The sequence below is a fragment of the Silene latifolia genome, chromosome 3 (assembly GCF_048544455.1).
Source record: "Silene latifolia isolate original U9 population chromosome 3, ASM4854445v1, whole genome shotgun sequence".
Lineage (NCBI taxonomy): Eukaryota > Viridiplantae > Streptophyta > Magnoliopsida > Caryophyllales > Caryophyllaceae > Silene > Silene latifolia.
This window is the reverse complement of record NC_133528.1, coordinates 133,080,739-133,152,827: the sequence shown is the minus strand read 5'-3', so window position 1 is coordinate 133,152,827 and position 72,089 is coordinate 133,080,739. Positions and strand designations below refer to the sequence as shown.

Sequence of the window (72,089 nt, the reverse complement as noted above, 5' to 3'; positions counted from 1 at the left end):
TACCTTAATCATACAATCATAAAAACCCCCAAATTAAGGTTTAACCAAAATCAATGAAACAACATAAAAACTATACAAGGATCTTACCCTCGACACGACGAACTCAACGGTATAAAGAACGTGATGATCCGACAACCTTAGCCTTTGGGATTTGATAGTAACGCAACGACGGAGACAACGTAACTTCTTTTCTCTTTGAAGGGTTGTTAGAAAAAGTAAAAGTGATGAATAAATTGACGGAAACCTTTAAATATGAATCACGCGTTATTAACAAATCCCGTCAAAAACAACCCGTAAAAGTAACTTACTCGATCGAGTAAGTAACTTACTCGATCGAGTGCCCCTTACTCGATCGAGTGCCACACATACTCGATCGAGTACCCATCAGATAGACTACTGTTTCGTATAAAAACATACTTACTCGACAGAGTAAGCCCCACTCGATAGAGTACCCATATACATAGAAAACCGTAGTATTACAGCCCCACTCGATAGAGTACCCAAAGACATAGAAAACCTTAGTATTACAGTCTTCCCTCCTTAGAAAGAACTTTGTCCCCTAAGTTCAAACCAACCTATAAAACATGAACTCTTAACACCAACTCCACCAACTATGCCTACCTCCACAACATGGCTCACGATATCGTATCCACCACATTATAGTCTGTCGACACTAACTCCATACACTTCCAAGTACCATTCACCAACGCCACTAGCTTCGTCTCACTAACATATTATCCACTCGAAAAAAAATTCAATATCAAGACACTCATAAACATCAAACGGGATGTTACATTTTACCACCCTTGAAAAGAACTTCGTCCTCGAAGTTTACTCATACTCATAAACAACATCATCCAACTGTCAACACTATCGAACTCATAAACAACATCATCCAACTGTCAACACTATCGAACTCATAAACATCATCATTCAACTGTCAACACTATCGAAATATTCTCCCATTCCTAAACATCGCACTACTACAAGCACAGCCATGACCTTTTAACAATATCAACCACCATACAAATGCATCCTTTATTCTACGCCAAGGCTCAAACATCTAATTATACCGCAACATGTACAACCATCAACCTCTCTTTGTCGCATCCTACTTCTCTTAAGATAAGTGTTACGTCCTTGTAACCCACTAATACTAAATCCTTTGCTCTACTTCCCAAAATCCTCATGACCACCGCATGTCAATGATAACCGACTATAACCTCAACACCGACAACCGTTCCTATATCCAGATCTCTCTTCCTCTAACAGTCCTCATTCCCCAATTCATTCTGCACTCCATCTAATCTATACCATAAAATCCTCAGCAAAATCACCACACCAACTCTTCCACATTACCGCAAAAAAACATACTCCTTTATACATGCGCTTATCTCCATAATCATAATTTACGATCCACAATTGTTACAGACACTCTCACTAGATCCTCAAGCTCTCTCTTTATAACCACAACTCATCCACAACTTAACATGATACTAATTTCCAACACCCTATACACATTGTCCCAATAAAAGACTATGAACCACCTGCAGCTTCCAGATCAGTACAACACATGTTCCACAAATCACTTGCCATTACTATGTCAACCAATGTCTCCTCTAAAAGAATATCACAAGTACTCCAACAACCTCTCGCAACTGTGTCCCACCAACAGGATATCACTATACCATGACAACCACGGAAACATACACAACTCTCTTCCATATCATACTCTACCCTCACTCTCAAGCTGAAACTGGTAAGAAACATCAATAAAAAAACAACCGTCTATCTGTCCTAACCGAAACTCGCAGAAAACAGCAGTAAACAAAACAACAAACTATGTATAAGTGGTATGTACTTTCTAAAACTTGTCTCATAAGTATCCCGTCTACTCCACCACAACCGATGACGGCATCGCAACCCCGCCACCAACAGCCGCACTGCAGCGCGAAAATACCCGCATCACAACACGAAATACCATGCCCAGATCACCACCCGAGGCACAACAGCCACAACGATAGTCATTGCAACTTACACAATTCACATAAACACTGACTCAGTAAAACTTCCCGGAAAAGAAAACTACTCAAAACCGTTTTACTAGATCACAACGCAACATATTACACGGAATAAACAGATTAGAACCTCATGAATATCATCCATACCTTTTCACAGAATAAACATATATCATGAATATACATACAAGTATAACTTGCTATGCCAGATCAGTCAAATTATTACTTTTTGAATATCATTCCATTAGGTTACCGTACCCAACATATATTACAGAATATTCAGATAGCAACTTTATAACTATCACACCATACCACTTCTCGTGAGGTCAAAACCTCACACAAACATTTATACACATCATAGACCCGTAATCACATCCAACTAGTCAATCCTGATCACGTAAGTTACCACTTGATAAAGGTTATCTCTCGCTCGAGCTTAACTCGCATGCCCTTCGTAACACATTCTCTCATTCGCGTAACTATCACCTCCTGACAAATGTAACCATACCATTTATACTTAACTACTAGAAACTGCCTCCTATAACCACATCTTATACTTCCTCACAACCATACATATTAATTTGGTCTCTACAAAATCAACCTCTTTAGAATGGCTATATTTCCTGCTTATCATCACCCTTAACCACTAGTGACAACACCTCAACACTACCACCGTTCGTATATCACACCTCTTACACTCATATCTAAATATCACTATTTCTTTCCCATCTTCGGTTAGCATCCCAAATGACGAACATCAACCCCATCAATAAAATTTACCTGAACATTCATCCCAATTCTATCTTTAATTCTATCGCCACCTAACTCACCACCAAAATCTCATATCGTGCAAATACTCTACCAACTTTTACTCCCCTTAATTCCTCGAAACTCATGGCTAACATGTTGTCCTGAAACTCCTATATAACCATTAACTCACATCCTCTCATGATGTTATCACACATTTCCATGATTCCTTACTTTCATGTTCCTTAACTCTGGTCGACGTTTTCTCAGCTTACTTTCATCCTTCTCTTCCTTTTACACTCAGCAATACCAATTATTAGTTCATCTCCTTACTCCTTGTACCTAACTCTCTGGTAATCCAGTTACCTTTTCGTTGCTCCAAAACTCAAATTCCATTACTTCATATCGGTATCTTCTCACTCTTTCTTACCATGGGTCCCCTCTTATCATCCTACTCACTCACACTTGCCACTAATCAATCCACAAAATCAATGTTTACTATTTGCCTCTAGAAACCAAAACTCATTTCATACCGTTAATTGCCTAAGGAAATCACACACTAGTTTCACCTCTTAATAAACCAAATTTCTCAAACTCACTCACTATCTACAAATCCACGTCGCGACATGTCTCCATCTTAGTTCACTATATACCACTCTTCTCAATCCCTCTACAACGACCTTTCAGTACATATATTCTTAACCAACACAATCCTAACCGTCTCCCTCCATAATTCCTTACACATCTCAAGTTGCTAATATCCACATCCTTCCTTTCAATCTTTTCATTCTCACGTTCTGTAGACTTACATCATCCCTTGCCCATATTCACTTAGTTTTACATTACTCAACACGCGACTATATCACTCACCACATCTCACAAAACATGCTCCCTGCCTCGATAACCTCATCAATCTCCCTTTCCTTTTTCCACTATCCATCACAACCACATATAACTCATGTCCTCCCCACCGAACTCATACCCATCACAAGGTATTACTCATTACATCATAAGATCTGGTAACTTACGTATCAGAACCAACACATACGTAAAACAATGCATAAAGAAGCAAAAGAACACCTTTGAATTAAACATGATATGCGACGAGGTAAAAAGATAAGCATATGACCCAAAACAGGGGTCACTAGATCAAGTATAGCCTACTCGATCCAGTAGGTGAAGGTCAAAAGCACGTACAATACATTACCAGGGCTACTCGATCGAGTAAGTGGTACTCGATCGAGTAACAAGAGGTGCACTCGATCGAGTACCCTACGCATTTCTCAGCACTGTCCAATTTTCGTAAAACGGTCATATCTCACTCGTTTCTTGGTCATTTTAGGCGTGTGACCTATCGTTAGAATCGTAAAAGAACAAGATATCACCTCCAATTGGAATCACATAAAAATCATATATACGTCTCAAGTTATAACAGTTTAAAGACAACTTTACTGTAATTGGACAACATAACTACTTGATTCCTACTTCCAAACAACTTAAACAACAACAAAGTAAACAAAACCAACTTTATACTCAACTAACCACATGTTTCTATCTACAAAAGTCAAACAATAACATCCATCATGATCATATAGTATTCAACTTACCAATCACGTTCTGCCCGCACACTTTTATTCTATAACTTTTCGCAACACAATATATATGTATGTATACATCAAACGCAAAAATATATTCACATGTTACTAACATAACAACATTATAAAAATTCACTTCCGTCATATAAACATGCTTAAAACATGAAATCATATTCTTATGCAACATTACTTTACCTTTTCCACCAAATCATCCATCATACACTTTATCTAACATACGCATATTAAATAACAATAAACAAGTAGCTTAACCACTAATCATATTACCATATACGATTACTTTCATCCTTTCCACCACATCCTTCATTCAACCACATACCATTCATCCAACAAATTCATATATATACATATTCATCCAACATATGCAATAAAACATTGGTAAACACATAGCGGTCCCATAACACTCCATAGTGATTGGTTTAAAGTTGTAGGGCGAGTTCGCGACTATAGAACGTCTTCCAAGTCTTTGCATTAGCTCCTAATAACTCCTAACCGGATTCATTTTAGTTTGACTCCCTAGATTCATTGGGTTCATTAGTTACAGGTTCCAAAATCGTCGCTCTGATACCACTTTGTAACACCCTCATACACCAAGGTATCTTACCAAGACCACCCAATGCATGAAAGTGCTACCATCTCGGTTACCCGAGGCAATGAATATCAAATAGACCACAAAAGAACGTACTTTAATAGATAAGTTTAAGTGATTACATAACAAAACCAACTGTAAAGTAAAGTACAACTGTTCTAAAACCAAACTACAACTAAAGTAACAAAAGGTCTCATGATAACAAAGCGGAAGACTACTATCAGACACGTGGCGACTCCATCCCCAGCTAATCCCGCGCGCATCCATAATATACCTGCTAGACAACTGCTCACCATCCCCGAATGGATAACCACAGTTTTCAAAACATTTAAACGGGGTCAGTTACTGATTACACAAAACACAATATATAAGATACAACACACACATTACCCAAACTCCGTCACAACTCCACACACCTGACTACACACTAAAGTGTGTAGTCCTGCCAGAATACCCATCACAACAGGTGTTCCTCGCCGCCAGTGGGGGACCGCAGCCGTACCCACCTAATCCCCGCTCATCTATTTCGAGCGATAACCCATGTTCATTAATGTGCACATCCCCTCCTGTGGCGGGTTCCACAGACGGTGAATAAAGGGCGTGAAGCCACTCCCGCAAATGACTCCACTCAGCCGAAGACGCACCTCGAGAACCACAGACAATTACACAATCAATTATGCAACAATAACTCCAACACAAAACCAACATGTTATAGATCAACAATAAACACAACCACCACCAACAATTATGTAACCAATAACCGAGTAGGAAAACCCTACCTGGAAAAACAATCACCAAGATCGTCACAATCAGCTAATCAAAATCGTTCTTCAACGAAGTCACCTCCTATCAAACATACAATCATACAATCACCATCTAATAAACACAATACTCCCAAAACCCCCAATTTACCCAATTAGGGTTTCAACCAAAATCAACGAAACGGTATAAAAATCATACAAGGATCTTACCCACAACACGACGAACTCAACGGCGTAAAGAACACGATGATCCGACAACCTTAGCCCTTCGGATTTGATAGCAACGCGAAGAACAAAAGCAACGTAACTTGTTTTCTCTCTTTAAAGGTTTTTAGAAAAGATAAAAGTGATTAAGAAAGTGACGGAAAGCTTAAATACCAATCACACGTTACTAACAAAACCCGGCTAAAACAACCCGTAGAACCAACTTACTCGATCGAGTAAGTAACTTACTCGATCGAGTGACCCTTACTCGATCGAGTCCCCAACTTAATCAATCGAGTACCCTTCAGCAGAACACTGTTTCGTAAACCAAACATACTTACTCGACAGAGTAAGCCCCACTCGATAGAGTACCCAAAGACATAGTAAACCGTAGTATTACAATATTCAAGTTTCAGATCATGCGCCTATTATCTTTGAAACAGAATTAATTACTTGTAATTTTACAAGACCTTATCGAATGGAGGCTTGGAACCTGGATTATAAGGAATGTATTTGTTTAGTACATAACGGATGGCCTGACCCTGTCTTAGGCTCTGTTATAGTCAGAATGATACATAAGTCATCCAGAGCTGGGAACTGTATGCGTGAAAGGTCTGCATGAAATTGAGACAAGGGGAGTGACTCGAACTTCCACTACTGCATATGCTAGTCAAGTGGAGTATGCTAAGCTCTCGGCTAAATATTGGAAACAGAGGGCTAAGATTAAATGGAACATAGAGGGAGATACATGCTCCAAGTACTTCTTTAATTGGGTTAAGGGAAGGGCAGACAGGAATTACATAGCTGGGATTAAAATGGATAATGGGGAGTGGAAGTTTGACACTGAGGACATTAAGGGATTATTTGTCCAATTCTATACTAGACTCTTTAAGGAAGGAGCGAATCAGATCACTTTTGATGAGTACCTCCCTACTGTAAAGAATTTGTTCAGTATCAATAAAGGGTTTCTTTCTCCTAATAACAAAGATGCACTTGGCATTCGTTTCACTCTTAAGGAGGTTTGCACAAGTGTGTTTCAACTTGGTCCGTTAAAATCTCCGGGATATGATGGTATTTGATGCGTGCCTATTTCATATATTTACTTTACTCATTTGCACGCATTTCTATGCTTATTTAGTAGCGACTAACTACTATTATCTCATGAATCGGCTACTTTGGGTTATTTTGTATTTTATGCAGATATGGACCCGAAAGGAAGATTAAACAAACCAAAACCCGTCCCCGGAGTTGCATTCGGGATACTAGTGAAGTTAAGCTCGGGAATGATCATCTTGGAATGCGTGAAGATGAAAGGAAGCGTGATTAAGTGACGATTGTCGCTGCTGTTTACCCAGAAAAGTCGATCGACTGAAGATAGTGGTCAATCGACTGCTTTTGCTCAGAGAACTAGTCGATCGACTGGAATTCTGGTCGATCGACTATTTTACTTACCAGGCCGTGTTTGCTTAGTTAGTGTTTCGACCCATTAGCCGTTTATTCAATAATTATCAGCTATTTCTATATAAACACATGCTGAGAACTTTATTAGGGCATCTTTACTTTTGCAAAAATACAGTTTTACGTTACTTTGCTCTTTTAATTTTCGAATCTAAACTTGTAATCCCTCTCTTCCAATTTCGGTAATTTCATTTGTTCTTCGTTCTTCAATTTATTCGTATTGCTTATTTCTTCCTTGTTAGTTGCAAGTTTTGTGTTCAAGTATTATTTACGTTTTGTCATCATGTTTAATTCGATTAATATCATTATTGTTTAATTAGTTAGTTTAATTATGCATAGCTAATTCTCTTGTGCTAGGATTTAGGGGATCCGCGACTCTATGACATAATATGTTAGGGTTTTAGGTCTAGCTGTTTACTCCGTCTGAATTGTTAATCGTGGCATCTGATAGCGGTTTGATTAATTAAGTGCACATAATTAATTGACCATCTTGTTAAACCTTGACCTGGATCGAGAGATTGGAAAAGGCGAAGACTTGCTGTGAACAATAGAATATTCTAACTAGGGCGAGAGCTACATTAGAGTTCTAGGGCGAATAGTGGACCGAGAGGACCTGTTCAGTACCCTTTAGACCATTTATTGCTGACCGTTGACCTTACCTTAGATCGTTGTAGACCGCGGTGAACCGACCATCCTAGCTGTTTTCTCTCTTATTTGAATTCGTTTATAATTTATTTTCTTTTGTTTGCTACTTTAGTTAATAGACAAACCCATCTCAAAACCCCCAACTTTGTGACTTTGACAGACTTGAATTGACATTTAGATTTGCAAACAACCTCCTTGTGGATACGATCCCGACTTCCCTAGCTATATTAGTTAGAGACCAGTTGGTTATTTTTGGTAGGTATACGATTAGCCTGTCAGTATTCCTGCTATTTTCTTCCATAAATGTTGGCACTTTACTAAGCATGATGTTGTTGGGACTGTCTTGGCTATTCTCAATGGTAATAGCTCACCAGAATTCCTGAATAAGACTTTCTTAGTTCTTATCCCTAAAACTAGTGCCTCTGAAATGGTTGATAACTTCCGACCGATTAGTCTATGCAATGTTATAATGAAAGTCATTACTAGATATATCACTAATCGACTGAAGAAGTTCATGGGAAAACTAGTGGGTAACTTTAAAAATGCATTTGTTCCTGGAGGAATATTGGTGATAATATATTAATTACAAATGAAATATTACAAAAAATTTATTCATCTAGAAATGGTAGGATAGGTAGGATGGCCTTTGAAGCAGACATGAGCAAAGCCTATGACCGGTTGGATTTGAACTTTATCAGAGGTACACTGCTCCTGATAGGATTCCCTCCTAACTTCATTCAGCTGATTATGAAGTGTATCACGACGGTGTCTTATGAAATACTGGTAAATGGAGTTCCTTCAAGACGTATCCACCCGAATTGCGGCCTTCTTTAGGGCGATCCTCTTTCCCCTTATATATTTGTTCTGTGTACTGAAATTCTCTTTTTAACCATACTACATATGGAGAAGGAGGGGCTTATACAAGGAATTAAGTTCAGCAGAAACAATATCCCTATCTCCCATATGCTCTTTGCGGATGATTCTATGTTTTTTTTATTGAAGTTAATTCTAAGAGTTGCGTAAGCCTGGACAAAGTTATTAAGGACTATTGTCATGCCTCCGGTCAAGTTATTAATAATAATAAGTCCTCTATGACGTTAAGCTCGTGCTGTAGTCTATCCTTTGCTCGAAAATGTTTGAAAACCTTCAACATACCGTGTGGTACTAATTTGGGTTCTTACTTGGGTACTCCTACTGATGGCGGACTCTCAGGTGGTAATAAAAGTAACAGAGAAATTTTAGAGTTTATCATAAACAAGATTAGGAAGTGATTATTTTCATGGAATTGCATTCTTCTATCGTTGGTAGGTACATTGGCGTTGATTTCTCCTGTCTTGTCCTCCCTCTCTGTTTACTTTCTATTGGTATTTAAAATACCGGTAAGTGTGACAAAAATATTAGAAGCTATTTTGTCACATTTTTGGTGGGCGGGTCATAAAAAATCTCCTTCTATTAGCTGGTGTAGTAGGCTTTTCCTAAGCCAACCTAAAGGGAATGGTGGTCTGGGCATTAGACGTACGAAGGAGTTCCATCAAGCACTTCTAGTTAAGATTGGATGGAGAATGATCACTCACCCAGATTCTATTCTCAGTAAGTCTATTGGTGTTACATATGGCTTAAAGTGGCGTGATGGTGATTTGCTTTTTAATGATGGCAAGAGTAATTCTTCATGGGGATGGAAAGGTATTGTTTGGGGCCTTCAACTCAGCAAACCTCTTTTAGCGTGGAACATCTCTCCATTTTCTGATCCTGGTGTTTGGAATACTAACTGGGTTCATGGAACGATGCCGAAACCACGATGTGTAGAGCTTCTAATTGATTCAGCCAACTTGTGTAATTTGAGAATCAAAGATCTTATTTGTAACAGTAACTGTTGGGACCATAGACTCGTGTCTATGTCTTTTGATGAAACTTCTGTGAATGACATTCTTGCTATTCCGATTCGATGCTCTGAAGGCAGCGACAACTTCTATTGGTCGGCTTCGTCGTCCGGGAATTACTCAGTTAAGATTGGCTATCACATTGCACTACAAAATTCCTGGAATACTTCAGCTACCGCGAAGGACCGTTAAAGAGTTCCAGCTGCATGTATGGGTGTTTTTCAGAAAATCCTATGGAACCTACCAGGGCCGAAAAGCTGGATCATTCTCATTATGGAAACTTCTCACGGAATCGTTGCCCACTGGGGAAGGATTCTTAAGGTGGGGTTTTGATGGTCCCTTTACTTGCGTGCTTTGTGATTCACAAGAAACGGAATCACTTGACCACTTGTTCCGGGACTGTTCATTTGCTAATAGAGTTTGGGCTGGAAGTCTTCTTTTTGTGTACCTTTTGGACTATTTGGGTGGTAAGGTGCAGAAAGATCTTTGATAATACCGAGTGCTCGCCTATTAGTGCTATCTTATTATATCAAGATTCCCTTAATTTAGCTTTCTACAATTAACTCATTATAATGCCAAGTACTACGAATTGAGTTGATAACACATAAATTATCACCTTCTACAATTAACTTCGAGATTCCTAAGTATTTAGTTGCTAAAATGCCTTCTTCTAAAGCGAGAGTTTCAGCAACAAGAATACTATTAGATCCGCACTTTTTTTATCCTTGCAAAATGACTTTACCATTATGATCTCTTATAACATATCCTAGAGCAGCTTTATTACCATCTATTTTTGATCCGTCAAAATTTAGCTTTAGAAACCCATTTTTAGGTTTCTCCCACCAAATTTCTTCATCACTAATAGTATTTCTAACTGACACGTCTTTATCAGGATTGTTAAGATCTTTATGTCTAGTCTCATTCCAAATCTTTATGCTATTAATACATAAAAGGATAAGTTTGCTGATATTAAAATGAACATCATTTAAAATATTGTCATTTCTATGGAACCATGCATTCCACCAAATGTAACACCCCCATATACCAAGGTGCCTTACCAAGGACCACCCCATCATATAAAGGCTATACCATCTCGGTTACCCAAGGTAAGTAGATCAAATAAAAAATAATAGAACATTTATTAATTAACTTTATCCTTTACAACATAAACCAACGTGAAACAGATTACAACATATACAACTGAAAGAACTATTAGACATGTGTGACAGCGGCATCTAGTTCGACAGCGTGATGACTCGATTCCCTTCTATGTCCTGAAAGCAACGTAGCAAGCAACACCTGCTAAACCAACTGCTCACCATCCCCGAATGGATCACCACAGTTTTAGAAAACACAACACGGGGTCAGTCACTAATTAAACAAAGTAAGCTACGCACAAGAGAGACAACCAAGACAACCACTCATACAACCATTCTTCAACTCCAATCACATCTCATATCCGACAAGACACTTGAGTAACCCTGCCAGATTACCCACCACAACGGGTAATTCATACCGCCACTGGGGGACCGCAGCCTTCCCCACCTAAGCCCCGCTCATTGCAACGAGCAATAACCAATGTCCATTAATGTGCACATCCTCCTTTGTGGCGGGAACCACAAGGGGCGAATCAAGGGCGTGAAGCCATTCCCGAAAATGACTCCACTCAGTCGAGGACGTACCTCACCAATATAGCCAATCCACCACAATTCCAACAATCAAGAAAGACAAGCCAGCAACGATATTAATCAAGCCAATATAATCATAATCATCTTAAATCAATTAAATAAACAACTGAGTAGGGAAACCCTACCTTTTCGCTATTCCATGTAAGTGCATCCAACAAACAAGCCACGCAAGATTCCGTGATGAATCTTACAAGTAGCAACCACATCCTATTACAAGACTATTCACGACCTACTGAAAGATGACGATGAAACACAAACTCACCTTGAGACGCAGACCGATGCCAGTAACGGCGACAACCCGACTCGATGACATAAAGCATAAACCATCTCCCTTCTTGGGTTAGTGTCAAGGCCATGTGAGAGCATAGGGTGATAAGAGATATTTTGGAGAGAGAGAGAGAGAAAGATATTAGAGTTAGAAAGAGAAAGGAACCGTCGAAAAGTGAATTGGGTGTATGATTCCGCGTTTTATAAAAACACGTTAACTGACGTGGTACTCGGTCGTACTCGGCCGAGTACGCCCTACTCGGTCAAGTATCCAAGCTACTCGGCCGAGTGACCCTAACTAGGTCGAGTAACAAGCAACGTTGGTCTACTAACCTCTCTGTATCCCTTGCTAAGGCTCTCCTTTGGTCAAGAGGTCAGTCAACGGGTCCTTAAACAGGGCGGATATTACAGTCTTCCCCTTTTAAAAAGGAACTTCGTCCCGAAGTTCGTCCCACACTTCCCAAAATAAAAAGACAAGGCAATTCAAGGAATCACCTAATACTCACACGACAATGAACACCAAGTAAGTCTATGACGCATACAAGACTAAGTTATTATCATTACTTAACATAGTTTTGCCAAACATGAAATCACTACACCATCACTATATGCAACCGTCAAACTATTTAGGAACAAAGTTGGTATTGTAAATTAATTTAAGTTATGAAGTGACGACTTAAAGGTTCAAAAGTAACACATTAAAGATGTTTTGTGACAACATAAGGACTCAAAGGTAAAACATTGAAGAAATTCTTTTAACTTTGCCAGGATTTTGACCGCGATGTTATCTACCCCTCTAAAAAGGAACTTCGTCCCCGAAGTTCACTCCGACCATAAAACAAAACTTGTGTACACTTAAATACAACAATCATGGAACACATATCACTTTTCTTAACAAGTAAACATACCTGAACATGAGTAAGATAATAATTATATTCATGCCATTAAGAAATAAGTAACATGCAACATCAACGAGGAGAGGATTAAACTACACGCAGCTTTAACTAGTACAATACAATGGTCATGCCAACATCCACACCAACTCTTATATCGTTACCGTCTTAATACCAAGTCAACCGATATACCGTCAACATATAAGCTGTATTAATACCATTTAAGACTCATGGCGATACTAGGACACCCAAGGATACATATATAATAAAAGTAACTACTAAAGTTTAAGCCTAAACAATCATGAATGCAATGTCCAGATACTCGGTCGAGTATCTAAGAGTACTCGGTCACGTACGCGATACTCGGCCGAATTTTCGAGTTCAGAACTCAATTTTTGCAATTCATGTCCACGACATAGATATATTAACTTGCAAAACACATCATATATCCACTACTAACACAATGTTCACGGCCTTAACGACTTACTAGCAATACGGGAAAACAAGTGGTGGCCTTATGGCCGATTACAAGCTCTCAAATATAAAAGAAAGTACGATAAAGTCTAACAAACATCCAACAACTACTCCATAAAAAAAATAAGTCCAGAAACAAAGCGGAGCTCAAATACCCGCATCCTCCACCATATCCTCTCCACCCCCGGTACCGGATGTCCCTCCTCCCTGATAAGCTCCAGATGAGTAGCCTCCACCGCCGGTCCACCTCCCTGCCTCGTCTAGCTAGCTAGATCCTTAGGAATATCTCAGGTTTGATGCCTTTGATAGACATGTAATCTTTGAAAGCACGAATGTGGTTCAAAGGGTTTTCATGCCCCTTGAACTTTGTAATGTCAGTCATGTTGAAGTTGGTTGGCAATTGAGCATTCACGGCCTCATACTTACGATTATTCTCCTTGTAGATGTCATCTCCCTTAAGGTACATTAGTTGCTCCTCCAAGTATTGGAGTCACTTTTCAGCTTCAGTAGGACCTAGTGGAGGGTTGACTTCTTGTTGTCCAACAAAGGGTGGAATGTCATCATGCACACTCGCGTTAGGGACATCATTCTCTGCAGGAGGAAGCCTGGTTTCTACAGCAAAAATTTGTCCTTCAATAGCGTTGAGGCGAGCATAAGGTTGGTCTTGGCTTATTTGGAGACGGACGAGCGCAGCTAGGATTAGATCATTACCATTTTTGGGTTCTCCATTAACACTTGCGTGACTAGTTATAGGCATCTTGGAGACTGGGGATAAGAGATCGATGACGAATCAAAACACGATCGACCATTTTAGCACACTTACTCAAAAAAGACTCAACTTGTGAAGTGGGAGTGTGCCACTGTGTTAAGTAAGGTTTGAATATGACAAAGTTTTGAAATGTTTGTCCTAAGCAACTGTAGTGTAGTTGTAGGAGTGCTGACTCGAAGTAAAGTTTTGAAATGGGTTTTGAGGCCCGAATTTCGACTGGACATTTGGACAGAGTTTCGACTCATTTTGCGCTATTTTTAGGCCACTTTCGAAAATGTTTACATTTTAAAAAGGGGTTTTGATTTTACAGAAGTTTTCTCATGGTTTTGTTTTACAAAATGGTGATCACATATGGTACAAGCATTCATACATGCATTATAACAGTATGTTGAGTGCATTTAAAAGGGTTTTGGCTTAAAAGGTGGGTTGCCATACCAAGCAATCAAACCCTGGTCTGTGGAGAGGCCCGTGCCAAACATGAGTAAGGTCGGTTCCTAGTCCATTTCCTCGAGTAGTGAAAGCCCTTGATACAAACATAAGTATGTACCACGGTATGGTTGACGTCAATCGCTATCTATCCTTAGGTCCAGATAAGAATGTGGACCGTCCAGACGGGACGATTGGTCGAATGGGTTGGGTTCGGCCTAGGAAGGCCGAATAAAACGACCTAAGAAGGTCGAGTAATGAAAACCGACAACTGTCTCGTATATACTATTCCCCAACCGTGTTCAAGTTTCACCCTGGGTAACACGTAAGTGTATGATCCCCAGCGGAGTCGCCAAACTGTGGACACGGGGTCGCTCGGGACAAGCGTTGCATTTGTGGAGTCGCCACCAATTTTTATGGGAAATTGGAACCGTTCGAATACCTCGTGTCATGTCAAGACACAAAGTAGTGACATGAACACTAAGAACTCGTTACCCTTAACACTCTATGTCTAGAATGACTCTCGCGGATGCCAATGAACACGGATGTTCACAGAGATCTGGAGTAAGGGGTGAGGGTACGTATTAGGAAGTCCTTTTACTGAACACCTAATCCCGCCCGCCTCGATAGCGACCTCTAATAATGATTGGGGAAATCGTTCATAGTTGATATGTCGTCGATTATATGCATGCAATGCAACATCCAATGTTTTAATCCTAGCATGTGAATTAAACTAAGTCGGTGAACAAGTAATTAGCACTTATTGATGTCGAATTGGGAATTAAAATTAATTACATGTGAATACAAGCACAGAAATTATACAATAAATGATAAATAAATAGCAATAAATAAAATAGCAATAATTAAAATTACAATGAATTACAATGGATTAATTGATTTACGTCAAAAATACACTCAAGACGGAAATTTGAAGAAAAGAAAAGGGGTAAAAATTAAAGTAACAAAGATAAGACGGATTAAGAGTGGTATTATGGTTAATAGTTGATTAATTGCGTAATTAAGGATTAGGTCAAAGCGAGAACGGAAGTTCAGGAACAGAACTCACCCTAGAACAGGCGCAGCGTTGCTGCGTCCCTTGGAAGAGCCGCAGCTATCACTGCGTCTGTTCCTGGGTTGAGTTCTGGCTGTGCTGTCAGAACCGCGGGCTGGTTAATATTCGTTAGTGTGTTTAATGGTTGATTATCGATATTTGACTCAAGTGAAGGTGATTTAATGGGTTAATTACATATGAAGCCGTCATAAAAGCAATGAACACAAATTAAAATGAATTAAAACGGGTTAGAAAGGAATTATAAACGAATTAAGACGAATTAGGTTTATTTACGAAGACGGAAACTAACTTGAAAGGACGTAAAAAAAACTGGAAATAAGCAATGGAAATATGTACAAAGGGTCGAATTCCAGAAACTTGATATGAACAAATCGAGTTTCTAAAATCCGGGTTTGATTTAATGACGAAAACCCGCGAATATCGATTATAAGGGATCCAAGTCGTAAATAAAACATGATAATTAAAAGGAATATATTAAAATTTATTTATGTACAAAGAAAAGAGAGAAAATAAAAAAGGTAAAACAAAAGAACCAGAACAACAGAAAAACCGAGGAAGAAGAAGAAGAAGAGCAGAAGCAGCGGCAGACTCTGGAAGAGGCGCAGCAGATGCTGCGACTCTTCGAAGAGGCGTAGCAGCTGCTTTGTTTCTTCTCGACGTCTGGTTGCTGCCGATCCGTAAAAACAGTTTTGATAAAAGGGTTTTAGAAGTCGGTTTTGAATGTACTTTTGACGTAAATCTTACATTAATAGATACAAAAATAAAATACAATAAAAAGACGGGATTTACACTCTCAGACTTACATGATTGACGAAACGAGATTGACTAAGTTAACGTTTAGTGATTGCTCGACTCGAATGTATGTAGAAAGTGCCCTCGTTAGAGAGTTTAGATTAAATTGATTGATGCGTAGTGGTCAAATTGGTCGGTCATGCAACGTGACTGGAACTCAGAATGATCTGAGCTTACGTGATCGATTGATCAAGCACGTAGGTGTCGAAAGCTTAGAGTACGGTCTTTAGAATGCAAATGGAGAAGAGAAGGGCGGACACTCGCGTGAAAAAATATGTGGAACGAAGGTCCCTATTTATACTAAAAAATGTGAAGAGTTATGGAATGACTCAAACTTTGGAAACAAATCACGGAAAAATCTGAAAATAGGCAGAAACGAGCTGGGGAAGAGGCGCAACAGCTGCTGGCTGCTGCGATCCTTCCAAGAGGCGCAGCAGTTGCTGCGTCATTTCTCCAGTGGTTTCCTCTTGCGGAAGAAAGATTTCCGCGTTTCTTTTAAGGAATTGCGGTGGATCTCTACTTCCTTATTCCTTAAAATAATATTTTCGGGATATATTTTACCAAAAGATATAAAATTAATTTATGGAATAAATATCCGGAATATTCTAGAGCATTCCGACTCGGCATTTTAAACGGTTTCTTAGAAAATGAAGCGGTTTTTGACCCGGAATCCAAATGAACTCTAATTACTGTCAAAACGACCGTATCGGCGTGTAGATGACGACCAAGGAGTAGACACAAATATTTGAGCTATCACTTGACGATAAATTTACGAACTGTCATAAATCGTTCCGCCACTACTAGAAAAAAAGGCCAAAGAGACCATTGCAAATTGACCTAAGAAACCAACATAGAGATGGTCTCAAGCTCAAAGGTCTCTTAGGGTAAGAGACCATGTAAATAAAAATGGTTTCTTTGAATAAAAGTTAGAAAGCATCCATCCTAGATAAATGGTTTCTTTGTCCACTGAAAAAGAGACCACTAAAGTCAAAAAAATGGTTTCTTAACTCAAGATTAAAAACCATGGAATAGAGAAAAATGGTTTCTTTACCCAAACCAAGGATTAGAGAAGTATGATCTCTTTGATTTTTTTTATTATTATTTTTTCGCCTCACCTATTGCGTTGTTATACGAGTATTACATATGAGTGCCATAATAAGTCGATTGTGTGCATACTCATGTTCCACGCAACAAAACACACATACCATAAAAAGATTCCATATATATAAAATAAAGTGTATTCTTTTTTACAATCACTTGAAGCAAGTAATATTTGGTGGACAAATACAAAAAAGATGACAATATAATCCTAAAAAAGTACCTAAAAAATAAAAATCTAACTCCCATTGATCAGCTTTGGTCCATCTTCTTCCTCCTCTACTTCGTTGCGTCTCAGAACAAATGAAATCCACATTTTCCTAACCAACAAAAAAAAATCATAACTGAAAAACAATACTAATAGATGAATTTGAACTTACTAGACTACTCATGTTTAACAAAGTAACACCAAGTCAGCAGCCAATAAGCCAATAAGTCATCTGGTACAATATATCAGTGTCCCTCCAAAGCGCACTATAGTACCTGGAAATTGTTACATGTAAAAACATGGCATCGTAAATTCAAAAGTGTTGACATATTTCATGCGCTCAATGTGATTCTCGACTGGCAAATCACCAAGAAACCCGTGCAACCTCAAAGGCGACACAATAAATCAAGAAAAACCAAAAAAAAGGCAGCAGTAGTAATCGAAGATGTAACAACCCAAAAAAGGCGTGTAATAAAGTAGTAATAAGATGAAAAGGAGTGCAACCTGATATCAAATGTAAAACTTGTGTAAAATTGGAAGTAAAATAAATCACATAGCTCACAGACACGTAACCATTCATATGCTATGCAGGCTGCAGCAGAAGAGAAAATGAATTTGAGGCTACAACAAAACAGATTACAAGCAGCGAAACTGTGTTAAAAAAATATAGCAAACGAAACTTCATCATAACAGATTACAAGCAGCGATGCGATAAAAAAGGTAATCGGTACCACCATAAATAACGCAGCGTAATTGGATATCAGCCTAGGAAAATTTAGGATTTTTTGGAAATTGTTACTTTAAAAAAGTAAGATGGACTCTCCCAAGAGTTTGTTCACAAACAAATAGAAATGCAAGAACAAACAGGAGAACAGAATGCCTTTCAAGTTCCAAATGACTTGTTACTCTAGAACACAACAAAATTAGGACGAAAAAAACAGCAACCGTCTCAATCAACATCATTTAACTCAGTGAACTTATGCTTCAAATTTTTCTTACCCAAAACATGATCACAAACACTCTGAAGGTCAGCCTTCTTTTGCTCAAACAAAGACACATTTCCACATAGATAATTCCAATCTAACCATCCCATTGTCTACTCAATTGCATCCTCAATTAATCTCTTTTCATCTTCGCTCATTACATCACATGTTGGGTTATTATGGACAGAAAATAAGTAGAAGCAACTTCTCCCGCTGCTATTTGTACAATACTCCTTAAGAGCAGACAAATGAAAATAAAAAATACTACGTTGGACCAATGTCAAGGAGATAGAAGATATGTGAGGGACGTTTTGAAGTGACAAAGGTTCTTTGGGAATACCAACCTACATACTTAGACTACCCAGCACTCCAACATTGAATAGCATTTTCCGATTGTTCAAAAATACATCAGAGGGGTGCGAGTGTATCAAAATCATAGAATTACCTCAACTGTAGGGGTAACTGGGTTGATCAATCATCCTGCATAAAACATAATAGTTGAACATCACTAGTAACTGATGCTAAAACTAAAATATCTAAACATGGTTAAATTCCAAAAACTATATGAATTCACATTCCCAATTAATAAACTCCCTTCGGAACCTCATTAACTAAGATGTTCACTAAAATGTAAAAGCTAAATAAATTACCTTCCTACACTTGCCGCTGAGTAAGTAACACGTCCTTGAGCCTGAAGCGGCATATGGGTTAGTGCCAATCAAGTAACACACAACCTGTTCTTCCTCTCCCATAAAATCAAACCAATCCAAATTAGACACAGTCTTAGTACAAATTACTTAATGTCCAATTATCCAAAATGAAAATGAAACTGAAATTAATTACTGAGTTAGGGTTCGAGTAATTAATAATTTTAATTTACCTAAACAAAAAAATCAACCCAGGAAACTTAAAATTAGGGAAATAAACCAATAATAAAAGAGTAATTAGTCTAAAAGAAATTATATAATTCAATAAAAGGATCCTATAACCTAAATAAAATTGAAATTTGAGGGGAAACAAACCTTGCAATTGCGAACTCGCAGTACCACGGAGTTGAGGACATTGTGACTGCTCACAAAAGTCGACGACAGCGTATCGCGTGTGGTGGAGGTGGCCTAGTGTTGGCAGCGTATCACGGGTGGTTGGCCGGAGAGGAGGCGCCTGGTGTGAGGGAGATCCGGGGAAGTAAGTAGTGAGAGAAAAAGGGGTTGGGAGAAATGGAGTATGGGAGAAGTAGCGAGGATTTGGAAAATGAAGTCCCTAGGTCAATTATTGATCAATAGGTAGGGGACAAGGTGGGGCACCCTATGTGCTTCCCACTTTATGGCAAATGGGTATTTTGTGAGGGAAAATGGTATCCGTCTATATGTATAGACGGATAGTGTCCGTCTATAATGAGAATTTGTGATTATTGATAGCTGTTTTGATTTTTTTTTTTTTTTTTCTATATGGAACCATTTTTCAAGTAGAGTGGTTTCTTTGATATTTTCTAAGAAATCATCTATCTTTAAAAATTGGTTTTTTATACAAAACAAACCATCTCCATACTTACATGGTTATTTATTGATGATTCCTTTTCTCCTTATTTTAGTAGTGCGCGTATCAAACATGCGGCCCAATCATCACCGGGTGGTTGGCAGAAGGTGTAGAAATGAGGTATCTACACTTTCCAGTAATGGTGTTCTAGGTTCAGGACACAATTGAGCTCGAAGGTGAGCGAGTCATTTAAATTCTAAAGGAAGGAGGAGGTGGGGTGAGAGCAAAGCTCTCTTTTGATGCCAAGGAGTCGAGAAGTGAGATTCTTTTTCTTTTTTGAAATGTTTCCAAAAGTAACAGAAGCCCAATCCGTTAGGGTGAAGCTTAAGTGTGTAAGCTTGGCAGGGATAGTGTCACTAAGAGTGGGCCAGGTTTGAGACACAAGGGGGTGGGAGTCGGGTCACACAACCAGAAAGACTCAAACTTGAAAGGCTTGTTTAAGGGGGAATACTCGATAGTGGGTTTCGAGATAGTAGGGCAATGGTCAGAAGAAAGACGGATTAAGTGATAGTTATGGGAGTTTGGATAATGTTTCATCCATATTTGGTTGACCCAAACCCGATCAAGACGATCTAAGATAGGGGCAGTGCGACGCTTATTAGTCCAGGTGAATTTCGGTCCGGAGAAACCAATATCAATTAAGTTGCAGGAGTCTAAGGTCGATTTGTAGAGGTCAGCTCTATTGAGCTTAATACAACGGCCTCCTAACTTTTCAGAAGCAAAAGTGACTTTGTTGAAGTCCCCAATACAGACCCAAGACAGGTTTTGGTTGATGGGGAGGTTAAAAGATTGGTCCACAGGTTACGACGGAGTCTAAATTTAGGACTCGCATAAACTTCATAAAGCAAGAAATTAAAGTTACAAAGAAGTACCTGAACCACCACATTGATAAATTGATCGCATTTAGTGAGAAGAGTAACCGCCGCATCTCTCGCATTCCAAAGAATGACAATGCCACCCGTAAATCCAACCGAATCCAAGACCTCAAAAGAATAAAAAAGGAGCGAGCGTACGATGGTAAGAGAGTTAGGGGATCTGACTCTAGTTTCTAAAAGAATCACAATGGCAAGTTTGTGAGCATTAACAAGGTAAGACAAGTGGGTATGTAGTAAAGAATGGCCTAGCGATGCAACGCCAATTCCAATAAAGAATATTCATGCCAGCAGGGAGAAGGTAAGAATTAGTTAGCTCGGCTTGAGCTCTCGGTCTGTCCGCGTCTTCTACCACGTCCAGCTCTCGTCCTAGACGAGCGCTGTACAACTTGCAGTTGGACCCGCTGAGAGTCATTAGCATCTACATGTGACTCAGCCCTGGTTCTTAATCCCAACTGATCAACACGCCCACTTCCCTTCTTTGTAGTGCAATTATGAACGCCACTACCAAGTTCGAGTAACTCGCAACTAGGAGATCCTTGGAAGTTAAGCTCAACAAATAGACCATTCTTAATCGAGGTAAGATGGGCATAAGGTACATTAGGAATCGTAGTTCCGGTGGGACGACCAGAGATTGGTACATCATGTGCCATTCACCACATCAGGAAGCAATGGATGACCCGTTGTAGGAGTTGGAGATCTGCAATATCTAGGAAGTTGGCTGGTGTTATGCACCCCATTTGCATCCAGGGATTGACAAGACAAATGTTTAGGGATGGTGTTGGGGGATTGTATGTGATGGGGCATATTCTGCACCGCTGACCAAGTCAACACATTGAGCAAGGTCAAGGATATCCACAGCAAAGTCAACGACTTAGACAGCCTAGCCGATGCAACTCATCGGCCTGTCACTTGGGTATCGGCCTGGCAACCGGCCAGCCAGGACACATATCCGCGTACTCATATCCAAGACCCTCGGCCGGCCTGCTATGGGTCCATCGGCCGAGGTAGAATAGTCTTTCCACCTGCTAGCCACTTGGCCACTTGGCCACTACGTGACAAAAGGTGAAAGTCTATAAATACTCCTCAACCTTCATTGAGGAGAGGATCCATAAATTAACCTAAGAATCACTATTCATCTGGTAATATCTCCCTTATCTCTCTACAATACATCCTTAGCCAAGTAACAACTTATCCCTCTAAGTTTACTGACTTGAGCGTCAGAGTGAGTACGCTTGTCACAAAGCCAAGCCCTCAGTTCGTTCATTGTTGCAGGAGAGGCCGAGGGGAACGATAAAAACAAGAAGGATTCAACTCAAGACATCATTCTACAAGCCACGGGTGGTAACAATACTTGCTCTGGAATTACACCCGGAACAATTGGCGCCGTCTGTGGGGAAGACACTAGAAGCTAGTCACATTCATTCCCAAACAAAAAAAAAACACACAAAAAACCCACCCCAGAAGCCAAGAAGATGTCGAAACAACAAGAGGTATTCGCGACTGACGAAGCCGAATTTTACCAAGATGATACCGTCCACAAATCTGGAGTTGTGCAACCCTCCGCCGGTCAAGTGATTCAACCGGAGTACGGGATGCCAATAATACCACACTCCGCCGCCTGCCGACCAGGTCACCATCATGGGACATGTGGTTGACGCAAAGAAATCAAGAAGATGCTCCCGGACCTAATTGGGAGTACGCCGCTCACCGTCACGCCGACAAGAGCGGCGGAAACCTTCCAGAGACCAGCCCCAAAATGTGACCCCAAGAAACTTGAACGGAGCATTAGGAGAAGTCGACCTGTCAAGACACCGGAGGAGCCCAAAGTGGTCGTGGTAGACCTAAGTCCTTCTCGCACTCATGAGAAGACAGCGTCGCCGCGGCACGAACGAGGCACACCCCGGAGGAGCGAAAGAAGCCCAACTCGTCAGAGTTGGAGAAGAAGCCCGACTCACCAGAGTCGGAGGAGAAGTCCTTCTCACTACGAGGAGAGAAGCCGGACTAGGAATGCGAGGAGCCGATCGCCGCGTGTCGTTCGACATGTGGTCGGGCACCCCTCGCGCCTCGTCCTAGATACCCCGGTGCCGACTAAGTCGGGTTACCACCTATAGCATACAAAGGAGAAGGTGACCCAACCGACCACGTCGAGGCTTACGAGTCTCACATGTCGGTATGGGAGCAACCCGATGAGGTTTGGTGCCGAATCTTCCCAACGACACTGCGGGATGGCACGAGTTGGTACAAGGGGCTACCCGACGGCCGGATATCTTACGCCGACCTAAAGGACACGTTCTTAGCCCAAAGATTCTGCAACAAGAGGAGGGCCGTGGAGACATCGGACCTCCCGACTATCGACAGAGGGAGGCGAGTCTCTCCGGGTTATGTGAAGAGGTTCGACGCCAAGGTTCAAGAAATTCGTGTGAGCCGAATGAGCAATGAACCGGCAACCTTCGCGGCTGATGAAAGGCCTCCCAAGGGGAGACCTAAAAACGAGCTCATCAAAAGCGGCGCCCGACCTTGGACGCCGCTAGGAAATTGGTTGATCAAGCCATCAAATTGGAGGACTACCACAAAACCTGGGTAGGCCCTAGCGAGGCCAAACCCTCAAAAAAGAAGAGCCGCCGGGAGGACAACCCGGATGAAGGACGCCGTGACAATAATCGGTCACGATCTCTGTTGAAAGACGCCGCGACAATAATAGGTCACGGCCCGACAAGTCCGCCAGAGATGAGCTCGGCAGTGCCGGGAGTTCGGGAGCGTATTACCAGCATCGGTACAAAGATCGCACCCCCCTGGTCGTATCGGCCGCGGAGGTCTTCGCCCTGAGCAAGAACGAGGGCCAGAAGTGGGAAAGGCCCCCCAAGCCGAAGGGAGACGGTGACACGAGCCAGTACTGTGAGTACCACGGCCACACCGGTCCACCTTATCGACAACCGTCGATCCAAGAATGCCATTGAAGAGCTGATCCGGAAGGGGAGTCTCGGCAAGTACGTTGCCAAAAGCCAAAAGATTGACGCCGGCGGTTCAGATAAGAAATCCGTCTTCGAACGGATAGGAGTAATCCATGTTGTCATCGGGGGCAACGAGAACGGAGGGTCCGCTCATGGGCACAAACGACACCTAAACGAGCTATATCAGGCCATCAACTTTGTGCCCAACGCAGCGATCCCCGCTTCCAACATCCCCGATATGACTATTGGAAGGAAGGACTACGAGGGAGTCATCGCTCCTCACAAATGACCCACTCGTAGTCAATTTGGACATATCCAACCACCTGGTCAAGAGGTGCCCGATTGACACAGCGCCTACACGTACATCATGTTCGGGAGTGCTTCCTCGGCCTCGGCCTCGAAAGCCAAGGATTTAAGCCCCTGCACCAATCCACTATACAGCTTCTCTGGGGCCGGCCTGGTACCGTTGGGGTCAATCAGACTACCGATGATGTTCGGCGAAGGGAATGCGGCTAAGAATGTCCTAGCTGAGTTCGTGGTCAATGACGGCTCGTCCGCCTACAACGTTCTCATAGGCCGAGTCACCCCCGAGCGAGGCCGACGCAAGGATGTCCATCCGGCCCTAACACCGATGTATGTCTCGGACCGTGGGGAAGCGCATAAGCTCGTCTCCAAGGACGAGAAGGACGAGGTGGTCAACGTCCCGTATAGCCGCGCAGGATGCGACATGCAATCCCTCAAAGTGGCAAAGAAGTCAGAGAAAGGGAAAAGCCCATCCTTACAACAGGAGGGCGACCTCATGGATGCAACAAGCGGCTGACTCGGAAGGTGTGCCTTTGATGAGCCATTAGGACGCTGGTAATCTCGGGAAAACTTTGTATAGCGGCGGAGGTGTCCAAGATGGGCACCCCAACGCATGTTTATACCTAATGAAAAATCATCCAAGTCTTCCATCAAAGTGTCCATTCTCCCCCATCAGTCATCAACAGGAAGTAGACGCCGACTCACACTGTCACACCGACAAGAGTGGCAGTCTCCACCAAGAGGTGGACACCGTCGCAGTCACTCCAAGTGGTAGACGCCACGGCCGTCATCATCAAGAAATAGACGCCGGCTCACACTGTCACACCGACAAGAGCGGCAGTCATCAACAGGAGGTAGACGCCACGGCAGTCACCATCAAATAACATGACGCCGCCACACCGTCACACACCAAAGAGCGGTGATCACCCTCGTAGCGTACACCGCGACGATCACGACCCGGTAGCGATTGATACTCGGCCAAGCGGTCAAAATGCCTTGAAGCGTTAAACGCACCGAGATACGCACTTAGACGCTTCGGCTAAGCCGAGGCGGAAACAAAAGAGACGCTCAATTAATAACGTAAGAAGACAACTCAGACGAAGACGAGAAAAGACCTCGGCCAAGTTAGAGGCAAAGTAAAACGCTAAGTACAGTTGAGACGCTCAACCATTAGCGCAAGAAAAAGAAATGAGGTAAAAACCTCGGCCAAGCCGGAGGCAGAAGAAACGGACTCTTATTAAAAATAATAACAGGTTACAAGCGAGGAGAACGCAGACGACGGCCGTCCCCATAGGGACAAGCCAAAACACAACCTACCAAAGTTATACAAGTACAGGGAAAAGAAAAGCAAAAGTTACAAATGTCATTTGGAACGCCAAAAGATGGCAGGGAGGAAGGGCTTAATAATTGGCTCCCGAGCAGTGAAGCTATCCGAAACGCCGGTGAGCTCGGTGACAACCGCCGCCTCCCTATGCTGTTCTTTGTTGTCATCGGCAGCAGAGAGCGACATCTTTTTCGATGGGCAACCCAAATAGCTTTTCCTAGCGGCCTCGGCTTGGCCTCAGCCTCAGCCTTAGCCTCGGCAGCTAAGCTGCCCTCATTCTCTCGGCTTCCTCCTTGGCCGCCTTAGCCTTCTCATCAAGGGCTGCTTTATCCGCGGCCGCCTCTTCCTCTATCTTCACCCTCACCGCCTCCTTGGCCTTCTCCGCCACGCCTTCTCCTCGCTTCGAGCTTGTCGTCAAACAAACTCGTCAAATTTGCTCCACGGAAAGGAACCATCAAGCATGAAGAGCTCTTCAATCACTTCCCCGGCGGCTTCTTCGGCGGATCCGGAATCGGCGCACATATTAGGGAGCATGACGGTTTGGAGCATCTCAATGTCGTCCTCCTTTTGCCTAATGATGGCCTCCTTGCTCCGAATCACCTTCCCCGGATCGATGCATGCCCCCGAATTCGTTCCTCTGCTGAAATAAAGGTCGGCGTGCCTCGAACAAGGTCACACTTCTCCGGAGCTTTGCAAACTCGGCCGCAGCAGCCTCGGCCTTGGCTCTCTCGGCGAAGGACCTCCTTTTCAAAGATCGCATCTCCCCTAAGCCTCTGCTCATTGAGGAGATCCAACTTCGCCTTCACGGCCACCTTCTTAGTGGCATTAAGCTCAAGAGCGGATTGAGCCACGCCTTCTCCCCGCTCTATAATACGAGCACCGGCGGCCGTTCCACCTCGCCACCTCTCGATCAACCTCGCGCTTTCCGCTACAAGGTCGGGAGGGGAAACCTTCGGATGAAAAGTCGGTGACGTTTCGATCACCACTGCAATCGGGAGGGGAAAACCTTCGGGATGAAGAGTCGATGATGACGTTTCGATCACCACTGCGATCGGGGGGGAAACCTTCGGGGATGAAGAGTCAATGGGGACGTTATGATCACCAGCCTGCGCGGGGTCCTCCTCCACTTCTTGCCGCTCTGCGCGGGTCCTCCTCCACTTCTTTCAATAAGAGCGACGGCCGACAATGGTGACCTCAAGATTTAACGAAAGCATCGGATCAACATGCATAGACATGCCGAGGGCTGTCATCGGCGGCGCTAATGAATCCTATTAAATCAACCACAAGATAGATCGCATACCATGCTTCGCCTTCTTGGCGGGATGACGCATTTCCTCGCCAAATAGCCGGCTAGCAGCAGCGGCGGTAGATGCTTTGTCTCCTTTCTCTTACGGATAAGGGGAGACCCTCCTCATCGAGTCCTCCCCATCGGAGATATCAACGATCCGCACCGCCACCTTCGAACAACGGGGATGGGAGGTGGAATCGATGTCGACGCCGTCGCCGCCGACGAAGACTTTGTCTTTCGCGTATGGCGCGGCATGTTACTAACAACCTTCGCCTGGCCTCCACCACATTCAAGCTTTTCACCGGCGATCCATGAGATCATTCGGCGACGTCCTGCGGTCGGGTTAGAGCCTTGGGATGCAAGTTAGCAATGTCTTATCTTTGTGCGGCCCCATTCTCCGAAGGATATCCTCGATGTCCTGGTCCCAAAGTGGTCTGCAAAGGAAACAAAGCAAGAGTTAAGTAGAAGAAATAAGTCGAAGTTCGAGAAACAGAGCATTGAGAGCGGTGATGGGCCTCACACCGACCCCACTCACCCCGTGCTAGGGCCTGTATGATGAGGCCGACACGGCAGAGCGGCTCATCCCGGAGGATGATCTCAAGCGTTGGGGGAATCCATCTTTTCGGACTCCCACTCTTGTCCGCCTCAAAGAGCCTCATCGCGCCTTCTCATCCTCCTTAAGAGGGACCTTGCGGCATCCATCTTGAGCTTTTTCCGGTGACCCATCCGTCGTGCTCCGCCTTAGTCTCACACCGCAAATTAACTTGGTCTTTGAAAGAAGCGGGGCGGCGGATAGTCATCCCAAGACCTTAACGTACACCCACCGATCTTTCCAAATCCTTGCAAGAAGTAAGTTTGTCAACAGAGACATAACCCCGCTCCCATTTGCACACCGTACCATCCGACGCGCCGAGAGATTGATGGCCGGAGATGATGAAGCCGACGGAATAAATTCACCGTTGGGGCCTCTCCTCAAGAGACAAAGCCGACAAAACCGACTATGGTCCTCACAACAACCAACGGTGCGGTTAAGGCAACAAGAACGTTCATGGCCCTAATGATGGCCATAACGTACTCATTCAGTGGAAACCGGAGCCCGTACTCCAAGTGCCGCATGTATACGCCAATGTGGCCCGGGGGAGGGCAACAGACCGCTGACCCTCCTCGGGGATAACAATTTTGTATCCCCCGCCAAAGAAAAAATGGCCCTCGAAAAATGTCTCGCCGAGCAATCGGCGAACTTATGGGTCCAAGCACGGTCAAGGCGGACCTTACAGCGCCGCCGTGATCCATAACGCATCGCCTCCCCTCATTAGGACGAGCCTTTTCAAAGATCATCACCAAAATCGTCACGTCGTCATGATCGACATCATCGTCATCCTCCCATTCCTCCAAAACTTGAGGATCAACTTCAGGAGAAGGAGACCTAGGGCCCCCAAACCTTATCGGGATGGCATCTAGTATCCCCTCCCCATCGAGACGCGACGGGGAACCCCGGCGCGAGAGTGCTAGTCCGGCGTCAAGAGAGGACATGATAGCAATGATTATTTAACAAAATAAGAAGTGAGGAAATTTGTTTGTTTACCTTGAAGAAAAACACTCGCCGGAGTAACAACTCTGAAAATTAGAAGACAAAGAAGCCCTTAAAAGTATAGAAAGAGAAAATTTTGGAGAGAATGAAATTGGTGGCCAATTTCACTAATAACCGCCCTATTTATAGAAAAAAGCCCATGAAGAAGGACCAATAAGAGAATGACCCATGAAGCGCCAAACCAATCAAGAACAGACACGTGTCGGACATGCAACCATGAAAAAAGTCAATCGTCGCAACGAATACCAAACGTCAATCAATGCAATAAAGCGATGATGAAGCGTCTTCAACACGCCCCTTCACCTCTCTTCGCCTATTCATCTTCCTCAACAAATTCCTAGGTATCTCGCTCTCCGCCGCCACATGATCAACCAAGCTAGGAAGCACCTACTGGGGCAATCAAAACAACCGCACTCCAACCCCGGTCTCGGCCAACGTCACTTTCTTTTCCACATCGGATGCCCTTTACACATCCATGTGGAGGGGGATATGGTACGGCCTAAGCAAAACCAGTAGAGGTAGAAGAAGCCGATACCGAAAAATTTCGAAATTACTTGCGCGAGAATATACGCTCAAAGATACATCTGGAGCCCGTACCACGGCATAGACTACGCTGGGGGCAAATTGATGGGGCATATTCGCACCACCGACCAAGTCAACACATTGAGCAAGGTCAAGGATATCCCCAAAGAAAGTCAACGACTTAGATGAACCTAGCCGTCTGAACTCATCTACTGTCACTGGGTATCGGCCGCAACCGGCCAAATGGGACACATATCCGCGTACTCATATCCAAGACCCTCGGCCCGCCATGGGTCCATCTACCGAGGGTAGAATGGTCTTTCCACCTGCTAGCCACTTGGCCACTTGGCCACTACGTGACAAAAGGTGAAAGTCTATAAATACTCCTCAACCTTCATTGAGGAGAGGATCCATAAATTAACCTAAGAATCACTATTCATCTGGTAATATCTCCCTTATCTCTCTACAATACATCCTTAGCCAAGTAACAACTTATTCCTCTAAGTTTACTGACTTGAGCGTCGGAGTGAGTACGCTTGGCACAAAGCCAAGCCCTCAGTTCGTTCATTGTTGCAGGAGAGGCCGAGGGGAACGATAAAGACAAGAAGGATTCAACTCAAGACATCATTCTACAAGCCACGGGTGGTAACAATAGTTGCTCTGGAATTACACCCGGAACAGTATGGATTGGCCAGAATGGACCGAAGGCTTGGAACGGTTACCTGACGCGAGATGAGGCGATGCTCGTAGATAAAGGTTGTTTCGTTTATTGGAACTTCTGGAAGGGTTAATGTGGGGTTGGTAAATGCCCTTCGGATCGCCTCTTGGTGGAGGATGAGGAGAGTGATTGGGATTCGGGATGGTTGGCTTGATATGAAGAGGGTCTGGTGTGGGAGGTAGGAGGGTGGGATGGTTACTTTGGCTAGGATCATGATGGAGGCAGGTGGATGTGTCTGACTCTTGGAGAGATGGGGTTGGGTTTGACATTATTGTAGTTCTGCGAATCTTTTTTTTTTTAGTTTTATTTTTTTATCGAATAGGAGCTTTGATTTTTGAAAAAAATAAAAGATGGGAGGAGGGGAATAGGTAAAAGGGAAACAGGTTAAGAGAGAAGAGAGAACAATGAAGGAAGTCCAAAAAGTTGGTCAAGAGTAAATTTTGTGAAAAAGGGGGAAGGGCCCTGGATAATAAGAGGGCTATTATCCAAAGGACATGGAGTAGATGAGATGAACAAGGCAGGAGTTTCTGAAGCAATTAAAGGAGCTTTAAATTTAGGGTTTTGATATATACAACCCATTGGGTTGTATTTAAGAAACTAAATATGGAAAGAAGTTGTAAATATATGCATTAATTACTGCATAATTTAGTTTTGAATTCCCAACTTAATTCCAAATATGGAAGATATTAAATGCTTAAATACAACCCAGTGGGTTGTATATATCAAAACCCTTAAATTTATCCTTAAAAGGGACCATCCTCCAAGTATCCGAAGAGGTCAAAGGAGGAGCCAACGGTTCACAAGAGCTGAAAGTTTTTCCTCCACAGTTTTATTTTTATTCATTTGTTGGACCACTATATTCTCCCTGGAAGATGATATATCCAGGTTGGCAAAGTCTTTTGTTTCATGACAAGAACCATTGCAAAAATTACGGCAGACCCTACAAAAAATCTGTTTTTCCGCAAGCTTAATTTCCTGGCAGAATGAACCCAACCAAACCTTGGTAGGAGCCGGCTTTGACTGATCGAGATGGACAGAAATCCTAGCAAACCTAACATTATTTCTATTAAGCCCGTTTGAATCATGTTTGATGAATCCACCTAGTGAATTCCTGATCACTTTGAGTATATCTAGACGGTGATACTCAATTGGTAACTCTGGAAGAATGATCCATGTTGGAATAGTTTCAATTGTCGCCGTCGAAGGTTGGAAGTTTGGTATCCACGGTTGAACATGAAGGTAGTGTTCTTGAAGGAACCACGAACCATTTTCTTTGACATTTAAAAGGTCAGAGCTAGCATCAAGTTTGCAGGATTAATAACCTCTACCCAAACCGATTAAATCAATTTTTTTTTACAATTCCACAACGATTTAAGAGAAGATGCAAGATGAGTGGAATCAATTGATTTACCTGTTAATTTGATGATCAGGGTGGTCTCCCACTTGGAGCAAATCGAATCAATCACTGACTGAGGAAGCACGATAGTCGGGTCGGATTTCTGGTTAGTTTCAATTGAATTGGGGGAAAATTTAGGGGTTTGGACAGATGGAGGTATGTGGTTTGATGCGAGTAGGGAGTTTGTGAGGGCAGATTTGTAGGTGGTTTTTGGTGGTAGAAGAGTACCAGGAGAGGGTGGTTTTGGTGGTGGCTGATGAGTTTGCGAAGTACCATCGTGCGCGTCGATCGCCTTGGAGCATCCATAAGAGGCAAGGATGGAGGAGGATGAGGTTCTGAGGAGCGAAGGGACAGCGGCGGTTACCCGAGTCGGCGAGGGCTGTGGTTCAGGGCAGTGGTTTTGGGTTTTTTTTTGGTGTCATCACTCTTATCTCTCTTTGTCTCTCATCAGGTTTTTTTGTGCACCCATTAGGCCGGCCTTGAACCCATAACATAAAATCGAAATATAGAACTCCACTTCGGCAGTTGGAGTGGGCAAGAAGGTACATCTGATGTATTGCATCAGTGCCTTTTTTTAGTGGTAGGTGGGTTAATTATTTTGCTAGTTAAGATTATTATGGGGGATATATTATACTCCCTCCAATTTCCTATTATCTTCCCTCTTTCTTTTTTCACACAAGTTTGATTATCTTCTCTCTTTTCTTTTTTTGGTAAGTTTTATTCATTTTTTAATTAATTTCTCCCTGCTAAAAAATCAACAACTCTCATTATTTTATCTATTCTTTATTCATCATTCATTCTTTATTATTTTATCTCACCTATAAATTTCACAACTTACAATACTTTATTCTACTTTATTCCTTCGTTCTCCCCCTTTCTTAATTTTTGTCCCCAAAAGAAAGGGGAAGATATAAGGAAATAGGAGGGAGTACCTATTAAATAGATAGAAAAATTATTGTTTTACTCTCGAATATATTACATCTGATGTACTATTCTCTTAGTGGCGAGAATGAGTGATATACGTGTAAAAAGGGAAATCAGAAGGCACTTAATTTCCTAAAAAAAACTAAGAAAAAACGAAAGTTTCCATAAAAAACCCTCAAAAATCAAATCCAATAAACAGCACTACAAATCTCAATAACCGATTCTGGCAATACAAATCAAACCCTAATGCCGCTACTCAATATTTCAAAAAAACTTCCATAAGTTTAAACCCTAATAATATAAACCTGATCTTTAATTTCTTCACTTTAATCATTAATCAATCACAACACTTCATTCATCAATGTTCACTCTAACCCGTTACATATCCACTATTCAAAAATCAGTAAGAGTAGATGTTACACCATCTATTACTCAAAACCCTAAACACCATGAGAATAATCATGAAATCAAAATCGCTGTTGATATAAAATACAAGAATTACATCAATGGTGTTTTCGATGCGTGCTTGACGTTCATGTTGCCATTAGAAGAAGGTATTACATACGAGAATATCTACGAAGGCTACTTTCGGGATTTTGTGGAGGAGCGTTTGGATGAACTTAATGTGGAAATTTTTGCTAGAGACACGGTTACTGAAGCCATTGCTAGAGGTTACTTGGGGATGAAGGAAAATCGTGTTGTTGTTGAGTCGGCTTCGTCGTGTTTGCTTTCTATGTCGGTTATTGTTGAGGTTGATGAGTATTTTGAGGAGATTCATGGGTTAGCCATCGATCTTGATCAATATTATAATCACAATCATAATGATAGCGATAGCGATATTGATAATGATGATTATGATGATAATATTGATAACAATGGTGGAGTGGTTAAGGACGTCAAGGAAATTAGGGCATTCTTGGAAAAGTGTGGGGTGAGTTTTAGTAGGGCGTCAATGAGTGGGTCCCATTGCACAATATGTTTAGAGACTATGGGTAGCGGTGGCGAGACGGAGTTGGCTAGGTTGCCGTGTAATCATGTATTCCATGGAGATTGTGTTGTTGAGATGATGGCTATGGGGGATGCTATTCATGCGTGCCCTTTGTGTCGTGCGGAGCTTATTGTTGTTCAAACTAAGTAAAATTAAGTCGTGTTTTTGAAGGCTACCCATCTATAATTAAGTCGTGTTTTTGGGTAATTGTAGTTTATGCCATAATTGTTAGGAATAATAAGTTGTAATTGTAATGATCAGCTTATTAATTAGTGTACCGATTTACTTTGTCAAGGATGGATTATAAGTTTTCTTTGTGTTATCAATTTGTCATGGCTCACAAACGGGAGCTGATTTTGTGTCCAAGGCTTATTGCCTTATTTGATTGATGGATCGATAGCGCTAGGTTAACTTCTTATACGCCCAATCAGAGTAGTAGAAAATTAATAGCCAATGTATAAATCTACCGAACAAACTTTGTGAAAGAGTTCAATAATTGACGGTTAGAGTGATATAATGCTGTTAGTTATAGGCTAGTGATATTGCCAAAGGGAAGATGACATCGCGACTCGTTAACTGAAAATATTTCGTGGTATTATCGAAGTCAAAAATTATGTTATAATATCTATTGAAATAGTGAGGAGATTTGGGGTATGCAGGAGACTTACTCAAGACAACTAGTGAAAAGAATTAAAGAGCCATTGTTAGAGTTTTTGCAGTGAATGGAGCCGGAGATGTTACGATTTTTTTTTTGGTACACAGATGTTAACATTGTTATGAAATCATCGATTGATACACATAATCATAGATTCAAAATTTTCGGTTGATTTAATCTTTTCACATGGTATCAAAGCTTTATAATCCTGAAGTCTCAAATTTTAATACGGGTGAGCTTGTGAACTATACACTTTTCGAAATCAAACGACATTTAATTAAGGGGACATGTAAGTGAAGATATAAAATCATTAATTGAACCGTAACTATTTGTTTTCCTCTATTGAACCCTAACCATCTATTTCTTCTCCTCTGTTTTCTTCCCTTTTTTATTTTCTTTTCGTGGCTTCAAATTTAGCAATTATCTTGTTCCTCATAATTATTTGTAACATTTAATTAAAATCTTAATGGTAAAGAATATAAAAGATAAACAAATGAGTGAGGCTAACCAATGAGAACAAACATTTTTCATTTCTCTTGGAAAATGGAGTGCCTCCCCGCCGGATGTTTGAACGACGCGAGAATATAAAAGGTACAAACAACTAACGTTATTTACATGAGCAACACAAGACCACAACGGAACAACCTCATTAGACCATCCCCAAACAAGTTCATGAGGAAGGTCATGATCTTGTTGGGTTACCCTAATCACCCATTTATTGATTAAGTAGCTTGTCCGTTGAGTAAAAGAGGTCAATTGGTGACTTTTCAATATAACAATACAAAATTTGGGCGGCTAAAAATGGCGACTGAATACAGTCGCTGATGTAAAATTGCCTACTGGAAATGGACGCCAGAACCCAGTCGCAGGCCTTAGTCGCCTAAAAGCTGTAACACCCCCTTCCTACCCGGCCAAGGTAACGGAAGGATGTTACCATCTCGGTTTTCCGAGGCGGTGAAATCGAAGTTGCAATTAAGAAAAGCCTTAAATAAATAATAAGTTTAGTGATTTACAAATGAATAAATAAATGAATAATAAACGTGAACTAGACATTATACAATTTGTCTACCATCTAAGTTATCTAGCTACGCTACTCGACTCCAGGTCCAAAGCTCGCCCCATCTCCCGCGTGACATCAAACCAACCTATACTCAACATGCTCCCCATATGATAAGAAATGTCATATGAATCGACACAAGCCAGCCCGGAAATAGGTGACAATTTACACAGACACACAACATGTCACTTTCAATAAATAAACCTAAGACACAACATTATAGATGAATATGCAACATGTCAATGATATGAATGAGACAATATTATACAATCACCACGCTGGTACCGAGACACGCCCAGATGTACCCACAACCACTGGTGCCAGGGACACTTGTAACACCCCCACATACCGAGGAGCCTTAACCAAACCTTCCTTAGTATATAAAGGCGTTACCATCTCGGTTGCCCAAGGTAAGTAATCATCAAAAATCGATAAAAGAACAATTAAAGTTATATTACAAGTGTTACAACCAACTAATAAAATAAAGGTACAACTCGCCAGCTACACACTATCTCTATCAGAACTCGTGACGACACACCCCTGCCAGGACTCCAGCTATCAACCACATCAACAGCTGCTAAGACTGACTGCTCACCATAAGGGATCACGGCAGACACATAAACAAACAAGACAACCACACAAGGTCAGTAACTGAGACAAGACACAACATAAACCAACAATAATCGTTAACACAATACAAACACAACCAGTCACACACAATCATACCCATTCCAATTAATCTCCGTCACCGACCGTCCACTGGACCAGCCCTGCCAGTGGGGGACCGCATCCGTTCCCACCTAAGCTCCGCTCATCATACCGAGTGATAACCCTGTCCCATTAATGTGCACATCCCCTCCCGTGGCGGGTTCCACGGAGGGCAAAACTAGGGCGTGAAGCCACTCCCGCAAGTGACTCCACTCAGTCGAGGACGCACCTCGAGAACCAGAGACAAACAATCACAGGCAAATGTAATATAACAACAATCGACATCCAGTATACACCAACCAACTACCACGTATACTCAACTACACGGTCACAACAACAATACAACATCACACAATAACCGACACTCTAGACATTCAACAGAAACTGAGTAGGCGAACCTACCTTTAAGCGACTGCGACGATTCCATGTCCATACACGCAACACCCAGCAAACAAGCAACACTTATACACACAATATAATCATCTATCACTACCATTCTAACCCTAACTGACAACAACAAAGATACGGATGATGATGACGACATACCAACATGAGGAAAATTGGCAAAGGACCGCTACCCGACTCAAGCTATGCACTTCTAAGGCACAAGGACCTTCAAAGGCTCCCATGGAAGGCATATGGTGAAAGGAAGAGGAAGGGACGACATCTAGGTTTAGAAGAAAGAGGCGGAAATGATTTGTGGTTTTAGGAAAACACGATTATAAACCCTCGCTGAAAAGACGCTACTCGATCGAGTAACTAACATACTCGATCGAGTGGCCCCTACTCGATCGAGTATCCAAGCTACTCGATCGAGCAGCCTCTACTCTATCGAGTACCACCCACAACTCAAGACACAAGGTAACTATGGCACGTACTCCCAAGGACCATTACTACTCCCAAGGTCAGTCAACGCTGGTCAACGGATCCCTAAAAGGGCGGGTACAACACGCCCATGACACCACACCTCACAAACAGGTACCGGGACACGCCAAAACGTACCAGATCCCCTTCCAGACGTCGTGCCTCAACCACACGAGTCTCTCAGTACTCAAGTCATTAATGTACATCCCTCTTGGAGTGGTAAGCTCCAAAAGGCGATTCAAGCGTAAGACGGTCTTCCAACCGTCTTACGTCTCCTCAACAACAAGTATCACCACCAAAAATTTCCAACCATCACATGTATCATTAAATGCATCATAATATGCCAATATGCCCAGTACACAATGAATATGCATAACTCTTACCAATTATGCCTTTTTTCTCATATGACATGAATACAAATCATACCACATATCCATGTATGCTAACAACCACATGTTATAATGCAAATCCAATAAGAAACCAATACTAATGACTCATTAATATGTTATGACGAAATCCCAACAACACTATGAGACTAACAACAATTACCCACAACAATCATGTCATAATGCAATAACAACACAATAATGACACATGCAACCATTTACACTTATTGAAACCGAGTAGGATTAACCTTCTTTTAGCATACTCCATAAGCCATCCGAAACCACCAAGCATCCATATCATAAATCTGTCTCATCCTATATAATTACGTAATAACTATCACAAAACATTCTACAACAATTAATACTACTAATTCAGCCTTAATTAGTCAAACCTAATTAAAATCCCATAATATAAATACTAGAAAACTAGAGTTTAATTACTAACAAAAGAATAAAGAGGAGATAGTGAGAACATTACTTACAAGGTATGAACAATGAAAAGGAATGAAGATTCGAAGGCGAATCTTCAAGGTATGCACAAGATCTTTAGGGTAAGGCCTGAAGGGATTATTTGTGAATTTTATAGTGATGAGAGGATAAGATTTTAGAGAGTATATGAGAGGAAATCTAAAAAGTACGGATTAGAAAGTGATAGGCCACCTACCACAATCCCATGTAAAAGCTGGACAGCGACAGGGCACTCGATCGAGTGCCCGGTTCACTCGGTCGTGTAAAGCTCCACTCAGTCGAGTGAACCGCCACTTGGTCGAGTGACCCAACATCAGAATGCTTTCCAAGGTTACAGGTCTCACTCAGTCCCTCACTCGATCGAGTGGGATCCACTCGATCGAGTACTCGGTTTACTCGACCGAGTATAGGTCTTATAAACTATGGGGTATTACAATCTTCCCCCCTTATAAAGAACTTCGTTTCCAAAGTTCACCTCACACTCACTCCTTTCCGATTACTCCCTGAAACCTCATCACCAATTCTCAAGTACTCTTTTGAGGTTCTTACTGTCATCATCACTCCCATTATGCCAATATGATTTTCATCTCTCCCACCAAGCTCGCACGTTCCTTTATTATATACCCATTTATACTCATATGCTCACTCATACGCTACTCATATACATACCGCTCGTTCTTCTTCTATAGATTCCAAATTGTAACAAAGGCATTCGAGCGACTGATGAAATAGTCGCAAAATTGCCAAAACGGCAACCTTAAGTAATCGCCAAAACGGCGACTGAAAGTCAAGGTAGTTGCCAATTGGCGACTGAAATCGGCCGACTATCTGTTTGACTTTCAGTCCCCAAATTGGCGACTACCTTACCTTTGGTCGCCATTTGCACTGGCAGATCAGTAGCTACTGGTTTGGGTGCTCTATTTTGGTGAGTGACACACACATTTTAGTAGCCAATGGAGTTGGGTTTTTTCATGAAAAATCGGTTTTCCTACGTCCCATTTCATTGTTTACCTGCATTTTCCCATTTCGCAATGTGGAAAGAAAACCCAACAACACAAATGGAACACCAACAACCAACATCTCATATATATGAGAATAAATCCAAGTTTAATTACAATTGTACCACCACATGAGAAACATGTTTTTAATATCAGAATAAAACAAAGTTCACAAGTCTAGCTATCTAACATACCAACTTTTTAAGTTTTGGGAAAGGGGCACCTAAATCAAGCAACATGAAAGTAAATTCCCGCTCCAAACCGCATCCTCCGGATGGATCATTAAGATCTTGACAATGGGGACAAGGATCGGGGTTGCATGAAGCGAAGAACACAACCCAAAACTAACTACAACCCAAAACTAACTACATACTTTAAATGGCGAAAATGGTCATTATTATTACTACTCTACATCTAAAGCTATATTTTTATAAATATTAGTTTTAAAATATAATTGTTTTAAATAAAACGATTAAAATATCTTAAAACTATAACGTGAAAAGCGCGGGTGTTATAATCATCCCTCCTTTTAAAATGTTTCGTCCTGGAAACTTGAAGCAAGGGAGGATATCTCAAGAAAACAAATTCGGATACTTGGTACGCATAGAATCTTGCGGTTCCCACGTTTCTTCTTCCAAGTTGCCACAGTTCCACAAAACTTTCACTAAGGGTACAACCTTACTTCTCAACTTCTAGTCCTTCTTGTCCAAGATGCGAATTGGTCTCTCCTCAAAAGATAGACTAGGCTCAAGCTCGAGAATCTCATTTCGCAACACATGACTAGGGTCATTAATGTATTTACTAAGTTGAGATACAATAAAAACATCATGAATTTTACCCAAACTCGGGGAAAATCCATTTTGTAGGCCACGTACCAATTCTCTTTGTAACTTCATAATGTCCAATGTACATTGAACTAAACTTCCCTTTGACTCCGAATCTTTTCACTCCTTTCATAGGGGACACTTTCAAGAATACTTTATCGCCAACTTCAAATTCCAAGGGTCGACGACGAACATCGGCATAAGACTTGGCGATCTTGAGCGGCTTTTATTCTCTCTCGGATGAGCTTCACTTGGTCAATCATCTCGGCTAGCTTGTCGGGTCCTAGATAACGAACATCACTTGCTTGATCTCAACAAATCAGGCTACGTCACTTCCTTCCATACAAGGCTTCATAAAGGGCAACCATCTTGATAGAAGCATGATAACTATTGTTGTAGGAGAATTCCACCCAAGGTAAGCTCATTTGCCAACTAGTATGAAAGTCTAGGGCACAAGTACGCAACAAATATTCAAGAGTTTGAATTGTTCTTTCGGTTTGTCCATCGGTAGCGGCATGAAAAGCGGTACTCATCAACAACTTACTACCCAAAGCATCTTACAAAGCTTTCCAAAATATTGACCAAACACTAGGGTCACGATCTGACACGATCTCTTTAGGAACACCATAATAATGAACGATCCCTTCCATATAGGCACTAGCAAGTCGAGCCAAATTCCATGTCTCTTTAATAGGAATGAACCTAGCACATTTGGTCAATCTATCCACAATTACGCAAACGGTATCCTTTCCACCAACGGTCTTTGGCACTGCCATTAAAAAAATCCATGGGGATAGATTCCCATTTCCACAAAGGAACATCCAAGGGTTGTAGCAAACCTCCGGGTCTCTTATGCTCAATCTTCACTTGTTGACAAGTGTGGCACCTTCCAACATAGGTCACAATGTCATTCTTCATGTTGGGCCACCAAAATTGAGTTTTCAAATCCCCGTACATCTTGTCACCTCCGGAGTGAATCGAATAAGGGGATAGATGAGCTTCATCAAGAACTCTCTTTCTCAAGTCAACGGAGACAGGAACGTACATGCGGCCTTGGTAACGAAGATATCACTTATATTCTCACAATCCTTAGTTTTTCCTTCAAGAATATTTTCTTGAAATCCTTTGAAAGTATCATTATCCACAAGGTTATCACGGATCTCACGGTGAAGAAAGGGTCTCGGAAGCCATAACACCAAGATAATCAAAACCACTTTCCACAAATTGGATGCTCAATTTACAGAACTCGTCACAAAGGTCATCGGGGGGCACTCGGATAACACTCAAAGAATGAGTCGGCTTCCTACTAAGGGCATCGACAACCACTTTTGCCTTTTGTTCATGATATAACAACTCCACATCATAGTCATTCACCAACTCCAAGCATGGTCTTGTCTCATATTCAACTCTTTTTGGGTGAAGATATACCTTAAACTCTTATGATCGGTCTAGATATGGCAATCAACTCCAATGAGGTAATGTCTCCACATCTTTAATGCATGAACAACGGCGGCTAACTCAAGGTCATGAGTAGGATAGTTCACCTCATGAACTCTCAATTGTCGCGGAGCATAGACAACAACTCTCGTATTTTGCATAACAACACACCCTAAACCCATCTTAAAAGCATCACAAAACACATCAAAATCAACTCCATCTTTGGACAAGGTCAAAATAGGAGCGGTAGTAGTCAACCTTCTTTTCAATTCTTGAATGCTTTTTCACAAGCTTTGTTCCATAAAAACTTGGTCTCTTTCTTCAAAAGTTGAGTCATTGGTCTAGCAAGATTGGAAAAATCTTTCACAGAGCGACGGTAGTAACCCGCCAAGCCCAAGAAAATTCGAATCTCACCAACATCGGTAGAACTCTTCCGCTGAATTACGGCTTCAATCTTTGAAGGATCCACCATAACACCTTCCTTGGAGATCACATGGCCAAGAAAAGATACCTTAGACAACCAAAATTCACACTTAGAAAACTTGGCAAACCACTTTTGACGACGAAGAATTCCCAAAATGGTACGAAAATGCTCGGCATACTCTTCTTCGGACTTGGAAAAGATGAGAATATCGTTGATGTAAACCACAACACATTTATCCAATAACTCACTAAAATTTTGGTTCATTTGGTGCATAAAGATAGCGGGAGCATTCGTCAAACTAAAGGGCATCACCTTAAACTCGAAATGTCCATATCTCGTGCCAAAAGGCGGTCTTAGGGATATCGCACTCACTAACGGGGATTTGATGATAACCGAATCTCAAATCAATCTTGGAAAAAGTAGAAGCACCTTTGAGTTTATCAAACAAATCTTCAATTCTTGGTAGAGGGTACTTGTTCTTGATAGTAACACGGTTGAGCTCACAGTAATCTATCTTTCTTCTTCACAAAGAGAATGGAAGCACCCCAATGTGAGGCACTAGGTCAAATGAATCCTTTATTCATAATCTCATCAAGTTGCTTTCTCAACTCCTTTAAATCGGTTGGCACCATACGGTATGGAGCTTTGGAAATCAGACCGGTTCCAGGCACAAGGTCGATAGAGAACTCTACATCACGCTCGGGTGGTATTCCGGGCAACTTATCGGGAAAAACATTGGTGAACTCAAAAACAACGGGCTTCTTCAAGCTTAAGCAACGAATAGGAGGTAGAGGTCACCATACACAAACAAACTTGGTAACCTTTCATCTCCATACTTACCAACTTTAAGGCGAAAATCAACGTCACACCCACTTGGGAACGGATTCCCTTATAGGTTACATGGGTACCTAAAGAACGCTTAAGACAAATCTTTTGATCTCTACACTCGAATCTAGCATAGTTCTTGGATAACCAATCCATACCCAAAATCAAATCGAATTTCTGAAGGGAAAAACGAACTAGGTTAGCGAGGAATATATTTCCCGAAATAGAGATGGGAACATCGAAATATGAGAGAGAACAAGAAATAATATCTCAGGATGGTAAGGATACAGGAGTATCTTCACTAGGAATAGGCTCAAGGGCTAGCTTTTCCGAAAACATGGAAGATATAAAAGATAAAGATGCGCCAGTATAAAAAAGAATGAGGTAAGGTTGGTCAAGAATGAAAAACATGCCCGTAATTATATCATGATGGGCGGCAACTTCAGTATGATTCATGATAAAGATAGTTCCTCTTGGCTTGGCATTAGTAGTCGGCGTGTTCTTCCTCTCATGGCAATCATTGAACCGATGTATGGGCTTCTTGCAATAGAAGCAAGTAAGGGCGTTGGCTTTGCAATCAAAGTCAGGGTGATAGGGCTCCTTGAAAACAAAACACTTATGATCCATTTGTTGCCAATTAGTTAATGGAGGGGCTTGTCCTCTTGGCACAAACTTTTGCCTGTTAGCATGGTTTGATGAAGATGAGGGCACAAAGGTTCTCTTTCCATGGAAGTTAGGGCGATGAGAGTGATAAGCGGTGTGAGGCTTGGCTTCTTCTTCAATAGCCTTCAAAGAACTTTCGGCCCAAATGACATAATCATAAACTTCCATGAAAGATGTTGAGTTTCTTCTCACCATTCTCTCCAACTTGGGATTCAACTTGTTCTTGTAAAAGTAGAAACGATCCTCTTCATCTTTCACGTACTTAGAGGCATAGTGAGCAAGGTCATTGAACTTGTTGGTGTACTCTTGAATCGATAGCTTTCCTTGCTTGAAGTCCATGAACTCCTTCAATCTTTATTGTTTGAGCTCTTTAGGATAGAAACGAGTCTCCACAAGAGTCTTGAAATGGATTCAATCAAATTTAGGGTCTTGAGTAGCGGTAGCACCGGTCAAACTCCACCACCTATCGGCTTCCGTCACAAGAAAGAGAGAGGCTAACTTCACTTTATCCCTCTCTTGAACATCATAAAGAGAGAAATTCTTCTCCATGTCACGAAACCACTCTGATACCTCAATGGTATCCTCTTCACCACCATAGGTCCTAACATTACAAATATTATACTAATACAGACTAACTTCAACAATATCAACATTACACTAACTTATTAGTTATTACTAATTATGTCAATCAAAAATACTAACATTATCAAAATCATTCTTCATTTTACATCATAACTCCACTACACATAATTCTAACAAATGATCAAAAATCTCCAATTTATATAAACCCTAACCCTCAATTTATAAAAACCCTAATTAAGTAACAATTAAAGTCATACCAACACCAATAATGTAATACTACTCATTTCTATGCATAGAGTACTCGGCCGAGTAGGCTGCACTCGACCGAGTGTGTCTGTCGCGATATTTGGATAAGCTTCAGACATAGTGGAACTCAACCGAGTAAGAGTGACACTAGATTGAGTAGCGTGTATTCGATCGAGAATGTTTGACACTCAACCGCGTGCCCGGTCTGAGAACGGTTTTCTGCGCGATTTTGATTAGGATGGTTAGGATATAATACCTTAATCAATTTTGTTAATCATTTTATAACCTAAAAAAATTTCTCTAATCACTTCCTAATCACCCTAATCATCTACCAAGCAAGAATTTGGCTTTTGTTCCCCCGATTTCATCATTGTTGTGTGTCGATCGAATTGTAAGTATTAGTCTCATCTTTATTGCACTTTATACATTATATTAACCCTAGGTTTGGTTTGTTTGGGGATTTTGGTAGTATTGTTAAGGAATGATGGTAGTAATGGTAGGATCTTATTGTTTTTCTAGGTGACGACTTTGTAGAGCAACATTTCTAGATATGGATTGTGATTGCCAGAGTTTGCTAGTCAGGTAGGGATTCCTTACTCAATACAGTTGTTTTGATTGGTTCTGAGATGAACTGTGTCCTTATGATTGTTGTGATTGAATATTATGATTACTGTGATTGTGTTTGTTGGAGATGCTGGATTGGATATCGTGCGCCATCTCGGGAGATGGTTTCACCCCCTTGTTTCACCTATTGTGACTATCGTCACAAGGGGGATGTGCACATTAATGAGCTTGGGTTAGCTCATTGCGATGAGCGAGAATTTGATGTCCATGTTGCGGTTTGGCATTGACAGGGGTAGGTTACCTGTTTCGATGGGAACTCGACTACTCGTTGCAGTGAGAGCCATTAACTACAATGGAATATAGGGTAATGGAAGATTGTGATGATCTGTGTGGATTGCTTATTGTGTTGTACGTTACATCTTTGTGATTTCTTATGTAACTGTTACTAACCTTATGTGGTGTTTTCTTGTTTTATTTTACTTGTCTGCGGTAATCCATTTAATATTGCCGGCAAATGGTGAGCAGGTAGTCTTTTCAGGTGTTTTGGTGGATGTTGTGAGTTGTTGCTGGGGTTCTTAGAGGGCTTATGTAATCACTGAGTCTCATCTAGTTCAGACGATCGATAGTTTCGTTATTTGTACTCTTCCGATGTTAGATAATAGATTTGAACTTGACTTGTATCAGTATCTTTAAGTGTTATATTTAATAAAGTTGTAATTCTTTTTTCAATGTCAATTTGATATGAACTACTTCGGGCAACCGAGATGGTAACATCCCTAGCTACTAGGGAAGGGCTTGCTAAAGACTCTTTGGTAAATGGGGGTGTTACAAAGTGATATTAAAGCGGCAATTTTGGAAACTAAAACCAATGAACCAATGAACGTAGGATGTCTAACTAAAATAAACCCGAGTACTTGTTGTTTGGAGCTACTGCAAAGATTTGATAGACGTCCTAAAATCGCACTATGGCCCTTACAACTTTGAGCCGGTCACTACGCGGATGTGTTATGGGCATTATTTGCATGTGTGTGTTACTTTATATATATAACATGAATGTGTGTTCATATGATAGAAGAAGTATCATGAAGTGGTTTTTGTGAATTTCTAGTGAAGAATAAAGTATGTGGAACCTTAGTATTTGCGTGTATAACTTTGTGCCTTATATGTTTAGAAGCATGTGAAATAGGATTCTATGGTATATGTGTTGGAAATCTTTATCTCATTAAACAACATATTCTTATATGTTTCAAATTAATTTAGTCATAAAATTAATTTAGATCTTATGCATGCAAACTAAATAAGAGGGGATAAGAAAATCGGTTTTCATACCATATAAAACGGACCGAATTTGGGCACTAGTAATTTCACCTTCTTACTAGATCTTGAGCTTTCCATATTTTATAGGATGATCCTCCAAAGACTTCAAGTGTAGAAGTCACTCCTCTTGATTGCACCCAAGATAAACCCATATCTCTACTAAATAATATGTGCTAGATATTTATTTAATAGTTTACCTTAAAATTGATTACTAACACTCATATATTATATTAATAATTTTAGTAATCTTTTATGAACAATTTGGATCAAAAATCTCATGTTTTGATGAAGATAAAGAGAGAGAAAAAGAATAATGCATGAACTTGCATGTCATAATGTATGAATGAAAATAAGAGAACTCATATTCTCTATTAGAGGAGGAGGAGCACGGTTGGAGAGGAGGAAATGCCAAGGATGGCATCTTTTCTTTATGCTTTTTCACTTCTCCAAATTGTAGGCATGTAAGTCTACTTAGTGTAGGTGTGTAAGCTAGTGTAGGTTAGCCATGATTAGGTCATTTTATCTCATAAAATAATTCACCCACTAACACCTTCCACCTCCATTATTTCGGTCCATATACATAAAATGGACTACCATTTTATTTTGTCAATTTGTCATTTGTCACACAATATGTCACATGTAGTATGATACATGTTATTAATTAATTAAATGCATATTTATCACATAAATATCATTTTATAAATTAATTAAATTACATTCAACAAATTGACTAGTGATACTTGATCACATAAATAAAATGGGTCATTTAATTATAATTCACAATACCTTGTAATTATAATACCATTCATTCCTATCTCTATTGTTTCTCAAACAATAAATAATTTTAGTAACAAAGCATTTTATTACTAAAATAAATCTTATTTAATCCCATTACAATAAGATATTTATTCTCTCTCACAAATCGAATTGTTCAATTTTAAGGAATTGATCAACTTGCATCGTCATACAATTAATCAACTTTATAGATAAGGGCATCATCCTTTAGGTGTGACCTTAAGGGATCAACTGACCACCACCGTCCCACGATAGTAACGTCAAACTCTAGCAAGCCAATCGTTACCGATTAATGTTTATCAGTCGACTATATAATTGAATCATCCCTTACGTATTCTTTATATGAGATTTAATAATGATATTTAAATCATGTGATCGCATTATTGTTGAGGACACATTTCCCAACAATCTCCCACTTGTCCTCGACAAGTGTGCGTCACCAATTCTCTTGTCCTATTACTATCTCCCACTCAATGCAAGGTGTCTTTCGGGTCGTACTTGCAAGTGATCATATCGAGAGTGGTTTCCTCGATCTGGAGAATAACTGATTGACCGGATTTATCTATCATAGATACCTTCCGAGCGTGGCCACGCATTTCCAGTTCATTACTCCTCGAGTGGCCCTGAGATATTGTTATAACCCCGACAAGGGGTGGACAATTCCTATCGCACTTATTCCCTTCGACTAGCCACAGCCATCATAACCCAAAATATGCCCATTTGACCCCATTTACGAAGGTCGTAGTAACACAAATCAAAGTTAATCTGAAACTGTGCCACCTTAGGCGAACAGTCTTTAGTCAAAAGAATCAACTCATTAGAATACTATAGTAGTTCTTGCCACGACCATGCTTTATAAATTTGCCAGAACTCTATAAGCGGTCACTGCCCGACAAAGTGTTCCTAACAATCTGCCTATGTGATCGACTAGTCATCTCACATGACTCTATGGCACTTGAACTTGCCATCAATCGCATCACACTCTAGTCACTTCGAGACGTCACCTCATACAAGCGACTATGGGCTAATACTATGTTAATCCGGGTTCACTTTAACGGGGTTCAATGTTGTCTCTACAACCCGTTTGGATGTAACAAAGTATAATAAAAGAGTTTTAAAGTAAAACTCGAACGACAAATGCGATTATCACATATGAATAGTCAATGTCTGATTACTATTTCATGTTCTATAATCTAATTTGATCTTGAATGTAGTTGTTCATCTCAATTTAATTGAAATGACATGACTTATCATGTTAAGCCTATGAGAAGGCTTTGGTTAGTAGGTTTTATCAACTTCTTGTACCTTACTCAACCTTACTACATACTTGTTTTCCTTTGCAATGTATACATTTGCATTACAAAACTTTCTGAGTACGTGTCGAGATACAATCAAGACATAGGCCCTCTAGCCTTAGAATAGCTCCCACTGTTTTCACAGTGTGCGGGACTCATCCTGCTTGCACCTCTCATGATTGCAAGTGTACTCAATTTCCGTTGTAAACATTTCTCATTGTTCTTTATTGCCTAGAACGATTCTAGAAAATCTACTTCTTAATTAACATAGCCACAATGGTATCTTAACCATCCTAATGTGTTTTGATTATGGTTTTGTCAGAAACCATGTGCAATCTCAATTGTCACTTGTCACTTGTGTAACACCCTTACACAAAATTGTATCATAAACACTTTGCTTTACTTCCTTAATGCTTCTGCAAGCACTTAAGGATAATCTTTATGGCTTACTTGATAAAGATTACTTAAATTCGATTTTGAAAACAATTCATCATACTCAAAGTATATGAAGTGTTATACATCATTTTCTATTTAATTGATTTGGCAGCGGAAGCAAATGGAATCAATCAAATATGTTCAACTTGGTTGAACTAGTCATGAATCTTATCAACATAAGACTTCTTATTGACGCTAATATCATGTGGATTTATCTTCATAAATCCGGATATTAAAGATGTATTATAATACTCCAAAAGTCTTACATCATTCGCAATGATCAATATATCATCCACATATAAGACTAATTAAAATTTCCGTAACTCCCACTAAACTTCATGTGTAAACACAACTTCTCGACTTATCGAGAAATGTTTTATCACACGATCAAAATGTTGATTCCAACTCATTGATGTCATACTTAAGACCCTCTCTTAAGTTTCACATTATCTTAGGATTGCAAGAATCTACTAAACTCAAGACATGTATTGAATGCATTCCTTCTAATTGAAGAAGTGGGTTTTAGATTCACTCGCTATGTATTTCATAATAATGAAACACAATCCCTAAGCAGATCCAAATAGACTTAAGCATTTCAACTGGTGCAAAACCCTTTGCAGCCAATCAAACCTTGAAATCTGTCTTTATTAGTGCAAAACCCTTTGTCACTAATCAAGCCTTTTATTTCGGATTCTCATGGCTCTAAGCCTTGTATTGAGTTGTGACTTTAAACACTCTTATGTAAGTCATTTGTTTATTACTTTCCAGAAGTAATCAACTTGAATCAAACAATTTCTTTGTAAGTTGCAAGCTCTTTACTTTCTTAAAAGTAACATGAATTCATCATCTTTAACAAGTGACGAATTTAACCTCCTAGGTTTTGAAGAAACAATGTCTTACACAAAACGTCTCATGTAGCCAAGAAAGACCAGTTTCTTGCGACATAACATTCTCTGTGGCATTCTTTGTGGCTCTTGAATAAATTCTCCCACTCTGTCTTCTAGAAATAAACTTGTATTTTAGAAAGACAGCTTCACGAGCCGCAAACCCGTCGTACTCGTGATAACTGAAAAGGGAAAAAATGAGCATTTGTTTCTTGTGAAAACTTACAAACATGGTACCCTTACCATTTCATATCTCATATGATTCGATTTAGTGGAAAAATAATTTAGACAAAAATGATAAAATCCCCAAAAGGATCAAGTAACTCAAAGTAACTTGATTGAAGTCCAAACCATATCGAATAGCGTTTGATTTCTTATCCAACCACACATTATTCCATAATGCGTGCTAAGAGAGATTAACTTGTGATACTATATCACATTTCCTTTGGCTTATATGAAAGTCTTCACTTTGATAATCCCATCACGACTAAATCGTGATTCCTTGAACTCTTTAAACTTCTTCAAAGATTTTTCTATTTACCTTATTAAGTGAACACATTAGCGTCAACTTAAATCGTTGGTAAAAGAAAATGATCAACCTATTTTGGATCGATGATTTACAACCTCGATCTCCTTTTCAACCAAAAGGCACGAGACATCTTGCTTTGAATACAAGATACGCATATACCATAAGATCTAATGGTTTCAAGAGTACTCGATAACTCTTTGCGTTCATCATTCCAGAATCTTAGGTTTGATCTTGGGTTACCATTTTGAGTCTTGCATCATCTTCATGATATATCATTCTAGTTTGGTTTAGAATATAATCACCTTGATAATGGGTTAGCCATACATCAAATCGTGGTGTATAGGGTCACAAAAGTGAAACCTCTTTTGTATCGTAACAAGTATATATTCTTATGTAGAGTTTATGTACTTAATAGTCATAATTAAGTACAACTATAAACCCAAAACTAGATTGATTACATAATGACTCTATCTCTCGATATTATTGTTGCTAGTCGTCATATTCTAATCATCTTATGTGTCGAATACAATGATGAAAACCTCCACTGGTTTCTAATACTGACGAAATGGTACTAGCAAAATTTTATTTAAATCATATAAACATATAAAGAAAAAGATCCTATTAGATGTCCCACAACTAATTTGTTGATTCTTCAATAATTTGGGGTAGTTTCCTTTCTTGTGTCCAACATTTAAGACAATGGAAACTTTATCGGTCGGGATTGATAGGTTTAGTATCGTTATTCTCAACAACTTTACTTTTAACATTACCTTGTATCAATTCCATTTACTTCTTGAACCTCATCCTTTTCTTAACGGTTTAAGAGAATGCTCCCACTCATTTAAATGAGTCTTTGCTTTGAGAAGAAAAATTGAATTCATGAAGATTACTCTTCATTTGTTCGTTTTAATCTTTAAAACTTTCATTGAAGTGGTTGCGTTATTTTGGTCAATTACGAATTCTTGACAAAACTAATTACCAAAACAATTTATCGCTTCAAGGTACTTAATTCAATTAAGTATATGAATATCAATCCATTATAAGTAGATGTGTTAGTCAAGAATCAAAAACCTGTTTGATAATGAATAACCTTTATCTATACTCTTTACAAGAGATCCTTAGCAATGGTTCATTTGAGGTTTTAGAAGCAAATTCATATTTGTCTTTAGTTACGATGGATTAATGGAGATTTGAATCAAAAAACGAAATGATATCGTATATGAGTGTGGTAAAGAAATAGAACAATGTAATAACAGAACAGTGGAAAAAACTTTACATTTATCATTTTAATAATACTTGTAAACAACTATAGCATTTACATAGTGACCTCTACCCAACTATGATAAATGATTCCATGATCCAAATTCATATTAACTTGGGCACGGTGTGGCCGATACATCCCTTATCAATATAACACGGTGGATTAACTCTTTAATCGATTCTACTTTTAGAACTCTTGGTCGATAAAATTACATTAACATTTATCTTTAGCCCAAAACACATCCGACAAGGGCACGGTGTGGCCGATACACCCCTTATCAAAAAACTTTTGTTGAGTTCAACCCAAATTTCGAATAAATGTGTCCATGATCCAAATCCACATCAACTTGGGCACGGTGTAGCCGATACATCCCTTATCAATATGAATTCGGTGGATAGACATTTATCACCCACTTCCCCTACGTAACAAGGTTTGTACCCTGGTGTCGCCGAGTGCACTCCCTCACGAAATAGGTTTTCATGGTTTCTACTCTTTGGTAAGGCTATGTCTCAATTGATTGTTTTAGCGAGAGGTCATGTCAATTTATTATCTATCACATTTTAAGTGAACTAAAGTGGTGAACTACGATAATTCTAATTGACACGGTCGATGAACTCGATAAAATGATAATGCATGTTTTAGTTATGGCGATTTAGCGATGCATGCGACATATAAATAAAATGAAAAGCATAAATTTAAATCCTAGTATGGCCTTCCTAAAATAGAAAATCTAATTAACTATTACATATTCGGAAACCAACTCCATTGGTCCCTTGAACTTCGGTTGAGGTACGCATCTCGAGGTAACACCGTCTTTATGTATCGCCTTCTTGAAGAAATCCGTCTTTATGGAACTCCGGAATAAATAAAATACATAATAAATTACATAATTTCCTATTATACATTTGTAATTAAAATAAAATAAATCTATTAAATTACAAAACGGTGATACGAGATCACAATAAATTACAACCGAATCGATATTCCCATACATTTCGGGTAATACCAATTAAAAACTAAGGCCATACTAAGTAAAAATTACATAATTCAAAAATTACATAAAATAAAATTATGACAATCATAAAGAAAATGCAGCATTATAATATGTATGAACATGCCCAAATTTATGCTAAATCGCCTTTAAGGAGCCAATATCGTATATGACACGGTTTTTACGGATATGCGTGATTCAACGTTTTATAATCACCAAAATTACATAAATTCATATTTATGCATAAGTTAATTACCCTAACCTATTAGGACTCAAAAATTAGTCTCCACTAACCATTTGACCATAATTAACTCATATTTCTTATTATTGTTCATAAAAGGACTTAAAATAACAATGAAAAGCTATAAACTTCAAATAAATCACAAAATTTCAAATAAATTCAAAATTTAAAATTTAAAACTCATGAGTATTCTGGAAAAATACCATGACACTCATAATGTTCAAAAACTTAGGTTAAATATTTCGAAAGTTATCGGGAAAAACAATGTTGCGGTTTATCGGATTTATCAATAAAAATCATAAAAACATGAGAAAAATTATACTCATCAACTTTTCAATTTTAGATCTGAAAAAGATAATAAAATGCAACATGTGACGTTTTTTCCTTAGTCATGAAGTATGTTTTAGCAATTATTCACTAATTAAGTCACTATTTATGCTATTTTTCATCAAAAATCCATAAATCATGCATGAAGACTTCATTATAGCCTATTATTTTACACACATCTTGTAAAATTGCATGTGACAACATACTAAATTTCTATGACCAGATTCGAAATATTTCTCATATTAACCTATTTTTCATTTAAATTCGATTTTTAACATGAAAAATCCATATTTCGAGCATAAGAACTCATAAAATTATGAAAATTTCCAGATCATCTAAAAATAATATATGTGAAAACATATCCAAAAACCACTGGAAAATTCTAAATTTAGCACATCTTTGTGATTTCTTATGTAACTGTTACTAACCTTGTGTGGTGTTTTCTTGTTTTATTTTACTTGTCTGCGGTAATCCATTTAATATTGCCGGCAAATGGTGAGCAGGTAGTCTTTTCAGGTGTTTTGGTGGATGTTGTGAGTTGTTGCTGGGGTTCTTAGAGGGCTTGTGTAATCACTGAGTCTCATCTATTTCAGACGATCGATAGTTTCGTTATTTGTACTCTTCCGATGTTAGATAATAGATTTGAACTTGACTTGTATCAGTATCTTTAAGTGTTATATTTAATAAAGTTTTAATTCTTTTTTCAATGTCAATTTGATATGAACTACTTCGGGCAACCGAGATGGTAACATCCCTAGCTACTAGGGAAGGGCTTACTAAAGACTCTTTGGTAAATGGGGGTGTTACAAAGTGGTATTAAAGCGGCAATTTTGGAAACTAAAACCAATGAACCAATGAACGTAGGATGTCTAACTAAAATAAACCCGAGTACTTGTTGTTTGGAGCTACTGCAAAGATTTGGTAGACGTCCTAAAATCGCACTATGACCCTTACAACTTTGAGCCGGTCACTACGCGGATGTGTTATGGGCATTATTTGCATGTGTGTGTTACTTTATATATATAACATGAATGTGTGTTCATATGATAGAAGAAGTATCATGAAGTGGTTTTTGTGAATTTCTAGTGAAGAATAAAGTATGTGGAACCTTAGTATTTGCGTGTATAACTTTGTGCCTTATATGTTTAGAAGCATGTGAAATAGGATTCTATGGTATATGTGTTGGAAATCTTTATCTCAATATACAACATATTCTTATATGTTTCAAATTAATTTAGTCATAAAATTAATTTAGATCTTATGCATGCAAACTAAATAAGAGGGGATAAGAAAATCGGTTTTCATACCATATAAAACGGACCGAATTTGGGCACTAGTAAGTTCACCTTCTTAATAGATCTTGAGCTTTCCATATTTTATAGGATGATCCTCCAAAGACTTCAAGTGTAGAAGCCACTCCTCTTGATTGCACCCAAGATAAACCCATATCTCTACTAAATAATATGCGCTAGATATTTATTTAATAGTTTACCTTAAAATTGATTACTAACACTCATATATTACATTAATAATTTTAGTAATCTTTTATGAACAATTTGGATAAAAAATCTCATGTTTTGGTGAAGATAAAGAGAGAGAAAAAGAATAATGCATGAACTTGCATGTCATAATGTATGAATGAAAATAAGAGAACTCATATTCTCTATTAGAGGAGGAGGAGCACGGTTAGAGAGGAGGAAATGCCAAGGATGGCATCTTTTCTTTATGCTTTTTCACTTCTCCAAATTGTAGGCATGTAAGTCTACTTAGTGTAGGTGTGTAAGCTAGTGTAGGTTAGCCATGATTAGGTCATTTTATCTCATAAAATAATTCACCCACTAACACCTTCCACCTCCATTATTTCGGTCCATATACATAAAATGGACTACCATTTTATTTTGTCAATTTGTCATTTGTCACACAATATGTCACATGTAGTATGATACATGTTATTAATTAATTAAATGCATATTTATCACATAAATATCATTTTATAAATTAATTAAATTACATTCAACAAATTGACTAGTGATACTTGATCACATAAATAAAATGGGTCATTTAATTATAATTCACAATACCTTGTAATTATAATTAACCATTCATTCCTATCTCTATTGTTTCTCAAACAATAAATAATTTTAGTAACAAAGCATTTTATTACTAAAATAAATCTTATTTAATCCCATTACAAAGATATTTATTCTCTCTCATAAATCGAATTGTTCAATTTTAAGGAATTGATCAACTTGCATCGTCATACAATTAATCAACTTTATAGATAAGGGCATCATCCTTTAGGTGTGACCTTAAGGGATCAACTGACCACCACCGTCCCACGACAGTAACGTCAAACTCTAGCAAGCCAATCGTTACCGATTAATGTTGATCAGTCGACTATATAATTGAATCATCCCTTACGTATTCTTTATATGAGATTTAATAATGATATTTAAATCATGTGATCGCACTATTGTTGAGGACACATTTCCCAACAATATGTAGTCTGGATGTATATTGGGAGGCGTTTTTGCATGACTCGACCGAGTAGGACATGGTACTCGATCGAGTGAGAGCTACTCGATTGAGTATCCCTCGCACTCAACCGAGTGAGGAATTTAGTGATTTTGGGTGCAGCTACTATAATATGGTCACTAGGCCGAGTAGAGTTGGTACTTGACCGGGTGGGGCAGGGGACTCGACCGAGTAAGGGCTAGTCGATTGAGTTTCCCTGACACTCGACCGAGTGAGGCTTTTGTGTTTTGAGTTCAGCTAGTGGAGTGTGTGCACTCGACCGAGTGACTTTTGTCATTAATAGCATTGTTTCGGTTTTAATGCATTGTTGTACATATGTATTGGTCTTGATGCATGAGTTAAGCGGATCTTATAACGTGGAGAATACCACCTTATGATTGGTATGATTTTTGTGGGAGGGACATGTGGTTATACGAGGTTGTGATGGATAATGGGAAGAGGAGGTGAAGTTGATAAGTTTATTGAGTTAAGAAGGAAGCTTTAAGATGTATGATGAATGGTATTGACGTAAGGCTGAGTAATGTGGTAATGTTTGGTTACGGTCAAGTGGTAATGTGGTTATGGTGAGTGTAGGAATAAAAGATTTAAATGAGAGAAATGAATTGTTGTAATTCGGAATATGTAGGGATTAATGGAGGGAAATGGTTGTTACTATGTTGGCTAAGGGTATATGTAATGGAAGTCATTATAGAAGAGTGGAAAAGAATGGTGTTTAATGAGCTTAGATCGATTCATGTCGCAATGTAGATTTGTATATAGTGGTTGTGTTTGGGAATTTGGATTACTAAGAGGCGAACCTAGTTTGTGTAAGTTCTTTGGGAAGGTAATAGTATGAGGTGAGTCTCGGTCTTCCGGAGATGTTAAGGGAAGGTGCAATTAATTAAAGAGTAATCATTGATGGTTTGGACTTGTTGGTGGTGAGTGTGAGTGAGTAACATGTTGCGAGAGATTATTGATAAGAATGAATGAGAAATTATTGATTTGAATTAATGGGATTTTATTTTTGGAAGTAATGAAAAAATAACTTCATTACTAAAGAGCTAGGTAGTAGGAGTAATTAGTTAAGTTGTTAATTTGTGTTTTCGAGTGTAATGGGACAAGAAAGATGAAAGAAAGTTGATTGAATGTTCACAAGAGTGATGGGACATGAAAGTAAGGAGTAAGGGAGATGCAGAGTACGATAATGAGGATGTGAGTTAAAGGATAATATATGGGATACGTGAGATGGCATGTAAGTCGTGAGTTTTGAGGAACTAAAGGAACGAGAACCTGATAGAGTAATTACATGGTATGAGACTTTTGTGGTAAGCTAGGTGGCGATATAAACAAGGACATACCTGGAATAAATATTGGGGTAATTTTGTTGATGGGATGTATAGAGTTCGTTATTTGGGATGGTAACTGAAGATAAGGAATCAGATTGTTATATTTCGAGGTACTTATAAGAGGGTAGTGTCATGAATGATGGTTGTGTCGTGGTGTAGCCCTAGTGGTCAGGGTAATGTTGTTAAACATGAAAGTTAGTCGCTCTAAAAACGTTGATTTTATGGAAGCTGATTTGTAATGCATGATTGTAGAGGAGCATAAGATGTTGAAAGAAAAGGCGTTTGTTAGTAGTTTGAATATTGATTATATGGGCACAACTCTCTGTTGGTAGTAACTACGTGAATTATTGAGTAATTTGAGTACTTAACTATGTTGACGGTAAGTGCTTAGGTGGGATTTCAACCCTGTAATAGTAGTATGGGATCTCGGTGTTGTGCGTAATATCAAAGTTATATATGTATTGTAATCTAGTAAGGCGATATTAACAAAGAGTAATGGTGGTTGGAATGAGTTGTGCGGTTGTTATTATTTCCTGTCAAAGAAGTTGTACTGAGACAATGTTCATGTGTGTGTGTGTGTGTGTATGTGTGTGTGTGTATAGTTGAGATGAATATCGATGTGGTTATTGTGTTCTGGGTTGCGATCCGGGCACGGTACTCCGTATTGCAATGCGGGTACGTTCCCGCTGCGGTGCGGCTGTTGGTGGCGGTGTTGCAATGTCGTCATCAGTCGTGGTAGAGGAGACGGAATGGTGGAGAACCGAATTTTGAAATATGTTATTGATTCTAATATTGGTATATGATTGGTGGCATGTTTTAATATTGTTGTCCCTTTAGTTTTCGATTTGTTGGTGGGAGAGTAGACTATATTATAGATAGGAATTTCATATACGATTTCTTTGTCGTCTTATTTTTAAAGATATTTTATTAATGAGGCATGGTGGTTAGAGTACTTTAGAGCTTGATTGGATGAATCATGTATAGACTTAGTAGTATCAAGTGGTTAGTGAAGTCTTGTGTCGTGTTGAATTAGAAGTTGTAGGTGAAGCATAGTCTTTTGTTGGCACAATAAAGATGGAGTATTGAGGGTGAATAACATGTATCATATGGATGAGTTTGGTAACAATAGAAGAGCTTTGTTAGGTAGTGTGTCATTGTAACACCCCCATACTCCAAGTGCCTTACCAGGACCACTCAGGTATGAAGATATTACCATCTCGGTTACCCGAGGCAATGATAATCAAATAAACAATAAAGAAACAACGTTTAAATAGAAATACTTGGTGAAGGGTTACAATTCTCGAAACCGATACCAAAAGTATAATACATGTTCTCAAACTGACTGTTTACTGTTCTAACTGAAATGTAAAGAAACTACTAAGCTACAGCGGAAGACTTCTATCATCATATCGTGGCAATCCCAGCTATCCCAGTACTCATCTCATATCTGCTCAATATCTGCTCACCATCCCCGAATGGATCACCGCAGGTTTACAAAACAACAACTGGGGTCAGTACTAATCACACAACTCAATATATATCAACAATAAGATAAACAGACAGCTTAACTGCCACACACACAACCACACCAATTCCAATAATCTCAATCACCGACTATCCACTGGACCAGCCCTGCCAGTGGGGGACCGCAGCCGTACCCACCAAATCCCCGCTCCTCATAATGAGCGATAACCCTGTCCATTAATGTGCACATCCCCTTTCGTGGCGGGTTCCACGAAGGGCGAAACTAGGGCGTGAAGCCACTCCCGCAAGTGACCTCACTCAGCCGAGGACACGCCTCGAGAACCATAGACAACAATCACAATCACAATCACAACCGTCACAATACAATTATTATATCAAACAATCAATCTCAACACATCAACAATCATCCCATTATGGGACTAATACTGAGTAGGAAATCCTACCTGGAAAGCACACTATCAGACTGTCTCTACTGCTGTATCAAAAAGCTTCCTCTACGAAACCTCCCCCTATCATACAACATACAAATGCTACCAAATCACATACTACTCAAAAACTCCCAAATCCCTATATTAGGGTTTAACCAAATCAAAGGAAAGACAACAAAAAGGGTACATAGATCTTACCCTCGACGCAAGGATCTCAACGGTATAACCAACGATGAGAACCGACCTTCCAAACTCCGGGATTTGCTAACGATGCGATTAGGATTAAGAACGTACTTGCTTTCTCTCTTTAACAGTAAATTAGGATTTGCAAAAGTGTTTAGAATAATGACGACGAAGGTTATATATCTTAATCGCATAATTAACAAAACCCGAGAAAAATTCCCCGTAAACCGGCTACTCGATCGAGTACCCAAGGTACTCGATCGAGTACCCCCTTACTCGATCGAGTATCCTAGTTACTCGATCGAGTACCCAACAGGTCAGAAACTTTTCTAAAACGCAACTTACCCTTACTCGACAGAGTAAGGCCTACTCGATAGAGTACCCGAAGACTCACAAATACGGAGTATTACAGTCTTCCCTTCTTAAAAAAAACTTCGTCCCCGAAGTTCAAACCACTACTAAACAAAGGTACACCCCCAACGCTTCCGACTCACTACCAAAACAAAACTCAACATAAAACATGGTACTAACCCAACTCATCCCGACAAACATACCGACACAACATACAAAAAGGGTATAAAACGGTTAAAAACTCTTTGCGATCATCTCCTAGCCCCCTAAAAGAAACAAGATTACGTCCCCGTAACCATACATACCTGATCAAACAAAAAAGGGTATCACTCTTTCATAGCTTCCTCTGGCTCCCATGTAGCTTCCTCAGTCTCGTGGTTAGACCAAAGGATCTTAAGCAAAACTGTCTCACCACTCCTAGTCTTCCTAACCTTTCGGTCAAGAATCTGCTTAGGCACCTCAAGATATGATAAGGACTCATCTAGCTCTAAGCTCTCTGCCTCTAACACATGTGACGGGTCACTCACATACTTCCGCAGCTGCGATACATGAAACACATTATGCACTCTCTCTAACGCCGCTGGTAAAGCCAGACGATATGCAACTTCCCCAACTCGCTCTAAGATCTCATAAGGCCCTATAAACTTCTGACTTAGCTTGCCTTTCTTCCCAAATCTCATAACCCCACGCATAGGAGACACTTTCAAAAGAACCTTGTCCCCAACTTGAAACCCTATATCTCGGCGATGTAGATCTGCATAACTCTTTTGCCTATCCTGAGCTGCTCTCATCCGCTCCCTGATCATCTTAATCTGTTCCACCATCTCATGCACCATCTCTGGTCCTAAAACCACTGCCTCAACACTATCGTCCCAACAAATTGGACTCCTACATCTCCTCCCATACAAAGCCTCAAACGGCGCCATACCAATACTAGTGTGATAGCTGTTATTGTAAGAAAATTCTATCAAGTCCAACCTCTATTCCCGGCTACCACAAAAATCCATCACACAAGCTCGCAACATATCCTCAAGAGTCTTAATTGTTCTCTCAGTCTGTCCGTCTGTCGCAGGATGAAATGCTGTACTCATCTTCAAAGTTGTTCCCAACGATTCCTGCAACTCTTTCCAAAACCTTGATATAAATCTCGCATCTCTGTCAGACACTATGTCCTTAGGGACTCCATGTAACTTAAGCACGTTCTTTCGATAGGCCATATCCAATTGTGCTTTAGTCCATGTATCTTTCATTGGAACAAAGTGAGCTGACTTGGTCAGTCGATCCACTATTACCCAAATCATGTTGTTACCTTGTTGACTCTTTGGCAAACCCACGATAAAATCCATGGAAATGGATTCCCACTTCCACTCAGTGCCGTTAAAGACCGAATCTTACCTTGTGGTCGTCATTGTTCCCCTTTAACTCTTTGGCATGTCAAACAACGGGCCACAAACTCTCTGCTTGTTTCTTTCTTCATCCCAGGCCACCAAAACGTTTTCTTCAAATCCTTGTATAGCTTGTCACCACCTGGATGTACTGAATATGGTGTACAATGCGCCTCTGTCATGATTGTCTTTTTCAACTCCTCATCATTAGGGACACACCACCTATCATCGAACCTCAAACTACCATCTGTGTGAATGGAGAATAGAGACATTGTCCCTTTCTCTACTCCAGCTCTCCACTCAACTATCTTAGGATCCAACGACTGCTTACCTCGAATGTCATCATAAAACTCAAGCTGCACTGTCATATCACCCATGGCATCTCCTTTCTGCATCATATGTATCCCAAACCTCGCTACCTCATCTCTCAGCCTCATCAAAGATAGAGCTGTACACAGAGAATGTACACTCTTCCTACTCAAAGCATCAACAACTACATTGGTCTTCCCTTCATGGTAGATAATTTCCATGTCATAATCGCCAATCAGCTCCATCCACCTCTTCTGTCTCATGTTCAACTCCTTTTGAGTGAAAATGTACTTGAGACTCTTGTGATCAGAAAATACCTTAAAGATTGCTCTATAAAGGTAATGTCTCCAAATCTTGAGAGCAAACACCACCGCACCCAACTCCAGATCATGAGTAGGGTAGTTCTCCTCATAAGGCTTCAATTGCCTATAAGCATAGGCAATCACTTTACCTTTCTGCATCAACACACATCCCAACCCATTCTTTGAGGCATCTGTGTAAACCTCAAAGTTCTCGTTCCCTTCAGGCAATGCTAAGACAGGAGCTGTGGTCAAACGCTCCTTTAATGTTTGGAACACCGTCTCACAACTCTCATCCCAACGAAACCTGTTCTCTTTCCTCATCAACGCGGTCATAGGTCTGGCTATCTTGGAGAAATCTTTCACGAACCGTCGGTAGTACCCAGCTAAACCCAGAAAACTCCTGATCTCAAGAATATTCTTTGGTGCTTGCCCACTTTGTCATCGCTTCTATCTTTGCCGGATCCACAGCTACCCCATCTTTAGAGATCACATGCCCCAGAAAAGCAACTTTCTCTAACCAGAACTTACACTTGGATAGCTTAGCATACAACTCATGCTCCCTCAAAGTTTGCAACACGATTCTCAGATGCTCCTCATGCTCCTCCTTAGTCTTGGAGTAGACTAAGATATCGTCGATAAACACCACTACAAACTTATCCAAAAACTGTCTAAAGATCCTATTCATCAAATCCATAAACACTGCCGGTGCATTAGACAACCCAAACGGCATCACCACATACTCATAATGGCCATACCTCGACGTGAAAGCTGTCTTTGGTATGTCCACCTCTCTAATCTTCACCTGATGGTACCCCAACCTCAAATCAATCTTAGAAAACACTGATGCACCACTCAACTGATCAAACAGGTCATCTATCCTTGGCAAAGGATACTTGTTCTTCACCGTCACTCGGTTCAGCTCTTTGTAGTCTATGCACAACCTCAGACTCCCATCTTTCTTCTTCACAAAAAGAATCGGTGTGCGCCCACGGCGATACACTAGGTCTAATGTATCCCTTCTCTATCAAATCATCCAACGGCTTCCTAAGCTCCTCCATCTCCTTAGGACCCATACGGTACGGTGCCTTAGAGATTGGCCCCGTCCCCCGGTTTCAACTCTCTTTGTGAAATCTATCTCTCTTCCCGGCGGCAACCCCGGAATCTCCTCTGAAACACATCCTCAAACTCTCCCACCACCGGTATCGATCAACCGTCGGACCCTCTATCCGGTCATCTCTCCCATGGCACAATATCAAAGGACATCCCTTCCTCAGATATGACTTCAAAGTAACAGCTGCAATCAACTTAACTTTGGGTTTGACTAGAAACCCACGATAAGACACATTAATGCCCTTAGGACCTCTTAAAGACACTTTCTTTTGATGACAGTCTATCTTAGCTTTATACTTTCCCAGCCAATCCATCCCAACTATCATCTCAAAACCGTCTAAAGGAAACTCTAGCAAGTCTACAGGGAAATCAACTTGCCCAACTATCATAGGTACATCCCTATATAACCTCCCACAAGATACAGACTCACCCGAAGGTATAAAAACTTTCTCACTGACAGACTCATACACCCTTAAACCCAACCGTTTAACATGACTCAAAGATACAAACGACTGAGAAGCCCCCGAATCAAACAAAACAAAGGTATGAATACCATTAACAAGAAAAGTACCGGTGATAACGTGTGCATCCTCCTCAGCTGCTTTATTCTCCATCATGAATAACTTTCCATCGGTCTTCTGTCCACCTCCCGGACAAGATCTTGGCCGATGTGGTCGGCTTAGCACCCGACCCTTGATTGTTGTTGTTGTTCGTTGGTGGTTTCTGATAAGAATTACCGTCGTTGCGGTTGCCTCCACTCTGGTAACTCTGACTTCCTCGGTTTGGCCATGACCCAGCCGGTTTATTGCTCGCATAGCTCTGCGCAGGTCTCTGGAAAGTTCTCGGTGCCCTTGTGCACTCATGTCTCTTGTGGCCTACACCACCACAGCTATAGCTCGTCAGTCCCCAACTACCACTAACACTTCCACGGCCACGCCCAAAGGAAGCCCCAGCACTGAATCCTTACCCAAAAGAAAACCCCTTAGACTGATTGTGGTTGCCTTTATTTGTGATTAGATTGGCCACCACCCTCGCTCTCAGACTTCCTTTTCTCACCACCTGACCTCTCCTAAGCCATCTCCACCAACTTCTCAGCTCTCCCAGCTCTCTCATAAGCTTCCTTAACATCAGTAAGGACTCCCACGGGTAACTTATCCATAATCTTAGGGGTCAACCCTCTCTCAAACCTCAACGCCAAATTCTCCTCACTCAAACCCATATCCTCAGCATACCTAGACTTGTCATTGAACTGCCTATAGTACTCGGCCACAGACATCTCAGCGGTCATCTTAAAACTGTCAAACTCTTCTCTCAACTTACTCCTCACATGCTCCGGTACGAACTCCTTTCTCACGGTCCTACGAAACTCCTCCGAAGGTATAGCAGGCAAACCTTGGTTCACATACAACTCCTTAGCACTCACTTTCACCGTATCCCACCACTTACCAGCTGCCTCCCTCAGATAGAACGCAGCTTGTTCCACTCTCATCTCATCAGGACAGTGAACCAAATATAATATGTTCTCCATCTCTCTAAGCCAGCTATCAAGAAGGTTCGGCTCCCCAACCCCCTTGTACTCTTTCGGGTTAAACCTCGCTATATAGAGGCTGATTTTAGAGTGATCAACCTCTTTCTCCTTATCCTTATCCTTATCTTTCCCCACAGTCTTTAAAGCCTCAGTGAGAGCATCCTGATGCTCCAACATCTTAACGATGTCATCTATGTTCATAAGCTCGGCTCTCGCATACAAAGCAGTCTTCTTGGGCGGCATCTTGAAACTATATGAGAAAAGGGGTGGATATAAACATACACGCTAAAACCTCAAAACACGAAAACAAGATGCCCAGACCCTACTCGATCGAGTTCCCAAACACACTCGATCGAGTAACAGGCTACTCGATCGAGTGCCCAACATACTCGATCGAGTGCCCCAACATCAGACCTCAAACAGACCTTCTGATCTCTAACATACTCGACCGAGTAGCTAGGCTACTCGATCGAGTGACCCCCTACTCGATCGAGTGCCCGAGGTACTCGATCGAGTGCCCAAAAACACGATTCTGGACTCAAAATCGTCAAAAACCCACCCGATCAAGTCAGTCCCACTCGATCGAGTCATGCTAACTCAGAAACGCTACCCGCATGCTATATCATATGCTAACATGCTAAAAACTTTATAAAACCAACATTATATCATAACTAAGCATATAATGCTACACATCTTTTCATACGATCTACGAAATCATTATATCATGTTATTAAACGCCACATTGTAAACATCCAACATGTTTTCATTCCAACAACAAGTCTACATATATCATCAACCTTTCTTTCATATTCTCAGCTTTCTACTTCTCCAACAGTTACACACACTTCATCACATTCACACACAAGTTAACCAAACACACATACGACCTTGACATACACCCCCCATGTGACCGGTTCAAAATTGTAGGGCGAGTTCGCGACTTCAGGACGTCTCCCAAGCCTTTGCATTAGCTCCTACAACCTTTACCCCGGGTTCATTTTAATTGACTCCCTATGTTCATTAGGTTCATTGGTTACAGGTTTCAGGATCGTCGCTCTGATACCATTTGTAACACCCCCATACTCCAAGTGCCTTACCAGGACCACTCAGGTATGAAGATATTACCATCTCGGTTACCCGAGGCAATGATAATCAAATAAACAATAAAGAAACAACGTTTAAATAGAAATACTTAGTGAAGGGTTACAATTCTCGAAACCAAAACCAAAAGTATAATACATGTTCTCAAACTGATCATTTCATCGTTCTAACTGAAATGTAAAGAAACTACTAAGCTACAACGGAAGACTTCTATCATCATATCGTGGCAATCCCAAATATCCCGACTCATCTCATACTGCTCAATATCTCGCTCACCATCCCCCGAATGGATCACCACAGTTTACAAAACAACAACCGGGGTCAGTACTAATCACACAACTCAATATATATCAACAATAAGATAAATAGACAGATTAACTGTCACACACACAACCACACCAATTCCAATAATCTCAATCACCGACTGTCCACTGGACCAGCCCTGCCAGTGGGGGACCGCAGCCGTACCCACCAAATCCCCGCTCCTCATAATGAGCGATAACCCTGTCCATTAATGTGCACATCCCTTCTATGGCGGGTTCCACAGAAGGCGAAACTAGGGCGTGAAGCCACTCCCGCAAGTGACCTCACTCAGCCGAGGACACGCCTCAAGAACCATAGACAACAATCACAATCACAATCACAACCGTCACAATACAATTATTATATCAAACAATAAATCTCAACACATCAACAATCATCCCATTATGGGACTAATACTGAGTAGGAAATCCTACTTGGAAAGCACACTATCAGACGGTCTCTACTGTTGTATCAAAAAGCTTCCTCTACGAAACCTCCCCCTATCATACAACATACAAATGCTACCAAATCACATAATACTCAAAAACCCCCAAATCCCTATATTAGGGTTTAACCAAATCAAAGGAAAGACAACAAAAAGGGTACATAGATCTTACCCTCGACGCAAGGATCTTAACGGTATAACCAACGATGAGAACCGACCTTCAAAACTCCGGGATTTCCTAACGATGCGATTAGGATTAAGACATACTTGCTTTCTCTCTTTAACAGTAAATTAGGTTTTGCAAAAGTGTTTAGAATAATGACGACGAAGGTTATATATCTTAATCGCATAATTAACAAAACCCGAGAAAAATTCCCCGTAAACCGGCTACTCGATCGAGTACCCAAGGTACTCGATCGAGTACCCCCTTACTCGATCGAGTATCCTAGTTACTCGATCGAGTACCCAACAGGTCAGAAACTTTTCTAAAACGCAACTTACCCTTACTCGACAGAGTAAGGCCGACTCGATAGAGTACCCGAAGACTCACAAATACGGAGTATTACAGTCATGTATATTGGGATAGGTGCGTGAATCACGGATGATGTTATCTAGTAGGGTGTGGATGAGTTAATTAGTTGATTATCGTAGGTGATGTTGGGAATGATTGGAAGCATGGGAATTGTTTGAGAGTGTATGAAATATGGGAGCAGTTATTAGTGTTGACGTTACAGAGGTACTAGTTATCGATGAGACTGGATGGTGTTATGAAAATAAATAGCTAAGGATTTTAGTATTTGTAGGGTTTCGAGGTCGTAGCATTTGTTGTAAGAGAGGTAGGATGCTACATTACGGTGATGGCTCTACATTTTGGGGGTTATTTCGTTTGTTTAGTTGTGTTGTTAAGTTATTATTAAGCCAGAAGCATGAGGGGCCTTAGTCATGGACTTGAGTGTTGAGGTTGTCGAGATGTTGATAGTTTGAGTGGTATCACTTATTGGAATGAATGGATATATAGTAAAGTTTTAAGTGTGGATGATTGCGATAGTGTTGACGATTTTGGGTAGTGACGATTATGAGGATGATCAAACTTCAAGGACGAAGTTCATTTTAAGAGTGGTAGAATATAACATTTCATTTTGGTAGTCGTTCTTACTTGGTGGATTGTATTGGTATTAGACTTGTTAGTGAGTGGTATGTTAGTAAGATAGAGTAGCGGTGCGTTGGAACTTGTGTTGTTACTGGCACTTGTGTTGTTGGTATTTGATAGTATTATGGAATTAGGTAAGCTATTCTATGGTTGATGCAATATTGTGAGCTACGTTGTTGATTGAGTTAGTGTCGAGAATGGAGGAAGAGAGTTTGAGTTGTGTTGGATGGTGAAGTGATATGTGTACATGCTATGCAGGTATGAGTGTGAACTTCGAGGACGAAGTTTGCTTTTAAGGAGGGAAGACTGTAATACTACTCATTTCTGGGCATAGAGTACTCGATCGAGTAGGCTGCACTCGACCAAGTGCAGAGTTTATCGCGTTTTTGGTCAGGCTTCTGACATAGTGGCACTCGACCGAGTTAGGGTGTTACTCGGTCGAGTAGTATGTACTAAGTCGAGCATGTTTGACACTCGACCGAGTACCTGGCCTGGGAACTTTTATACGCGGTTTTGATTAGGATGGTTAGGGAGTATATAATACCTTAATCAGTTTTTTTAATCATTTTATAACCTAAAAACATTTCTCTAATCACTTCCTAATCACCCTAATTATCTACCAAGCAAGGATTTGGCTTTTGTTCGTCTGATTTCATCATTTCCGTGTGTCGATCGGATTGTAAGTATTGGTCTCATCTTTATTGCATTTTATATATTGTCTTAACCCCAGGTTTGGGTTGTTTAGAGATTTTGGTAGTATTGTTATGGAATGATTGTAGTAATGGTAGGATCTTATTGTTTTTCTAGGTGACGACTTTCTAGAGGCGCATTTCTAGACATAAATTGTGATTGCTGGAGTTTGCTAGCAAGGTAGGGTTTCCCTACTCAGAATAGTTGTTTTGATTGATTAGGAGATGAACTATATCCTTATGATTGTTGTGATTGACTATTGTGATTATTGTGATTGTGGTTGATGGAAATGCTGGATTGGATATTTTGCGCCATGTTGGGAGACGGTTTCACCTCCTTATTTCGCCTCTTGGGACTCTCGTCACAAGGGGAATGTGCACATTAATGAGCTTGGGTTCACTCGTTGCGATGAGCGGGGGTTTTATGTCCACGTTGCGGTTTGGCATCGACAGAGATGGGTAACCTGTTGCGATGGGAACCTGGATACTCTTTGCGATGAGAGCCATTAGTTTGGAGTATAGGGTGACGGAGGATTGTGATGGTCTGTATAGATTGCTTATTATGTTGTACGTTGCATCTTTGTGATTGTTATGTAACTGTTACTTACTTTGTGTGGTGTTGTGTTGTGTTGTTTTCTTGTTTTTTCTTTTACTTGTCTGCGGTGATCCATTTGATATTGCCAGTAAATGGTGAGTAGGTAGTCTTTTTAGTTGTCTTGGTGGATGTTGTGAGCTGTTGCTGGGGTTCATGGAGTGCTTGTGTCATCGCTGAGTCTCACCTAGTTCAAACGATCGATAGTGTTTGGGCTAAAAATAGCGCAATAAGGAAGGCCCACTTAATAAAATAAAAAGCTATAGAAGGAGTGATAAGGAGGAAGGAAGCCCGCGGTTGGAGAAAGGGGAAACGGGCTAAAGGGAGATCAAGAGCCCATCATGAGAAGGCATCCGGATTAAGGAAAAAGGAGCTAGGGAGAAGTTAGGGAGATCAGGGAGAATTGGGAAACGCGGCCAAGTATGGAAAGAGTTCTTATGGAAATTATATTCCCTTTCCATAATCAAAGTAGGACATATCTAGGGTTCTTACCCTATAAATAGCCAAGAAAGCAAATCAAGAAGGGGATTCACGGAGACACACATTCAACAAATCCGCATTCCCACATTCACATTCAAGAACGCATCAACACCACGACATATTATTATACTCAAATATACATTCGTCCAAGATCTTGCAGGCCTGATGCCTAGGGCCAGCAGGATTAGCTTTGTGCCCCAATTGTAATCATCCTCCTATTCAAATAGTGCAATACTTGGCAGGGTACCGTCCCTCCCGCGGTTGTTCCCACATTGGGTTTTCCGCGTCACCAAAATCTTACGTGTCAATTAACATTGCGTACCTTATTTGTTTACTTAAATAGCAACAAACGAACAATCATACAATTAACCAACGAGTAAGACTGCATTGACCCTAATCAATCAACTTGGTAAAAAATACCTAAACAGTTTGGCGCCCACCGTGGGGCATTGTGGTCGTCAATCGTTGATACTCTAGATACACAATGGATAAGCAAGCATCGGACGCCGTGTCAGGGAGCAGACAGCCATCGCCACCACCACCCTCTACTCAAAATCCGACATCAACAGTGGCTACACAGGCTCCCGGGCACACTTCAAGAATCATACCGACAACAAAAACCTCTTTACCTCCTAGGACTCCTGCTGTCGTGGCCCAAGCCAGATCAGATAAGGGAACAGCAAGTTCAGGCCTCACTCCGCCACCTAGTCCCACACAAATCTTACTCACTGGCGTAGAAAATCTTCAGAAAGCTATGGAAAACATGAGAGAAGACCAGAAGAAAGCTGAAGCTGAAGCAAGAAAGAGGGACAGAGTGCTCTAGGCACAGATAGACATCCTGAAGCAGCAATCTGCCACCCCAGCAAGCAGGACAGACGTGGGAAGGCCTACACTAGTAGATCTGACGTAAGGGGCATCAGGGAGCAGGAATCCACTTCGACATGTACCGGCTGAATTGATAACGAGATTGGATCTGTGCACGATACCATCAGATGGAAGAATAACCCCACAAGGGCTGGGATAACTCACGCCGGGTAATTGGCCTACGACCAGCTGTGTGGAAGCACGAGCAGGTGGCATCCCCGTCAGCAGCCCCGCCACGATCGATCAGACGCCTGGAGTAGGATCCGAGTCAAACCAACAAATGGACTGGCAGTAGGGGATAGTCGTCACAACAACTCCTCTAGCAGCTGGAACACATCAGAATCTTCAAGAGCTCGGATCAGGAGGCAATACCTTGAACCACTAGGCAGGCCGACAAAGGACCCGACCCAGCAAAGATAACGAATTAGCGGATTGGAGTTAAAAGAAAGACTGAGCTGGGTCCCAGGGTTGCCACCCCCACTCGAGAAAGCAGCTCTAGACAGCTACGCCGACTCACCATTCGTGGACACCATATCCATCACAGTCATGCCAAAGGGATTCACAAATCCAAATATGCCTCTCTTCGATGGCACGGCAGATCCCTTTGATCATATAAGCCAAGTCAAGCGAGAAAATGATGACGAAGAATGGCTATAGGGCAAGTCAAGGAGGCTTGCATGTGCAAAGGGTTTGGGTCCACCCTAACAGGACCGGTACTTCGATGGTTTGTGAGCCTGCCCAACAGGTCGATATCTACATTTGCTGAATTGGTGAACGCATTTACTCAACAGTTCGCAAGCAGCAAAAAACCACAGAAGCATGCAGGAGATCTGTACAGAATCGTCCAGGGGGCAGGAGAGAGCATTGGAGAATACAATACTAGGTTCAACAATGAGAAGGTAGTAGTACGAGAGGGTGATGTCTCAACAGCAGTAGAAGCCTTCAGAAGAGGCCTCCACCACGACTCCGACCTATATAAGCAGCTAACCATGCATCCATGCCATAGTTTCTAGGCGGTACAGGAGAAGGCAGCTGCCGCAATCAGATTGGAGGAAGATATCCTAGCCAGAGCCAGCTTACTAAGTACGCCAAGTATCTCTAGTACTTCAGCCGTGGAGAAATCGGGAAGAAAGCAAACCACCAACAGGAAGGATGAGAGGCACAGACCATATGGAAGGGGAGTCAACAGAATAGAGGAAAATCAACAACTCCCTACTCTGGCAGAATATGGATTCACTACAGGTATCAGAGGAATCTTGAAGGCCCTCAGGGAGATGGGAGATGGAGTCAGGTGGCCCAACCCGCCAGTGGGAGAGCAAGCATGGAGAAAGGATATCAAGAAGAAGTGTGACTTCCATCGTGATATCGGACACAACACTGAGGACTGTTACACATTACGAAGAGAGATCAAGCGCCTGTACGAACAAGGAAAGCTGAGCCACTTATTACCACTTGGGGGCAAACAGCAGGATAAGGTAGGCTCCGCCAAGCCTGCAGACCCACCCACATGCACCAAAATCATAAACGTGATAACAGGCGGCTCAGACTTAACCGAGCTGACATACTTAGCAGCTAAAAGACGTGCCACCGAGATCAAAGGAGACAGGCCAGCCAATTCTTGCAGAATTTCTTACAGCGACCTACCAGCGGTCAGCTTTGATGAAGGAGATACATACGATGAACGAGAACATCATGGCGCGCTTATTATCACCTTATCAATGGCCAATTGCACAGTTAGAAAAGTCTTGGTAGATACAGGAAGCTCGGTCAACCTAATCATGCTGAAAACTATAGAAAACATGGGATTCAGCGAGAAGAATTTACAGAAGAAGACTATTCCGCTAGTAGGCTTCAAGGGAGAAACAGCCAGCTCACTAAGCGAGATAGTCATCCCAACCTATGTGGGAGGAGTCAATAAGCAAGTCAGGTACCTGGTTATAGACGGCCCCTCCACCTACAAGGTCATCTTGGGAAGACCATGGTTGCACCAGATGAATGCAGTCCCATCAACATACCACCAGTGCATAAAGTTCCCCACACCATGGGGAGTAAAAACAATAAGAGGAGATCAGGAGGAAGCCAGAGGCTGCTATAAAAAGGCACTCAAGTGCACTGTCAGCCCTCCCGCATAGCAATTGCAGAAGCAGCCTATCCAGGACGAGTACATCGAACCCCCAGCAGAAGAGCTGGATCAAATCAACCTGGACAAGCTGCACCCAGAAAGAACCGTGCTCATTGGAGCAGGATGCATAGGAAGCTTAAGACAGCAACTAGTCAAGTTATTACAGGATAACATGGATTGTTTTGCATGGTCACACGATGACATGATAGGAATAGATCCGTCCATCATAACACATAAGCTCAGTGTGGACCCAAAGTGTAAACCCATCCAGCAGAGAAGAAGAAAGTTTGCAGCGGAAAGAAACAAAGTGATCAACCAAGAGGTAGATAGCCTGCTGGCAGCGAAGAAAATAAGAGAAGTAAAATATCCCGAATGGCTGTCTAACGTAGTGGCAGTGCCCAAGAAGAATGGAAAGTGGAGAGTATGTGTGGACTTCACCGACCTCAACAAAGCATGCCCTAAAGATCCATTCCCGCTGCCTCATATTGATGCAATGGTGGACGCAACAGCTGAACACGAGATGCTGACATTCCTGGACGCATGGAGTGGGTACAATCAGATTAAGATGGATCCTGCAGATCAAGAGAAGACGGCATTCATGTCCGAAAGAGGAATATATTGCTACAACGCCATGCCATTCGGTCTAAAGAACGCATGCTCCACATATCAAAGGCTGATTAACAGAATGTTCAAAGAGCAGATAGGAAGAACTATGGAAGTGCATATTGATGACATGGTGGTGAAATCAGAGAAGGCTAAAGATCACATGCGGCATCTAGCAGAAACATTCAGCACCCTCAGGGAATACAAAATGAAGCTAAACCCATCTAAATGCACCTTCGGAGTATCTTCTGGCAAATTCTTGGGTTATATTGTAACTCAAAGAGGGATAGAAGCCAACATCGAGCAGATCAAAGCCGTCTTGTAGCTAGAGTCACCTGAGAAGCCTAAGGATGTTTAAAGACTAGCTGGAAAGGTAGCAGCCTTGAACAGGTTCATTACAAGATCTTCAGACAAATGCAGGCTGTTTTACGACATACTAAGGAAAAGCCATAAGTTTGAATGAACCTCTGAGCACGAGCAAGCCTCCAGAGAGCTGAAGCACTACCTCAACAGCCTGTCGCTGCTGTCGAAGCCAAAGCCAGGAGAACCATTATTCCTATACCTAACCGTCACAGAGGTGGCAGTAAGTGCTGTTCTGGCCAGAGAGTAGGAATAGGGGCAGAAGCCAGTATACTACGTGAGCAAGTCTCTACTGCCGGCGGAGACCAGGTACACATCTCTTGAAAAGTTAGTACTAGCACTGGTAGTAGCATCTCGCAAACTGCGCCCCTATTTTGAGTCCCATATCATACATGTCGTGACCAACTACCCGCTAAAGTCTATCATGAGGAAGCCTGAACTATCAGGCAGAATGTCAAAATGGTATGTACACCTCAGTGGGTACGATATCCGATATGACCCCGCAATAAAGAAATCAAATCGCAAGCACTGGCCGATTTCGTGTCAGACTTCAGCCCAGCCATCCAGAATCTGGCAGATACGGAGATCCTCACCTTAGAGGGAATCAAGGAGACAGAAGTCTGGCAGATGCATATTGACGGAGCCTCCAACCAAAGGGGGGC

General features: G+C 40.9%; 1 protein-coding gene and 1 long non-coding RNA gene across 6 annotated transcripts in view; one reads left to right on the top strand and one right to left on the bottom strand.

Annotated features, from left to right (window-relative positions):
• The window catches only part of LOC141649721 (uncharacterized), a 17,215-nt gene extending 7,108 nt beyond the window's left edge, over window positions 1-10,107 (top strand). The window contains exons 2-5 of the mRNA XM_074458403.1: window positions 6,521-6,951; window positions 8,307-8,565; window positions 9,038-9,250; window positions 9,344-10,107. Of these exons, the coding sequence (XP_074314504.1) occupies window positions 6,521-6,951; window positions 8,307-8,565; window positions 9,038-9,250; window positions 9,344-10,107 (1,667 nt within the window). The remainder of the gene's footprint in view (window positions 1-6,520; window positions 6,952-8,306; window positions 8,566-9,037; window positions 9,251-9,343) is intronic.
• A 7,391-nt stretch (window positions 10,108-17,498) lies between these two features.
• On the bottom strand, window positions 17,499-31,713 carry LOC141648083 (uncharacterized). Of its 5 annotated transcripts, XR_012545928.1 has the most exons (5): window positions 20,994-22,649; window positions 19,608-19,746; window positions 19,236-19,319; window positions 19,031-19,065; window positions 17,499-18,194 (listed from the first exon to the last, which is right to left on the bottom strand). It is a non-coding gene; the product is annotated as an uncharacterized LOC141648083 (long non-coding RNA). The 5 variants fall into 5 exon arrangements; XR_012545926.1 differs by lacking the exons at window positions 19,608-19,746; window positions 20,994-22,649 and adding an exon at window positions 31,105-31,713; XR_012545925.1 differs by lacking the exon at window positions 20,994-22,649 and having other exon boundaries at window positions 19,608-20,984.
• Window positions 31,714-72,089: the final 40,376 nt, after the last annotated feature.